Source organism: Mustela erminea, chromosome 4 (genome assembly GCF_009829155.1).
Source record: "Mustela erminea isolate mMusErm1 chromosome 4, mMusErm1.Pri, whole genome shotgun sequence".
NCBI lineage: Eukaryota > Metazoa > Chordata > Mammalia > Carnivora > Mustelidae > Mustela > Mustela erminea.
In genome coordinates, this window is record NC_045617.1 from 124,384,579 (window position 1) to 124,454,541 (window position 69,963).

General features: G+C 41.2%; 1 protein-coding gene across 6 annotated transcripts; it reads left to right on the top strand.

Moving 5' to 3' along the window:
• Positions 1 to 7,570: 7,570 nt before the first annotated feature.
• Positions 7,571 to 26,957, top strand: IRF4 (interferon regulatory factor 4). Of its 6 annotated transcripts, XR_004285151.1 has the most exons (10): positions 7,571 to 7,669; positions 9,019 to 9,290; positions 10,516 to 10,702; positions 11,557 to 11,645; positions 12,363 to 12,507; positions 15,633 to 15,740; positions 18,123 to 18,476; positions 21,662 to 21,774; positions 23,651 to 24,054; positions 26,469 to 26,957. XR_004285151.1 is itself a non-coding variant. In XM_032340927.1 (9 exons), exons 2-9 carry the CDS (start codon positions 9,075 to 9,077, stop codon positions 23,792 to 23,794), a joined length of 1,356 nt encoding a protein of 451 aa, XP_032196818.1. In that variant the 5' UTR covers positions 7,571 to 7,669; positions 9,019 to 9,074; the 3' UTR covers positions 23,795 to 25,264. The 6 variants fall into 6 exon arrangements, 5 of the variants coding, with proteins under 5 accessions (XP_032196818.1, XP_032196821.1, XP_032196822.1 ...); XM_032340927.1 differs by lacking the exon at positions 26,469 to 26,957 and having other exon boundaries at positions 23,651 to 25,264; XM_032340930.1 differs by lacking the exon at positions 26,469 to 26,957 and having other exon boundaries at positions 12,366 to 12,507; positions 23,651 to 25,264.
• Positions 26,958 to 69,963: the final 43,006 nt, after the last annotated feature.

The following is a 69,963-nucleotide window of genomic DNA, read 5'->3' on the forward strand; positions in this document are numbered from 1 at the left end:
TGAGCCCCTTCACAAGTCTTACTACCCTGTTCACACATACCCTTTCAAAACTTTGAAAGTTTGAGGTGAAATGGCTAGGCAGAGTCCAAACATACATCTTACCAAGCACTTGGACCTGACTGCAATGCTCAGAGGGAAACAGAACTGGCATCATGGTTCTGCCTCCAGTTATTACTTTATTCACTCATCTAGCCGTATCAACATGTTGTAAGTGGAAGCAGAAACTCCCTCTGGACAGGAGGATAAGGTGGAAGGGAAGCTCTCTGGGCAGTCCCACCTTCTGCCTCATCTTCTCTGTAGGGAGGGGCGTGGGAGTGAGGGGCAAGTGGGGCAAAATCATGTAGCACTCTGCACTGTGAGGAGTAAGTTAGCAAGAAAAAGCAGAAGCCAAAAGCCAAGCCTGCAGGACTACCAAAATACAAGAAAGGCCAAGTCTGAGTGGCTTTGTTTCCTCAGGACCACCCTGAGGAGAGAAAGCAAGACTGGCAGAATGGCGGGTGCAAATTCAGAGGTCAGGGGGTTGTGGACATTAGCGAGCCATGTGGCCAAGGGCTTTCTTTGCTGCCCAGTTCCTTCTGTTGACAGGGACACCTCTAAAAACCCCTTGATCTCAAATGTTCCTCTCTGAAGTAGAATAGTAATGCCTGCTTTACTTCTCCATTGGATTATAGTGAAAAATTATTGAGACTATATTCAAATATGTCACAAGCCTCTCTGAAGTATCAGAAATGAGGCTCGGCATTGCCAACAGGCTGACACTGGTGGACAAGAGTCTAAAGGGAAAATTCCAAGCTGCACCAGTGAGTTTGAAAGGGCAGAAGTTCTAATCTAATCCCGTTTGGGGAGTGGGATGGACTTCCAAACCAGATGGGGGAGGCCTGGTGCTGCCCTCTGTGCTCCCCTCAAATATCCAGACTTGAATGAGTGTGTGGCCTCGTGGGCATGTGCCTTGCTACATTGTCTTAGGGGAATACCCACTCACCCCCAGGCAGACTCAGAAGGCCCTTGGAGGGCCAGCCCTTTATTCTAGCTCAAGATCCAAAGCAGGGATCCCACATCAAACATCCAAAGATGTCTATTCCACGCTGCTGGTGGCTTTATAGGATAGGTGGAGAATGTATCAAAACCACTGCCCAAATCCAATTTCCACTTGACTTAGCCTGGGTAGCCCTCTCACACTTCTAGAACAGGACAAATCAGCTGCCTTTATTAATGCCTTGGAACATTAAAAAGAAAATATGTTCAGATTTTTTAAGCTAAACATGTGTGGAGGAGTGTTCAAAAGAGGATTTTTTTGAGTTTCCTAATACCCAAGTTAAAATAAACTTAGTCACTCTTGCTAAAAAATCACTTAATGTGTGTAAAGCCCTTAAACTCCTGTGTGACAGAGGCCATTCTAGTATATAAAGTATGGAGCAAAGGAGGAACTAACAATTTCTCACTCTAAAACACCCTCTGTGAATCCTCCCCAAACGGCCAGAATGTCTTTCCTCTCCCACCCACTCCTCTTCCACCTGCTCCAGGTGCCAAACCTCCCTCTAGCTCCTACACCAAAGCTCGGGGTCCCTAGCCTGTTGGTCATTGTCCACAGTTCCCCTACCTGTAATGTACCTCCACCCTATCCTGCCTGGGAAACCCCAGCTCTCCCAGCAAAGTTCGGCTTTAAGATCACTTCTTCCATTAAACCTCTCTGCAGCACTGGCTGAGGCCTTTCTGGCAGACATTGCCTCTTCGCTTCTCTTCCTGCCCCGTCCTTCTTCCTTCTCCTGACTCCATAGGTATTTCGCCTATAGGTTTTTACTCCCTAATTCCTATAAGTCCCACAAGCTAACCTCCATGTACAGGTCTGCTGCTGTTTCACCAGAGACTCCTCAGTCTTTAAGTGAAGATCCCATTGTATTCTTGTCGCCCAGAGCATCCCCTTAAAGGCAAAAGAACATTCATTTTTAGAGCTCATTGCTACAAGGCACTCAGCACATTTAGATACTATGGTTCAAAGGTGAGCAAGGAATAATTCTATGTTTTCAAATGCTAAGGGATCAAAAGGACAGTGACCCCAAAGGAACTACAGCACCTACCTAGATCAGCCTGGATTTTGGGCTGTCATTTCATATGTCCCCTGTCTAGTCTCCCATGAACCTTTTCCTCCTTCAGATTTCTTTATTTAGGTTCTTGGTCATATCATTCCCCCAATCTCTGAGCCTGGAAAATCTCCAGTTATCTCTGACCTTGTTATACCATATCCACAGAACCCCTTATGTATTCTTCTTTCCCTTTAATTACCTCTCCATCTTCCCCTGTCTGAGAACTTGTCATTCACCTGGGTCCTCCTAGGACTCCTAGGCCATTCCTCTCTCCTACCTTATAGATGCTACTTCCGGGCAGTTCTTCCTTTAGTGTAGTTCTTACCTCATAATGGGAACATGAGTCCTGGTGATATAAAGCTTAAAAAATCAGTTTGTGTTTTTACCTGTATTATTTCTCTATGCTATGTGACCAAAGCATATTCTCAGAGTAGTGATAACCAGCCAGCAAATAACTCATGTAAATAAGTAGTAGTCCTGCTTAGTAGTAAGCCCCTGAGATTTCAGGGACTTGCTGTCAGAGCATAATCTAACCTTTCCTGAAGATATACTCTACCTCCCAAAATGCCCTTAAATCTCAGAAGCAGAACTTTATTTAAAAATAATGGTGTGTTGTTTCACAATATTCAGCTGAAAAACAGCTGATGACGAACCAACATTATGAACTGCTACAAATGGGTGGAATTAGATAAACCTGTTTGGTTTCACCTATTGCTTTAATTTTCAGAAAAGACCCAGAGTTATTGCATTTGAATTTTTGTTGTCTTGGTGAAGGGAATTGGCAGTATCAAGTGGTCTCTTGTTAAAAACCATGTCATTATTTATGTAGAGGCATAACAAGTCAGAGAGAAAAGAAATGTCACAAAGAGACTTCTTGGAATACTGGCAAGAAGAGGAGACGAAAAGGAACAGTTGTTTATAAACAAAGGGAAAGGAGACCACATTGTCTTAACCTCTTTGACTTTGTGACTTTTTATTGCATAATTGATAAAAATGACCAGTACAATTTCCTGTAAGCCTGAAAGTGGGTTATACTCTGCCTAAGAAAAGCCACATATATTAGTTCTGTGGCCTAAAAGAGTTCACAAACTAGTCCTGAACAGCTTGTGTTCTGGAAATGCTCATGATGGAACTCTGCAAAGTTCTTTCACTGAAGAAATTCAGAGGACTTTGCAAATTAAATTAGGAAAGTGTACGCTACTCTGTGTAAAAAAAAATCATGTTTACCTACCATATTGGTATTCAGATTTATCACTTTACAAAGAAAGATCAAATCAATTCCTTTAAACTGAGTGTTCAGTCAAAGCATTTAACATATAAGTTCATTTCCAGTGTATTCCATCTCCTGTTTAAGTTGCTTATAAGATTAGTTTTTTTTTTTTTCAAAGGGTTAAAGACTTGAGAGTAGTGGCTGAGAAGCAGTACTTTTTTCCTCCAGTTTCCTCAAAGTGAATATGACTTCACAAAGAGTGAAGACCAGTGGTTAGGTCAGTTACTTAAAAAAACAAAAAACAAAAAACAAAACACAGCTTTTCTTACTTGGAATTTACCAAAACCAAAAAGGCCACTGGAATATCATTAATGGTTTCAAGTTAAAGCAGAAAAAAAAAAAAATGTATTTAGGGTTGGAAGAAGGTTCAGTGATTGCCTGCTGCCAACCTCCTCTTCACAGACAAGGAGAACAAGGTCAGGAAGACTATATCTTACCCAAGTTGTCCTAACCAGTGAGTGCCCAACTGGAATGAACATGCCACCTCCAGACTGACGGGCCTGTATTCATAGGCTGGTTCTGAAATATCAATGCAACAAGAAGCCAAATGCCTATAGACTATGAGAAAGAACTATTGGCCAGAATGTGTCCCTTGGCAAACTATTTGGACCTCAGCAGACCTCGTTCCTTATCTGTACAATGGGGCTGAATATTGCCTGCCCTGCCCTCTAGGCAGATTTGATTGGAAGATCAAATGAGATAAAGTCTATGAAACTTCCTTAAATATTGAAACACAACATGAATAATAGTAGTCCCAATTTGTTGAACACTTGGGACATGTCACACATTGGGCTAAGCATCATTTCATTATCACAGCACACATTATCACAAGCAAGAAAGTCATTACTTTCTTTGCATATATGAAGGTAAGACTTTGGTTAAATAGTTCACCCAAAACCTCATGGATTTAGACCAGATCTAGTGGCCCCTCATACTTGAGTATTTAATTATCAATAGTATCATACAATAATCATGCTATAATATTATATAATGTAATACAATAATACTATATTAGTATAATATATTGAATAGGAGAGCAATATATAGTGCATATTACTATATTACTGTAGCATATTGTATAACTATACTATAGTATATGGTATACTATTATGTAATACCATTAGTACTACATATAATACATATAATATTACTAAGAGATAGGTAGTGACACCCCCTTTAAAAAATGAATCAGGGAGAAAATGGCTTTAGCAAAAACAAAACAAGATTTCAGGGCTCCTTGGTGGCTCAGTTGGTTAAGCATCTGCCTTCCATTCAGGTCATGATCCTTGAGTCCTGGGATCCAGCCCCAAGTTCAGCCAGGAGTCTGTTTTTCCCACTCCCTCTGACCTTCCCTTGCTTGTGCTCTCTCTCACTCTCTCAAATAAATAAATTAAAAAATCTTTAAAAAAAAAAGAAAGAAAGAAAAAAACCCCAAGACTTCCATAATTCATTTTTTGTGTATAGTATGGGTTTTTTTAAAGATTTTATTTATTTATTTGACAGAGAGAGATCACAAGTAGTCAGAGAGGCAGGCAGAAGAGAGAGGAGGAAGCAGGCTTCCCGCTGAGCAGAGAGCCTGATGCGGGACTCGATCCCAGGACCCTGGGATCATGACCCGAGCCGAAGGTAGATGCTTAACCCACTGAGCCACCCAGGCGCCCCTAGTATGGGTTTTTAAAAACACTTTTCCTGGGGCATCTGGGTGGCTCAGTTGGTTAAGATCCCTTTGGTTCTGATCACGAACCCCAGAGTCCTGGGACATGATCTGGGGTCCTGGGATTGAGCCTCACATGGGGCTCCATGCTCAGTAAGGAGCTTGCTTCTCCATTTCCATCTGTCCCTCCCGCTGCTTATGCTGTCTCTCACAGGTTCTCTCTCTCTCAAATAAATAAAATTAAAAAGAAAGTTTTTTCTTGCATGTGAATTTTAAGAGATTAACTTGTTAACATATTGAATTTAAGTAAATGTAACCTGTCTAACAGTCTTTTTATGGTCATGTAAATTGAAAATTACAATGCTCCATTCAGATTAGGCTCCATTTACAACTTCTGGACAACTCACTGAAATAACCTCTTCACAGAATGTAATGATCAGCTTCTGTTTGAGATAGACACTCAATTTACTGATTTCCTATTTGTTTCCACTTTTTAACAAGTTGTGACATTTGACTATAAATGTCTAGTCTTTTACTGTTACTGAAGAACCCTTTGGTTTACTCAAGTGTATGTACTGGGGAGGAGGGGAGGAGAATGCTCAACTTTAAAAACTTTTGTCACTTTTGTTTCAACTATGACTAAATTGTAAGTCTTTGGTGAGTAACTGGCAACTCCTACCTGGGTAGGAGTAGGGGTAATGAGGACATCAAGAGTTTTAGTGTTTAAAATGTATTATTCTTTGTATTCCCCTCATCATTAAAACAAAACAAAAATCGCTTCTAGCAGATCAACATGACAAATGAGTAAACCAGAAGATGGCGTTGAAGATTAGCAGTCACATTTTAAAGCAAGGTAGATGTGAAGTCTCAGAAAGTTTCGTACAGTGACTGTTGTTTTGCACTTCGATAAGTAGATGAGTGAAAAAAATGTTGAAACTAAACCTGGTGCAGAAGACACGTGGAGGAGAGTGCAAAAAGCTCATTTGCCATTCTTGTTCTTAGCAATTTCTTTCTGTCTGTTGAGAACACTTTTGGAAAAAGTAACACACTGATTAAAATGTAATCAACATGAAGTCAGTGGTCTTTGTTGTGTTCAATTAAGTATTCCAAGTACCTACAACAGTTTATGACATGTGGCATGTGCTCAAAAAAATATTTGTTGAATGAATGAATCTGTGAAAGGAAAAGAAAGGAGGAAAAACAGGTTGTGACCAGAATTTTCTTTGAACAAAACTCTGTTGTTTATTACATAGACTCTGAGAATGGAAAACTTGCTTGAGTGAATAAAAATATGGCATCCTGTTAATTTCTGAGAAAGTCCGTTAGTTTTAGGAAAAGCATACCTAATCGGTGCCTCACTACCTCTTTTGCTCTAGCTTAAATTTAGTTTTTTCTTTGGATGGGAGTCATTAAGCCAAGATGTAAGCTTAAAAGAGAAAAAATGAGAAGTAAGTGAAATCAAAAGCTTTTCAAAAGTTGCAAGTTGACCTAGGGTGATGGTGGTCTAAAATCATATAGAAACCAGTGATCTGACGGTTTACCTGAAATTGCTAAGTACATAAACATGCTGGCAGCATCCAAGATGCTCTAGTGAAAACTTAGTGGGCAGGCACACAGGGAGTTAATTTTAGTATTAAGGCCATTTTGGAAAATTAAGTAAAATCGCAGGTCCTTTTAAATATTATTTCTATTCTGAACATTTATATCCCAGTTAAAATTTGCTTCCTACCAGACTAATGTTAAAACTATGTCATTTTAAAGTGAACTGAAGTCCAGAAGCAATTAAGCCTTTTGATACTTCGTGACCCCTCCCTTCAACTCTTTAGTGTTGCCCAAATTGAAATTTTAGGGGCGATGCACTGTCTTTCTGAGTAAACTCAATTCACCAGTTCAATAGATCCAAAAGTCTGTATGTATTTTAAACATACGGACAGAGAGTATTTGAGCCACAGTTTATAGCTAGCTTAAAGTATCTGAGCCATGCTTTTTCTTCTTCTTATTTTTAATGGTAGGATGTTCTCTAACCACCTAGGAGAGCAGGCTTTCAGCGACAGCTGCGATTCCAAGAGTGCCGCCATCCACCCACAATTCTACGATGTGGACAATTCCTCCGTTTTTGGTTACACGCTCTTCAAGTGAAGTCCCCTGCACTCCAGATTCCCGCTCCTGCACGCCCCCACTTCCCGTCCTAACCACATCGCAGTTGTTTAACTGTTATTATCAACCGGGCTCCCGTAGGACCTAGCGCTCAGGCGAGGTCCCCATTTCGCGCCTTCCCCTTGGCAGGAAACCTCCACACATTAGGGTCCCCGTAGCTGCGCACGCCCCACTCGAGGTGCGCTCGCCCTGCGCAACGCGAGGTGGATCGCAGGGGGCTCTAAGGCCCCAAGCCTGGCGGCAGCTCACACCCCTCAACACATGCTTCTTCTAGTCTTGGCCCCGGGATTCTCCCGCGGCGCCCCAGTCTCTGCTCACAGCGGCCCTCCACCCCCCTACCCGGCTCCAACCCGGCAGGCGCTTTCGTACCCGCCCAGCCCCGCCCCAGGCTCCGCCCCAGCGGGCTTTTACGCTTTATAAGTTCCTCTTTCCCACCTCCGATACTTAGTTTCACCAGTTGAACTTGGGACCCACTACTGCCCTCAGCTCCGAGTTGGGGGCGAGGTAAGGCTTGGGGTCGGGAAGGAGAACGGATGTGAGGCTGGCACTACAGAGAACCGGGAGCGCGAGACTCGAGGTCCCGGAGTCCATCTCGAGGGCAGCTCAGGGGCCCCCAGTTTAGGACCCGAGAGGGAGCATGCCTCTCGAAGGAGCCCCGATTCTCACTTCGTCTGCTTTGGGCCCCGGGACTTTTGTTTGGGCTCTGTTGAAGGCCACCTGGGACAATGCCCAAGCATTGCTCTCACCACTTTGTGGTTCGGCCCTGCCCAGACCCGGGGGAGACCAAGCGCTGGACGGAATGGGATAAAGAGGCTGTCAGGGCCCCAGGAGAGGCCAAGGCGGGGCCATTCAAAGGACCTACACAGCACTGCAGGCTTTCTTGAGGAAGGACAGCCTCTTACTCCAGAGGCTTCAATCCGGGGCTCCTTATTCTGCGGCCCTTAAGGGCTCAAACTTACCTTGGCCTCTGGCGCATTGCTCCCCGACTGGTGGTGGTGGAGGAGGAGCTCGGAATTTGGGCCACTTGGGGCCCTGCGCTCTGCTGCCTCAACCCGTGCCCTCTGAGAACCTCCTGGCTCCCTCTCTGCCTCCGCTCTCTCGCGCGGGCCTCCTGGGTCTGGCTGACACTCTGCGCGCCAGAATCTCCCGCTATTTGGCTGCGCTCCTTGCCTTGGACCGGGTCTCAGCCGCGAGTTGCTCCCAGTGCCCACTTAGTCCTTGCTAGCTGCTGAATGCTTGAGGATTCTCTTGGAGCAGAGAGTGCAGGTATGGAAGGAGAAAGCCCTGGCAGGAGGTGCTGGTGCTGAGCACCTGGAATGTCCATACAGCAGGCTTTCTTTCCCACGTGCGAGATTCTTGGCGCGCGGGGCCCACCAAAGGAGTGTGAATGGTGGAGTGGGCAAGAGTGGTAACTGAAAATGAAGGGAGAAATGGACTGGCAACGGTTTGGAAATAGGCAAAGAAGAGCGGGAATTGAGTGAGCACGGAAACGGTGCCAGAGGGGTGGCGGCTGGATTTCGCAGTGTGCGCAAAGACAAGACTTGTGTTGCCTGGGCAGGGTTTGGTCTGTGGGGTGTGTAACAAGAATGAAGAATCCAGAAGGTGGGGTAGCAGGATGAACTCCGCGGGAAGCACGCTTAGGAGACTGAGGACCGGGAATGCCAAGGGGATGAGACCGGGCCAACTGATAAGGTACTTTCTCTCAGGGGCCTTTGGTGACACCGACTTTTGCAGTGTGCTCCTAGCTATCTCGGAGACTCCAGGGCCTCCTGGTCGTTGTCAGAAGGTTTGAGAAGGTGCTCCGAGCGCTGTGCCTGGGTGGCTAACGGCTGGCCCTCCTCTCTGCCGCGCAGAGTGAGTGCAGGAGGCGGATCCTGGGCGCGTGAGGGCGACAGTCGGAGTGCGGGGCATGAACCTGGAGGGCGGCGGCCGAGGAGGAGAGTTCGGCATGAGCTCGGTGAGCTGCGGCAATGGGAAACTCCGCCAGTGGCTGATCGACCAGATCGACAGCGGCAAGTACCCAGGGCTAGTGTGGGAGAACGAGGAGAAGAGCATCTTCCGCATCCCCTGGAAGCACGCGGGAAAGCAAGACTACAACCGCGAGGAGGACGCCGCCCTCTTCAAGGTTACTAGCACGAGGGGAGCCCAGCCAAGGTGGGGGTGGTGGTGGTGGAGGGAAGGCCCCAGAGAGCCGAGTGGATCCCCAACCGAGACTCCGTGGCGATCCCAGTGGGCGCCTGGAGGTTCTTAGAGGAGAGGGGACCGCGCGGGAAGGACGGGATGGGATGAGACCCGCAGGGCGGGCGGTCCGGGAGCATCAGGTGGCAATCCGCAGAAGCTAGGAAAGAAGAAGAGAGTTTTCAACCTTTGCAGTGTTTTTAGAAACGGGGGTACCAATCCAGAACGTGTGGCATGAGCAGTACCAAGGGGGTCGGATGGCTCTAGCAGCAGGGAAATAAATGTCTGGCGGCTCAGCCCCCGGGAGAGCAGCGCTGACTTGAGGGTTCCTGTTTGCATTTATGTGGGTTCCTTTGCCTCCATCGGAGCCTCTTTCTGTACTGTCAACGTGTGTCTCTTTTTGTCTCCCTGTTTCTTTTCTGTGAGCACCGTTATGTGTGCTTGAGTCTGTCTCTGTTTTCCTGTCCATCTACTAGTCTGTCTTTCTCTGTTTCACAGTTTTTCTCTGCAGGTCTCTCTCTCTCTGGATTTTTTTTTTTTTTCTTTAGTTCCCTCTTTGTCAGTCTCTCTAACTTTCTAGCTCTCTTTGGTTCTTCCATATGTGTTTCTGTCTGATTCCCTCTTTCCAAGTCTTTAAACATTTTTCTCTAGGCGTGTGTGTGTGTGTGTGTGTGTGTGTGTGTGTGTGATGATAGTTTTCCCCTACAGCAGTTTACCCAATGAACTGTGCCTTAGGACCCAGCCCCACCACCTGCAGGCAGAACAGGCGCAGGGGACTTCCTCTGGAATTTGCTCTCAGAGTATCTGACCATTCAGATGTACTCAATGTATACCAGCTCATCCCTAGTTCCAGGGGAACTCACTTCAGACACTGTGAGGGGAGAGGGTGATTAGGGCCCCTTTCCAGGGACCCTCCACATCTCACCTACCTCTTTTAAATACATAGAGAATGCTCAAACCGTTTGTCTTCAATTCAGCAAAGAGTCCAAGGGGGAAAGTAGTTTACCTGGAGGAGACCTGTTGTATTTCTGTCCCATGTTTTGAGCAACAGTAGAAATCTGAGGCAACTAAGCATTGTTCTTTCCTTTAGAAATATTATGCTCGGGTTCTTTTTTTTTTTTTTTTTTTAAGACCTATATTTTAACTTTCTTCCCCCTCTTCTTTCCCACAAGGCTTGGGCACTATTTAAAGGAAAGTTTCGAGAAGGCATAGATAAGCCAGACCCTCCTACCTGGAAGACACGTTTGCGGTGTGCTTTGAACAAGAGCAATGACTTTGAGGAACTTGTGGAGAGGAGTCAGCTGGACATCTCAGACCCCTACAAAGTATACAGGATTGTTCCTGAGGGTGCAAAAAAAGGTAGGGCTTCCTGGATTGGGGTCACAGAATATAGGCAGCCTGACAATTTTCAGTTTTCAGGCCTTATTTCATTCTGAGGGTCTGTTTTTCTTTTTTTTTCTTTTATACCCTTCCTTCCTCCTGCCTCATGTTCAAGCCCAAGAGGCTCTTTGCCCAAGTTCTCAGGGTCATAAATTGAAATTCTTGTGGTATTGGTATAGGTTGATTTCTCAGATTCCAACTCTCTACCTGTGGGTGTATGCACATGCATGTGTGTGCATGTGTTTTTCAGTTAGTTCTATTGGTGTAAGATATGGTCCAAATTTTTCAAACAAAATATGGAAAACTTGTTCAGAGTTTTATCTTTACTTATCAGTGTTTCATGATTAACCATTCTGTAGAAAGGAAGGGTACATATATCCATATATTGTTATTATTTATAGTAATGAAAATGTCGTTATTGAGTGTACTCTGATAGGCTGGGAGCCTTATTGAAATTCAGATCCTCTCTTTCCAAGTTTCTGACCAGTGTGTCAGAGTAGAGCCCAAGAATCTGCATTTTAAGCAGTCCATACAGATGACTTCACTTGTGAAGCATCTTGCTGGTGGGGCCCTTTATATGACATTGTGTGCATTCACACACAACATTTCATCGCCTTCTCTACCTGTCTTATATAGGTCAGACCTTGTAGAAATCAGTTTAATAACCTGAACAAGTAATTGCCCATGGGAATTACTAAAAAAGTACCTTATTTGTCAACACCATTATGCATTCTAGGAATTAAACTCTCAGGTGTTTTCTAAGATTTCACTTTTAGTTATGACAGTTCCTTTTTTTTCACACTTTGCCATTTGTCTTTTGCCCAAACACATAGGAGCAAAGCAGCTCACCCTGGAGGACCCACAGATGACCATGAGCCACCCCTACACCATGACGACTCCTTATACCTCACTCCCAGCTCAGGTATGGTGGAGGACATAGGGCTTCTAGAAGGGAAGGCTGGGTATGGGTGAGGCCACATGAGCCAGCTAGAGCCACATGCCAGGAAAAATACACAAACAAAACTGCAGCACTTTGTTTTTGTTATTAGTCAGTCAGCCAACCCAAATCCCCAATCATTGGATGAATGTCTCACTTTCTGCCTGGTGTTACTATAGGTGTTTGTTTTAAGGAGTGGAGAAATGGATGTGTCTGCCTGTTAGCATGGACCTATGCTACTGATTCTGAAATCTGGGAAACAGATCTTTTGTGGAAGATGAAAATTTTGGAAGTAGTGCTTTATCATGTGAAACCACAGGGCAGCTGATGTCTTCAGACTTTTCTCATGTGAATTACAGCTCTGTTTTATTCACTTTGGTGGGTAGAAGAAAGCAAATTTTCCTGCAGTACTTTTGGTGCCAGGTTTAACCATATGATGAAGCTTTACACAAATCATTACTTTATAACACTGTCTTCATTGTGCTTTTTGATTCTTTATGGCTACTTTCCACCTAGTGTGATGAGCTATTCATTCCAAAGTCTTTTGAGATGGTAAAATTATTTGGGTCTCAGCCAAACTAGAGATTCTGTGAGGAGTCTGACTTTGAGAGAATCTGCCCCCTCCCCTTTCCCAGTGCCAAGCAACTGAACTTTGCCTTGCTGGTTGTCTTTCATCTCAGCTGTTCCCTCATATTCCTTTAGCAGGTTCATAACTACATGATGCCACCCCATGACCGAAGCTGGAGAGAATATGTCCCTGATCAGCCCCACCCAGAAATCCCATATCAATGTCCTGTGACGTTTGGATCCCGCAGCCACCACTGGCAAGGCCCGGCTTGTGAAAATGGTAAGGAGTGGTGGGGCACCTGGGTGGCTCAGGGGGTTAAAGCCTCTGCCTTCGGCTCAGGTCTTGATCCCAGGGTCCTGGGATCGAGCCCCGCATCGGGCTCTCTGCTCAGCGGGGAGCCTGCTTCCATTCCTCTCTCTCTGCCTGCCTGTCTGCCTACATGTAATCTCTGTCTGTCGAATAAATAAATAAAAATCTTTAAAAAAAAAAAAAAAGAAAGAAAATGGTAAGGAGTGGAAGAGATTATGCTGAGTAAAATAATCAAGCAGAGAGAGTCAATTATCATATGGTTTCACTTACCTGTGGAGCATAAGGAATAACATGGAGGACATGGGGAGAAGGAGAGGACAAGTGAGTTGGGGGAAGTTGGACGGGGAGACTGTGGACTCTGAGAAACAAACTGAGGGTTTTGGAGGGGATGGGGTGAGGGGTTAGGTGAGCCTGGTAATAGGTATTAAGGAGGGCGCGTATTGCATGGAGCACTGGGTGTGGTGCATAAACAATGAATCTTGGAACACTAAAAAAATTAAATTAAATTAAATTTTAAAAAGAAAGGAAAAAAAAAAAAGAAAATGGTAAGGAGTTTGCTGGGGCTGGTTTTTAGGCCTGTGGCTCACCCAACAGAACAAACCTGGCCAAAGGGCCCTGATCTCTCGTGATCTGTCCTCCTCAGAGCTGCTAGGAAAGACCTTATGTACAGTGAAGGAGAGAGTTAAAGTCCTCAGGGGAAGGACTCCAATGTTTACTGACACCTGGCCTACTTGTGCCAGGACCTATGCTGGGAACTGCCTTACATGAGATCTTATTTAAACATCACAGAAAAAGGCACCTGGGTGGCTCAGACCGTTAAGTGTCTGCCTTTGGCTCAGGTTATGCTTCCCAGGAACCACCAGGGATCCCCCAGGGTCCTGGGATTGAGAATCAGGCTCCCTGCTCAGTGGCGAGTCTGCTTCTCCCCATCCCTCTGCAACCCATCCCCCCACTCATGTGCTCTCTCTGTCTCAAGTAAATGAATTAAAATCTTTAAAAAAAATAAAAAATAAACATCACAGAAAAAAAATAAAGGGGTCACTAATCTCAAAATAGGTAAATAAATAAAAATAATAAACATCACAGAGATCCATCCCAGGCAGCTAAAAACTGCCCCCCCCCCCACTTTTAAGGGAAATTCACAGAATGTAAGTAATGCTGAAAGTTATCCAGTGTAAGTGAGGGGCTGGAGTTCAACCTCAGATCTATTTCATTTAAGACAGAGGGTCTCAGATGTCAAACTAGTTGGCCATATTTTTTTTAATTATCGGTTTGATAGGTTAATATTTTTCATTTCCCTGAATAATCTTTGACAAAAAGTTACAGATTTTGTCAGTCTTCCCTCCTGGATTGTCTCTTAATGTCGACAGGGCCAGTAATCTCACTGGTCTGTTTCTTTCTATACATCTGCAAAATGGGCATACATAGCTGTGCCCAAGCCTTTCCTCTATTGGGACGTCAGCAAATTATTGAGCTAATGTATTCTCTTAAACAGTAGTGTGCCCAGCGGGCACCTGGTTGTCTTAGTTGGTAGAGGATGCCACTCTTGATCTTGGGGTCGTGAGTCTGAGCCCCACATGGGGGTAGAGTTTACTTTAAAAAAATAGTGTGCCTATCATAGTTATTTTTGGGATTAGAAGTGATAGTAAGAATGGAATGAATAAATACTAAGAAAAGAAAACAGTCACCATAAGGTGACTAGTGCTGGTGTTGGGGTCCAAAGAACTTTGTTCACTCTGGATTAGATGTGGTCCCATGCTCATAGAGTTTCCCAGACATCAAAATGAGATCACTCAGTGGAAGCATTAATTAGCTAAGTGCAGAGAAGACTTCACACAGTGTATCGAATACAGGAAAACACAAACTTCTAGGACTTTTGAGTTAGATATTTATATAGATACCCTGAGATGGGTCAAGACTCAGATCCTTCAGTATTTGTAGGAATATTTGGCTCTTCACTATTTGGTCAGTTCCTGTTTTTTTAATCATGTTCAGGTCACTTTTGGCTTTAGGGGATTGATGAAGTATACTATCATTTAAAATTTGTTTTTAGTGGCATGTTTACAAAAAAGCTCAGAATTTGATTTTATTAGCTTTTCAAGAGTGATTTGCAGCAAAGGTTGCTTTCCATTCCATCGTGGAGGAGTTAGCTAACATTAAACTGGTGTTTCTGAAATTCAGACTTGAGTCTAATGCATTAGGCTATATGGAACTAAAACTTATTAACAAGGCCTTGCCTCAAACTGTACAAAAATATGGAATATGTAGATATATTTTGAAGCATAGTTGGCATTAAATGAAGAATCACCAAAATTTTGTTCTATCACATATTCTTTCTCTATTACTGTTGTAATAACTGTGATACACAGCTATTATGCTGCCAAGACCTATGGTTCAATTTTCTTCCTGAAGCCAGAAATAGAAAGCTAAATAAATGTGTAGTAAACAATTTGTAAGTTTTTAATTGGACTCTTTGGCATCAGAACTCAGTAGACCTGAGCTCTACTGTGAACTTGCAGTGTGAACAAGGATGACTCTCTCTGAGCCTAAGTTATCCTGTTTATCAGATAACATAGAGGGATGTTGCTCAAAGGGTACAAACTTCCAATTAAAGATGAATAAGTTCTGGAGATCTAAACACAACATGGTGACTATAGTTAGCAATTCTCTATTGTGTTTAAAACTGCTAAGAGAGTAGATCTAAATATTCCCACTATATAGCGCTAGCGTGCACGTGCGCGCGCGTGCGCACACACACACACACACACACACACACACACACAATGGTAATTATGTGAAGTGATTAAGCTGTTAATCAGCTTAACAGCTGATTTTAAAAAAAGAAACTTAAAAAAGAAGAAAATTATTGAGGGACTATTCCAAGTTTCCATCCAAAGCTCCTTCTTCTTTCAATCTTGTTATTTATGATTGGACTTCAACTTGTCTTTGTCACTTGAGAATGTCACTGGTCAGTTCTAGAGGGCACTTGGCTCCTCCCTCCCAGGGTTGGTGCACCCCCAGGGAGAGGAGACCTTCCTATGCGTCGTGGGACTGACTCTGTTTAGACATCATCTGATTCTTATTTACAAATGCAGGTTGCCAGGTGACAGGAACCTTTTATGCTTGTGCCCCGCCTGAGTCCCAGGCCCCTGGAATCCCCATAGAGCCAAGCATAAGGTCTGCTGAAGCCTTGGCGCTCTCAGGTGAGTGCAGTGTTCCCTTCCAGAGGCCCCCTGCAGGAGGCTGGCTTCTGCTATGGATCAGCCCTCACCTTTGGGTATATTTGACTGGGGAGGGGAGTATTCCTGAGCATAGACCGTGCACATTGGTTTTCTTCCATCTGGGGACTAGAGAGGGTATGAACATAATCTGACTCTCAACTTCCATCAATGAGGAACATCATTAGAAAATTTAGCACTAGGAAGCTAGCTTTTGATTCTGATGCCAATTCTAAATGCTGATTTGAACTGAGTCATTTTAAGGTTTCCACTGACATTTATCTGAATTTCCAAGACTGTGAACACCTCAGATTTATATACCAGGGATCCACCCCCCTTCAGCCAACATCCTCACAATGTAGCATAATTTCTTAGAAGAATATACAAAGGTTTCTCATTTTAAAAAGTTGATAATCCTTCCAGGTTTAGCTACAAATAGTTCTTCCTCTCTGGCATCCTGGGAACATGAGTTCTGACTCCTTTCTCTTTATTACATTCATATGCCTAAAAGTTGTGAGCCTTGCAGTCATTCTTCCTCTAAAATTCGATAGGTTTTGCAAAAAATTAGATTAGAGCTGATTTTTAAAGATTCATTTCTAAAAGAATCTCTGCAAGCTCAAAGATCTTACCTGTTTTAAGGAAGGCACCTCAAGGTTTACTAAGCATATGTGGTGTGTATATAGTTATTTTTTAGATAGTATTTTGAGTTGTTTTAAAATGAGATTTGTAATTACATTAAAAATGAAGACCTTAAGTTAGCCTCAGAATTCTCACCTTTCCCCTTGGGCTTTTTAAAAATCAATGATAGAAAAGTATGAAGTAAATTCTGAAGGTTTCAGAAAGTTGTGGGCACCTTTCTTGCTTCCAGGTTCTTTTCAGTTCTGAAGTTCTGAATGAGGCTGCTGCTTTCTTCTTAGATGCTCCTAAATGATGGAGGGGAGATATTTTTAAATGGAAATCTCGTGCTTAATTTTAGAAACTTTCTAACCCTTCTCTTAAGCACTGAAGACCTATGTGGGTGCCTGGAAAGTAGGAAATAAATAGCTATTTATGTTACTGTGACCTCATGATTTCTGATGACATTAAATGAAATGAAACCTGCCCTATAAGTCACCTCAAATGGCCAACACTCACTGTCATCAAAGTATACTGTCTGTGCTCGCTCTCCACTAGTGTGTTTACAGCAGCAGAAACTGAAGTGGAGAATTGAGATAGTGATGTGGATTAAGTCTCAAAACCATTGAGGAGTTTTGTGGGTTTCTTTTTTTGGTGTGCATAATGCAAATTAATTATGGACCTTGAGCATATTTGTTGGAGAACTGTAATTCCCATTTATTTTTAAATCCCATACAGTTATGGATGGGTAGCTATTGCCTATACATGAAGCCCTTTTGCATTTCAGTTAAGGGACTGACAGTTAAGGGACATTTTGCAGACCTAGCTTTGTTGTCCTTTCAGTTTGTGGGTCCTATTCTGAAGAAAAATTTCATAAGTGAACTCATCAAGTTAAATGTTTTAAAAAGCACAGTTATTTTCAAGGCAGATTTTGAAAGCCTAGTGGGACTTTAGCCTTAGAACATTTTTTTCATTGATTCTTTTCTTTCCACATGAATTAATTTTATTACACAAGTAGTACATACATACACAGCATAGAAACTAATGTGACAATCAGAAAAGAAAAGGTGGAGAATAAAACATCATATTCCTACCACACAGAAATCACCACTGTGCACTTATATGTATAATTTTTTTTATGTAAGTGACATCATATTGATATTTTAGGGTAGTTTCTTAGGTGAGCATTTTTGTTAATTTTTTGAAACATCATTATATTCTTTTAACTAATAGAAATTAGACTTAGGGTTTACTTCCTCCAAAATCAAAACTGATTGCCATACTTAAAGATGAATTTTGTTCAGTGGTACATGACTTATTATTTTAGACATAATTTTGTCATCACCACTATCATCATCACCAAAACAATGATGCAGAAAGTTCTTAACCAGTGGTGCTCTCTAATATGCGTCAAATATATTGTGCAGAAAATTAATGTAAGGTGTGATCCCCCTCCACAAAAAAAATGTATGGTCACACAAATGTGGAAAATGCTGAGTTAGACAACATTAAATAAATTTCTTTCAGGATTTCCTTAATATCTTTTACTGTTTGTGACTCCCAGAGGGAGATGGGGGTGTGCAGCATTTCCTACACTTCCTTGACCCTGGAACTTTCTGCTTTTAATGGAGTATCTTGGGACACCAGTGTCCCATCAAATACACATGCTCTGGTTGAATAGCTTGGCATCCTGATGTATATCTAATGCTCCTTGGTCCCTTAGCACTGACCTTGAAATCTCTGTGTTTACAGACTGTCGACTCCACATTTGTTTGTACTACCGGGAGATCCTGGTGAAAGAGCTGACCACATCTAGCCCAGAAGGCTGTCGGATCTCCCATGGGCATACCTACGATGCCAGTAACCTGGACCAGGTCCTTTTCCCCTACCCAGAAGACAATGGCCAGAGGAAAAACATCGAGAAACTTCTGAGCCACCTGGAAAGGGGTGTGGTCCTCTGGATGGCCCCCGACGGTCTGTATGCCAAAAGACTGTGCCAGAGCAGGATCTACTGGGATGGGCCTCTGGCACTCTGCAGTGACCGACCCAATAAACTGGAGAGGGACCAGACTTGCAAGCTCTTTGACACACAGCAGTTTTTAGCAGGTAATGCACCAAATGTTCTATTAGAAAGGAGCATCCCACACCTGTGAGCCTAAGAGACAGAATGGAGGGGGTGACACTGTGCCTGCCACATGGTCCAAACAGAAGGTCACTCCCATTCCAGACAGAGGTCTTCCTTCTATTAACCCCTGAGCTGACCTGGCATGATCTGAGAATAGGTTTCTTGTTTGTTCATCTCTCACCTCTGCCTCTGCCACCTGGTCCTCTCCATCAACAAAGGGGTGTGAAGAGGAGAGAGATTGGTCAAGGGGATTGTGGTTCAGGCTGATATCTTGAAATTTGGTATTCAACAAATAGTCACAGACTGAAAAGGTTCACACTTTATTGGCAGTATGATCTCAGCAAACATGGCTGCTGATAGTTCAGCTTTTTTAGGGTTCCTAGGAAAATCATAAAGGTTAGAAGTGTATTGTTAACTTTCTTGGTTATGTGATGTGTTACCCCTATGCATATGCCCTCCAGCAAGTGGGACTAAGTATAGAGTGTGTGGAACCGATTTTGCAAAGGGGAAATTTTTGAGAAAACTCTGAGTTATCTCTATGATATGTTTCAAATAATATTTTCTAAAACCAGTAAGTTTTGTTTATTTAGTTTTGATTTCATGACAGTTAAATTAGCCCCAGACTGGCTTTTATGAAACCATGGCCACAGTATTGTTGCAGCTTCATCCAGAATATTAATTTAACTATCTATATTGATGATGCCTCTTTGGAGGGAGAAAGATATTCTGTCGGCTAACTGCCGACTCTTTCTGTCCCTTACTCTGTACCTTATCCTGAAGCTATTCTTTATAAGTGCCCCTTCAATAACACCCTGTGTTTTTGGGTTTTCATGTGCCTCTCCTTTCCCTGAATATGCTTCCTGATTCAGTTTATTTAAAATAAAAATATGAAGCATCTATGTGCTTTGACATTGTTGACATTTGCTTAGCCTTTTGGGTTTAAGTTGCCCAAATTCATGTAGGCACACCCAAATTCTCTTTTGATGCCCCCAAACAAATATGTCCCTACATGACTAACCCTTGACTAAGATGTATAACAAGAGGAAGAGGGAGAACTGAGCCTCTGGTTCCCCAAGGCAGCACCAGGGTGAGAAAGGCAATTGGGCCTGAACACCCCTTTCTCCCTCTGAGCTGCAAAACTGCCTCCAAATCTGTGCCACGACTGTTTTGTCCATCCTGGGGTCCAGTATGGAGTCATGGTAGGAACCCAAGGAAGAGTCTCAGGAGCTACTGAGGGACATCTTGTCTGCACCTCTTAAGTATGCAAAAGGGTCTGAAAGAGTCAATGCGGTGGGGGGCGGTGGGGCTTGGTTGGATCAGCTCACAGGCTGTGAATCTTGGTCTCTTTGGATTCAGAGCCACAGGGCTAGGGCTTTAGTTAAGATATCCAAGAGGAATGACACTTGCTTCTGTGAGTTTATCTCACCGTGTATGTTTTAGGAAGTTCAAATCCTACCATTCTAAGTAGGCTATAAGTACACTTTTGAGTCACAGTCACTGAGAGCTGGGTACAAGCAAGAAGCAGAAAGGCCTGATGCACAAGCTGTGAACATCTGTATGTTGTGAATTCACTTGCCTAGAATTTAATATTTATCTTTGAGCAAGAGTGTTTTTTTTCTTCCTCTGTAACCATGCGCTGTGCTTTTTGCTCATTGCCACCTCTTACCTTGAAGTATTCAAGAACTTAAAAATTGCTGCTGTGTAGACCAGCTTCTGCATAATCAAGGATTCCCACAGAATGTTCTTATGTTATCAAGCATTTAAGACATGACTTTTTTGGAGAATTGTGCCAACTCGCCACTCTGATTAGCTTGTGTAGGTGTAGTCTCAGACCTCAGTAGTGTGAATGCCTTTTACACATTCTGACTAAGTCAGTTAGGTTTGATTTGAATTCTGGAAGGAAAAAAAAAGAAGCAGGAAGTCAAACAGTCCAGTGAGTTAGTTAGAAACTTTTCTTCGGTTGAAGAGAACAGTGAAGATCTTTGATATCTCCCCATTCAGGATTTGCAAACTACTAGGGACAGCCCCTAAAGGCAAAGCCCAAGGGTGCATATCTGATCAAGATGCATGTGCACACTGTTCTGCAGAAGTTGTAGCAACAACCATGTGTGTTTCTCTTGGGGACACGGCATTTAACTCTGGTGGAAAGGAAAGAAATAGGAGCAGCTAAGGGGCTTAAGAGTCATCTTGAATATGGGCAAAGCAACATGGATCAATGTCAGGGGATCAATGCATATCTGTCTTTCCAACAGTTTGTTCTGCATCCTTAGAGTAGGAGTGGTGTCTTCAGGATATACATATACACAAAAGTGGGGCCCTTAGTGTCTCATCACCACATTTTTCTTTTCAAATCTGTCCCAGAAGATGGGCAAGAAGTCAGCTCAAAGTCCCAGAGTTTAAGCCTAGTGCTAAGGAGGAGACAGCTGCCCATCACTGGTGCTCGGTCCCCAGGATAACAGTAAAGCATTTTTAGAGATGCCTGAATCATGGAGAGGTCCTGAGTAGTATAGATATTGGATTATGAGGGCTCAGCAGTTTTGGGATGACATTTTTGAATAATCAAAAAATTTTATTTTTTAAATAAATACAATTTCTCCTTTGTATAAATTATTTTGCCTCAACATGGCTACATTTCTTTTCCTTTTTCTTCATCCTTCACTCCTTTCTGCTACCCTTTGCACTCTCATGGGTCCAGTGCTGCAAATGAAGGTTTCTTAATCTGCAGGCCATATTTCCCTTAAAGATTCAAGTGAGGGGCTCCTGGGTGGCTCAGTTGTTTAAGCATCTGCCTTCAATTTGGGTCTCAGGATTGAGCCCTGTGTCAGCCTCCTTGCTTAGCGGGGAGCCTGCTTCTCCTTCTCTTTCTCCCTGCTTGAGCTTTCTCTCTCATTCTCACTCTCTCTCAAATAAATACATAAAATTTAAGGAAAAAAAAAAGAATCAAGTGAAACCTGGAGCTCTCTCAGGAAAAGCATACCTATGAACACGTACATGCAATTCCATATCTGGGGTCTATAAATTATGAACCCAACTGAGAGAAATAAAAAATACTCACTCCTATTTTAGTTTTGCTTCCTCTTTAACCTGGCATGTTCAGTGATGGTTTCTGATCAGTTTTTTTGTTTGTTTGTGGTTTGTTTTTTTTTTTTTTCTGGGGCTTCTCCAGAGTTGCAAGCTTTCGCTCACCATGGCCGTCCCCTGCCAAGATTCCAGGTAACTCTGTGCTTCGGAGAAGAGTTTCCAGATCCTCAGAGGCAAAGGAAGCTCATCACTGCTCACGTGGGTATTTAGTCACATTCAAATGATTAGCTTTCCCTGTTTTTCAACAACGGCAGTGTCCCAGTTAGAAAAGTCTCAAATGAAAACTATATGTCAAGTGACAGGAAAATTGTGAGGGAAAAAGCATGGCCCAGGGAATGGTGCAGGAAGCACAGCCCAGGGAACCACATGTTTTTCCCAGTCCTAGAGGTTTACTCATCACAAACCTGCAATCATGGGTTTCCTTCTTCCGATCTTGTGTATCAATCAAGATATTGTCCTATTCCCATTTTATGAGGATTTAAAAGGATGGGCGATAAAAAGTTTCCCTTTAAAATTCTCCATGTTTAATATTGTTTTTAAAATGCTGTCTAGCTGATCTTTACTTGATGGAGAAACTTTTCCCAAATGGAAAGCTGTCCATTGACTTACATATTTTGCAGTCCCCTCCAATTTTTTCCAAATCCTCTTTTATTTCTGGATTTTTAGAAATTATTTAACTAATGGAAACCAGGAATCCTATGTTATTTGGAGGAGGCTAACTCTGTCAATGAATTTAAGTAGATCAGTGTTCTCTAGCAGAGTTTATAATAGGGTCATTTGGAATAAATTTGTCATTAAAAACAGAGTTTTGGATACACAAGATTTTGAATTTGAAAACTTTACCTTGCTACATACCTTCAAGAATTATTAATGAGCCCAGACAATAAGCAGTAACAGATAAAATATATATATATACACCCAATAATAGAAACATTCAGGCCATATTTTAGTTCCCATAATGTTTTTTTATTGACAACTGAAATAAAACACTATCTAATTTTAAACACACAGTACCCCCTCTTGATTGTAAAATCAAAACCAACCAACCAATAAAAATATAGTCCTGTAGACTTTAGAGCTTTTTCATGAATTATCTCTAGTAATTAATATAATAATTGATATCTTATTAACAGCTAGGGTTATTAAATGACTAAGTAAACTTGGTATTGATAATGTTTCAAAACCTGGTGAAAACCTCCTGCATCAGTCTGATTTTAAGGGTTTGCTGGGTGCTCTAGCCCTCCACTGGGTTAGGCAGCTATGTGTTCCTGCAGCAAGTGTCCCTGGAATTAGTTGTCTGGGATGGAAAAGAAAAGTGGGTATGTGTACACCCAAGAGTTCCTATTTCTTTTTATTATGGATTTAATTCATTTCAAGTATTTCATATGAATTATGCTTGAAGTTTTTATATATCAAATAACAGCGGCTCAATTTAATAGCAGAATTGATTAACAAAGTATTCAATTTTCTTAGATGCTGTAAATTAAGGAAAATTCTGAAAGCTGAATTGTTTTAGTGAATATGAACACATAAATCACCAAACTGGAAGAATTAACATCTTTCCCCATAATAACAGTGTTTTGTTTGTATAGATTTTGCTCCTTTCTTTTTTCCTTTATCTTATGCAGATTATCTAGGTCATCCAAGAATTGTAACTTGTTCAGGATTTATACCCTCATCCTTATCAAACTGTGGTTATGGAAAAATTTATTGGCCTAAATTATTCTGAGTTACCTCAAACTTCATTAATCACCTCAAACTTCCTTTTAATTTTGTCATTTTACCTGCTTTGCTCATGCTTAGTTAGACATAAGTTTTAAGCAAAGCAAAGTTGAAAGCACCACCTTTGACTAACTGGAGTAAAAACTCAGAATTAAGTAGGTCTATTTCTAGGTTATGGTGTATGTAAGGGTTAACAAAATATTACTTCTTCAGAATGTTTTGATTTGTGTAGCACCTAATTTTGGATTTAACTTTACCTTATCTTTAGATACTGAGTTATTTAATGATGAGCCAATTACAGGATGTTAAAAAGAATATTTCAATAATATTTTTTTAAAATCTCTTATTAAAGGTCGAACCTCTACTAGCCAGACAACTATATTATTTTGCTCAGCAAAACAGTGGACATTTCCTAAGGGGCTATGATTTACCTGAACACATTAACAGTCCAGAGGATTATCACAGATCTATTCGCCACTCGTCCATTCAAGAATGAAAATGTCAAGACAAGTGATTTTGTTTCATTGTAAATATCTGACTTTGACAGGAAAAGCTGATTGAAATCCCTCTTTTTCTTTTGAGAAACTTGGAAATTGGGGCTTCAATTCAACACTTGAGGAGAACTTCAGCAAGAATGGGTGTAAAAAGGCCTGCTCCATCTAATTGACAGATGAGTTTATGCAAAAAGGAAGAACGGTTTTCAGGGTCTTCCGTAGACTGCCATCTTTGATGATTACTGTGAAAATTGACCAAAGGGTGTGTTTACATTTACTTAAATGTTATCTTTAATTTGATGTGGATTATTTTTTGCTTGAAAACTGAGAAAACTTGTGTTTCAGTATTGACCACTAACTAGATGGATAAAAGCACGTAAGTGTTGTCCTATTTCTCAGGGAAATAATATCTAAATTTGAAGTGACTCTGCCCACAAAAGAAATGTATTAATGCACATAGAAGATGTTGCTTTTGTAGAAAATGCTTGCTGTTAGAAAGAGAATCTTTGACTGAGGTGGCCTCAGTCAGTGCCTCCAGCTTTAGGGTGGCTGATCATCCGCCCCTGGCCTGGGTCTCACCGGAGCATGGACTTCCCTGCCCTGTCTCTCACTGCCCCCCATTTGCTGTCTCTCCTTGGGTGACCCTGGAGCCAGTTGTATTTTCTGGAACCAAAAAGCATTAGGGTTACCCTTGATTGGTGTATTTTTGTCAGTTCTACAATCTTGTAATGACTGCTTAAGATATTTTTTGTTTTTCTTTTTGTTTCTCATTCTGTAGAAAATATTGCTAAAGATTTTTTCTTTAGAAAAAAAAAAAGATCAACAATCCAAGTACTAAAGATATATTTCTGAAACTCGGTGACATTTCCCCTCTTACCCTGTTTGTTTTGTTTGGCTATCAGTTAGTTATCCATGACAACACTAAAGAGGAGGAGCCGATGCTTTTCAATTTGGTGAACTCTGTTAGGAAAGATGATGACAGGATTTCACTGATTGCATAACTGCAGACTCAGTGCGCTGTTTTTGCTTATTTTGTATATTATATGCTTCCTCATGCCAATATGGTTTGACAGGACCTTGAAATTACTGGGCTTTTTCCAAATACATCTTTTTATAGAATCACTAAGATCTCCACATGCTTAAGTAAATCCGATCACTTCCTTGTTGATTGTTTTGGAAAAGTACAGATGTTGAGACTGATGCTGGCAACTGATATTTTTATCATACTACAAAAAAAAACTGCTATTAGTTTCAGGCACAGCAAAAGACTTAGTAGTTCTCAAATATATGCCACTCTTCTTCTAATCTATATTTTTAAATTCATTCAACAAATAGTATCCCTTGCATTAGACAGATTATATTTAGCCTTTATCCAGTTTAGTAAGCAATTAAGCATGGAAATGTCATTTTTTTAACTTTTAAAAGGAGGGTTTTTTTTCCCAAAGATTTAATTTATTTACTTGAGAGAGAGAGAGTGCGCGCGCAAATGAGAGAGAGAGAGAGCATGAGCAGGGAGGAGGGGCAGAGGGAAAAGGAGAAGCAGGCTCCCTGCTGAGCAGGGAGTCCAATGTGGGACTGATCCCAGGACCCCAGGATCATGACCTGAGCCCAAGGCAGATGCTTAACCAACTGAGCCACCCAGGCACCCCAAAGATTTTTTCATAACATAATACATATTAACTACAGAAAATGTAAATATAGACAGGCAAAAATGAAGAAACATCCTCTTTCTTTTTCCCAGCCCAAATCCTGCTCCCTTAAAATATCCACAAGAACAGTTTGACTTATTCTTCCAATACACTTCACTTCTCTATAGATATACATCAGCTCAAAAAACCTTATAGGATCACCTTGCAACCCTTTTATGCAGTGCTCTCTTAACCTAACAACACAGATTTACCTCACTCTTTTTAGAGGCATTTTCATTACAGAATTCCACCACCATGCAGTCCATAGCACAGTTTAAGGAATTTCATCAGCAGCTAAAAGGGAATACACATGGACAGCAGATTATATTTTATGAATTGCAGTAATTTATACATCTTATAGATGCAAAGTATTTTAGGATATATTATCCTAAGGGGGAATTGAAAACAAAATTAGGAACAACTGTGACACAGGCCCCAGTGTATGTGGCCCTCTTCCCTGGAGAATATTTAACCCCATACCAGTGCTTCAGAGAAGTTCTCTGGTGTCATTCCCAGGGGTGCTGTGTCTTCTGAATTCTCAAAGTAGATGATTTGATGCTTGATTTCTATTGTTGCGAATTCTTTTCTTCTTTCTTTCTTAATATTAATCTGCTTTAACACTGGAGTTATATTTTCTGGAAAATAGTCTTGACTTGGGCCACTTTCCACTTTCTCTTCTTTAGTCCCATCTACTTTGACTTTTTTTTTTTTTTAATTTGGAGAAATCCAGACTGTGTGCTAATGAATGAATTATTAAATAATCAGGGTAAAGAATCCTGACAGCTGTCTCAGGACTTTGAAAATGAATGATTGCCTCATTCCTTAACTTGATAAAGTAGAATTTAGCTTGTAGTAATGGAAGATACTATAGAGGACTTTAGGCATTTATTATGCTAAAAACCTTCAGATGACAAGGTTAAAAAATGTTTAAGTCTCACAGGTGCATGTTCTAATGTTTTATTTCTTGTTCTGTGTATTTAATAAACAGTGGGCAGTAGTTGATGTCTTCTGGAACACTGTAAAAACCAGGGTGACCAACCCATTTCAAACCCAAACCTTGGAACCCCCTCAGTTCCGGGCAAAACCGGAGTGTTTGGAGCCCTATTGAGAGCCCAGCAAGACTGTTGCCTTTAAGCTAGGAAGACTCTGCTCCACTGGGACATATAGTTTAAAATTCTGCATGGAATGAACAACACGACAACATGGTTATCACCAAAGCACAGATATGCCAGGTTTGTGTTTATAAAAAGGCACACACTGGGCTAGGGTATGAGCAAGGTTTTCTTTGCATGTCACTATGTGTAGGAGTCTTGGTGCAGAGTCTGGCATGGGCTTTTGCCTGAGAGGGAAACAACAGGTGCACATGCATCCCAAGAGAAGCCTTGCTCCTGTGTTGGCTATACCAGTGACCATCAAATTTTTTTTCATATATATATATATATATATATATATATATATATATATATATGTTTTTTTGTTTGTTTGTTTGTTTGTTTGTTTGTTTTTTGCCAAACCACTTTTCATTCCTCTTTGATCACATTTCCCCTTTCTCCACAGGTACATGTTTTTCTAGAAGTGGTGAGCTTCTTTAAAGTCTATATTTTTACTATATACCCCTAGTTTATAGTGGACAGGCATCTATTCAAATGTTGTATTAGGGCTATCCTGCCATATGCATTGTTCTGCAACTTACTTTTCTCATAGCTCCATCTTTGAGATTGATCCATGTCAATGTAGGTGGATCTCATCCATCTCTTGTTAACTGGTGTCAAATAGCTTGTCACATGAACACAGTATTCCTGGTATTTATTTTCACTGCTTTCAGGAGAGAATGTAGGTGAAGTGTAGTTGAAGTGAGGGAAAAGAAAGATAGGATGTGGACAAGAACCAAAAAGTGCAGCAGGCCTCCTCCAATATAAACTCCTGTTTTGCTTTACACTCTGAGATGGAAGGAACTTAATGGGTAGTGGGATTCATTTCCTGCACCCCATCTAGATAAGTGGCTAGGACCAGGCAGCTTCCTTGGCTTCAATCCATAGCTATACTGGCTCCCTCTTGCTGCTAGGTCTCCCAGACAAGGATGTCTAGAGAACCAGGCAGATCATTCTGTGGAAAATGATTGTACATAATGTCATAAATTTTTGCTGTAAATTGCTTTTCAAAACAGATTTATATTCGTGATAATCTGGTGTTTTATGTAGTTGTTAAATAAAGACTTTTTTAAAAAAGTAATTTGTTATGAGCTGTGTGTGTGTTATTAAACACTCATCTTGATAGCTTTTAAAATACTTCCTCCTTCTGTTGTGTTCTTTCAGAGAAGCTGCTTCGGCAGCCTGCTTCCTTCCTGGTTGTCATATGCGTCTGTAAAATCAGATCTCAAAGTGCTCTGCTAGTTTAAAAAAAAAAAAAAAAAAAGCAAAACTTGTCCCAGCATAGGGCAGTTTCTCAGTGCATGGAAACACGTCTAAGGAGAGTATTGAACAATCCTTTCCTTCTTCTCCCTTGTGTGTTTTAAAAGGCCTAGTAGACCCAAGGAAATTGTTAATGTTTCCTTTTATATTCATAGTTTCTTTGATTTTGTCACTGCTGTTAAAGAGGAGGGGATGTAGGTTAACCAGCATCCGGAATGTGAAATATAACATAAAACTGTGTAGTAAAAGAGCCTATCAACTGCTCACAAGTCTAGTGGGAACACTAGAAAGATAGGGTTGCAGGTTGTGATGTTAAAAAACCTTGCAGCCAAGATTTTGTGGAACTGTCAGAAGTGTTTGTAACCTGTGTCTAGGGGCCCCAGAATATTAGCTTAGAATAATTTCGAATTTTTTAGGTGGTAATCAAATAGATCTAGTGGGAATATAAACTATCGTACTGTTTTTTGGGTCTCTATCTGCTCAACAAGTAAGGATGAACTTGAGTCAGTATTTATAAGCAAATTTTTCCAAGTAGTATATCAAGTCCTTATGTTTAAAAAAGAATTTCAAAGAGATTTTGAGCCCTTAAATTTGTTTAAGTAATTTCACACCTCCCTCAGGTACCAGTGTTTACAAGCCTTTCTTTTTACACAGTGGAAGTTTGACTGTATTGGGTTCAGTTTCCTCAAAGCAAGTATTACTTTGGCAAATAAATACTTTTACATAAAGTTCACTGACAGTGTTTATTGATGCCAGAAAAAAACATCATCAAGTTCTACATCATCTCTCTGGAAAGACACTCTCTCTCTTTCTCTCTTTTTTTTTTTTTCTAGGACAGTCCATGCCTAAGTTAACTCAGGCAGATAGATATCTTCTAGATTAGCAGAGAGTTATGAATTATAGGGTGCTGTAGGTATCCTTCAGTGACCTTCAGGTCAACTTCAGTGACCCCTGCTACTGCTAGGTTGACAGTATGTTGTGGCAGATGGCTGTCTTTAAATATTTCCTCTGCCATCTTTGTTTAGACCATCTGTCTGCCATAATTGATTGTAAAGTTCATTTTATCCTCGTCCTGGAGTGACTGTTCAAAAGTTTCGAATCGGTGTAGTTCCAATTATGAACATTTTATTAACTTCGCTGATTCTCTACTTTAGGTAAATTATAATTCTCAGTTCTTCCCCCACCCCACCTTTTTTTTTTTCATGGGCTTAGACATGATGGTGGCTTTAAAGAGAATCCTTCCAGCAAATATAATTTCCTTTGCCTTTGTTTTCCCTCTCCTTCTGAGTCAGGTTTCCATAGCAATCTTTATCTGGAAGAAAATCAACAAACACATCTGAAACCTCTACCTTTATTTCTTGCCATCCCCCATTCTGATTTCACATTCCAGTTCTGTGAACTATTACAGTGCCCAAAGGCACCTCTCTTCTCTCTCCCAGAAGACTTCTCCTGCTGCTGCCTGGGCACCTGGCTAACATCTTTTTTCTCTACTAAGTTTTAACCATGATGTCTTCTCTTTCTGGAAGCATTTCTTCAACTTCCATGACTGGATTAGGAAGCTTTTTTATTTGTACCTTCTATTGGCTCTTTAAAGGAACGTGCTGTTGGAGTATTGAGAAAAATGTTCCCCACTATGTATACTCTCCCCCCTTGATTATTCCCAAGCAGTTTGGCCATCACTGCTGCAGAGCAGAAAGAAAATAACCTGATTGTCTGCTCCTGGCATTTGTCTTCTAAAGATACTGTTTGTATCTTTACAAACAGGGCGGGGGGTGCTCAAGGAAGCTGGGTATTTAAGCAAGATAAGCCCTTTCACCCTTTCTGGTCTCCCACCCAGATTAAAGAAAAATGTTCAGAACATCAGCAAAGAAGAATAGGAAATGAATGTAGGAACTTCAGCAGCTCCCTGATAAAGGAGAACTATCCACTGGCTCCTGGAGAAAGCCGTTAGGGAATAGTAATCCTGAGAAAAGTCTGTTGAAAGAAGAGTGAGGAAACACAGGTTATGGAATGGTGGTGGGTGCAGGGGGCAGACAGAGGATAGCTCCATAGTAACCTGTTTTGGCCATCAGACTGGATGGTGTGCATCCCAGGATGAGTTTGACCAGAAATCACTCTGAGCACCAGAGCCCCTCCTCACTTTCTCCCCGTACCACTTGCCTGGGTGTCAAAGAAGCAGTGCCAAATTTAGTACCAACTCAAGGAAAGAGGAGAGATACAAAATGAATTGACATTGAATTTTTAGTGTCCTAGTGGAATAAAAGCTAAAATGAAAATTACATTGTTAAAGAAAATATGAATTAGAGTTCTTAAAAATTTTCACTATGTACTTAGATTTGTACTTGCTGTATATATAGTACAACACTGGCCATTCTTCTTTGTAATTGCCTGTTTATTAATTTTTCTTCCCTAACATAAACTCCTTGAAGATAGACCCTGGGTTTATCATTGTATATACCCAGTACCTGAAACAGCACCTGGCCCTTAGATGCATGAACTCACATGCATCTGCCTAATATGTCCAGCAGTGCCCAAAGGAGTATTACCTAAATGATGGGGCATCTATGGAATGAAATGTTATACAACCATTTAAAAATTTGTATGGCACACAAGTACTTTATAACAGAAAATGTATGTTACTTTGTTAAGTGAAAAGAAAGGAGGTTTCCAAACAATAGGATAGATTTTTTTTTTTTTAAATGGTGGAGTGATGGCAATTTTAAATTTTTTAAAAAAATTATTTATTTATTTTTTCAATTTCTTTTCAGTGTCCCAGAATTCATTGTTTATGGAACACACCCAGTGCTCCATGCAATGCATGCCCTCCACAATACCCACCACCAGGCTCACCCAACCTCCCACCCTCCTCCCCTCCAAAACCCTCAGATTATTTCTGAGTCCACAGTTTCTCATGGTTCCTCTCTCCCTCCAGTTTCCCCCAACTCCCTTCTCTCCTGCTCCCCATGTCCTCAGTGTTATTCCTTCTGCTCCACAAATAAGCGAAACCATATGATAATTGACTCTCTCTGCTTGACTTATTTCACTCAGCATAATCTCTTCTAGTCCCGTCCATGTTGATCCTTTCTGATGGAGGCATAATACTCCATAGTATATATGGACCACATCTTCCTTTTAAATTTTCTTGTGTCTCTTCTATATTTTCCAAAATTCCTTAAATGGTCATTTATTTTGTTATTGGAAGAAAAAAAAGCAGAAAATTAAATTCTTCTAAGTTTTTTGTTTCTTTAAACTTGTGTATGTGTGCCTGTGTGTGTATTTCCTTTCTTACACTTCTGTGTGGGGTTCCCAGTGGACCCCATAGGCTCATTGTCTTTCCAGGGGACAAAGTATTTGAATGAACCTTCTCTGCCATAGGAAGCTCCTCCCTGGCTTGGGAGGGGATAAGAGGAGAGAACTCTTTCTTCCTTACCACTCTCTGGGGTTCAGTTCTTTTGCCTATTTCCACTTGGATGTCCTTTCCCTCCCACTCAACTTCTCTCCAAGATGAATGGTATGCCCCGTCCTGCTATAGTATTGAAGATGAATCCTTTCTTGGCTTCCTGGCTGTGGCTGTGGCCCTCTCTCACCTCCATCCCCACCCTTTCTGGGGAGACTGCCCTCCATCACCCCATCCTATTTACTCCTCTAGGCCCTACACTTTGCCTTTGGCTCCACTGCTTACCTTCATATGAATGGCAAGGCTTGGGGTTTTTTTGAAAACAAGAAGGAAAAGAAAACTTCATTCATTCATTCATTCCAATATAGTTAACATACAGTGTTTTGTTACTTTCAGGTGTACAATATAACAAGTCAACAATTCTATACATTTCTCAGTGCTCATCAAGATAAGTGTACTTTTAATCTTTATCTATTTCACCCCCCCCCCACCTTCTCCTCCTCCTCTCTGGTAACCACCAGTTTGTTCCTTGTATTTGAGTCTTCTTTTTTTGTTGGTCTGGTTTTTTTCTTGATTTGGTCATTGATTTTGTTTCTTAAATTCTACATGAGTGAAATCATATGGTATTTGTCTTCCTCTGACTTATTTCACTAACCCTAACCTAACTAACCCTCTAGACCCATCCATGTCATTGCTAATGACAAGATTTCATTCTTTTTCATGACTGAATAATATTTATTAATATATAATTTTCAATAATAATCTATATTGGAATATATATATCACAATTTCTTTATCCATTCCTCTATCCATGGATACTTGAATTATTTTTATATCTTGGCTAATATAATGTAATTGATGCTGGAATATACATAGGTATGCATATATCTTTTCAAATTAGCCTTTTTGTTTTCTTTGGGTAGATATCCATTATGGAATTACTGGATTGTATGGTAATTCCATTGTTAATTTTTTGAAGAAACTTCATCCTGTTTTCCACAGTGGTTACATAATTTGCATTCCCACCAATAGTGTACCAGTATTCCTTTTTCTCTACATCCTCATTAACACTTGTTTTTTCTTGTGTTTTTGACTTTAGCCATTCTGATAGGTGTAAAATGATATCCCATTGCAGTTTTAATTTGCATTTTCCTGATGATCAGTGTTTCTGAATATTTTTTGATGTATCTACTAGCCATCTATATGTATTCTTTGGAAAAAAAAGTGTATTCAGGTCTTCTGCCCATTTTTAATTGGATTATTTGGGGGGGGTTGTTGGTGTTGAGTTGTATAATTTTTTATATATTTTGGGTATTAACCTCTTATCAGTTGTATCATTTGCAAATATCATCTCTCATTCAATAGGTTGCCTTTTTGTTTCCTTTGTTGTATGAAAGTTTTTTATTTTGGTGTAGTCCCAATAGTTTAATTTTGCTTTTGTTTCTCTTGCCAGAGCTTGATATACATTTTTAATGGTGGTAAAATTCACAAAAAATAAATGTTCCATTTTCAAGTGTACAATTCAATGGTACTAAGTACATAGACATTATTGTGCAACCACCACCACAGAACCCTTTTCATCTTATAAAACTGAAACTCTGCACTCATTAAATATTCCTTTCCCATCCCCCAAACATCTAGTAACCCCTATTCTACTTTCTGTCTCTGAATTTGACTATTCTAGGTACCTCGTATAAGTGGAATCATACGGTTTTTGTCCTTTTGTGACTGGCTTATTTCACTGAGCATAATGTCCTCAAGGTTCATCCATGTTGTAGCATATGTCAGGCTTTCCTTGCTTTAAGGTTAAATATTGCTTTGCATGTATATACCACATTTTGTTTATAATTCACCCTTCTATGGGTGGACATTTGGGTTATTCCCAACTTTTGGCCAATGTGAATGATGCTGCTATGAACATGAGGGTACAAATATCTGTTCAAGACCCTGCTTTCAATTCTTTGGGATATATGTGGAATTACTAAATCAACTCTTTGTTTAAATTTTGTGAAGACCCTATATACTTTCAACAGTGGCTGCATCACTTCACATTCCTACAAACAGTTCAAAAGGGTTCCAATTTTTCTACATCCTCTCCAACACTTGTTACTTTCTGAAGAACATTTTTTAAAAAAAATTTATTAATTCAACAAATATCTCCTGAAGATCCACCATCCACCAAAACCGCCTTCTTCTGGTTCCCAGGGATACACAACTTCAACAGGACAACATCCTGGCCTTGAGGGTGTCAAGGGGGAGGTGGAGCATACTACATAGGTGCTGTTAGCAGGGCATATTCATCAGCTAGGGGTGTGAGAGGTCAGTGATGACCTCTGAGAAGGATTTATTTTCATCCCCATTTTCAGGTGAAGAAACTGAGGCTCAGAAACCTGAAGTTATTAGCCTAATGTTGAACAACTGCTTAGAAGAAAAGCCAGGATTCTGATCCAGAACTTTCTTATTTCAAAACCTCAACTGTCAATTCTGATGCCAAGCTGTAGTTGAGGGACTGAGTCAGAGAGATGACAGTTTACCCAGTTCACATGGCTGGTGGAGCTTCCCACCAACATCAAACCTTTCTAAGACCTTTGACCTTTCTTCACCAAAAGAAGTCCCACAGATGGAAGCCCATCCCTTTAGATGGGCAAAGAGACCAGAAGCAAAGACAACACCAAGATTTCCAGGAAGAGAAAAATCCAAGGATTTGAGATTGTGCATTATGATCTAACTATTCCCCCTTTAAAATATCTTTAAATTATCATTTATTGGGTACTAAGTGCTTTAACATGTCTCAGCTCATGTGATCTTTGAAGTAATCTTAGAGGACAGACATTGTATTTATCATCCTATCAAAGGAGAAATTGAAGGCCAGGAGGTAAGTACCTTGTTAAAGTTTCGTGGCTAACAGGTGTGAGGGAAAACACACAAACCCAGCACATCCTATGTCAGGTACTCCACCTTCCTGCTATACCACTATCTGTCTTTCAGTTTATTCTGTAAAATAAGCAAAGTGCCAAGAATAATGTCTGTGGCATAGTTAGTGCTATGGAACTATTAACTATTATTATTATCTTAAGCTTGGTATTTATTATAAGCTCCTTTAAGAGTAGAGAAGGAGCTTATTTCAGTGTTTCCTAAGTTATAGTCACATATTACATTCAAAATTTTATGATTTTTTATATATTACCTAATTAAAATTTATGACAAATATTATTTATTCATTCAATATCTATTTAAAATTTGACTTCTCAAAATGTGTTTTTAAATTTGAAAAGTTATTTTCTTAAAATTTTTAAGTAGACTCACTTTTCAAATTTAAATGTCTACGTTAGCATCTCACAATCAATAAAAATCCGCAAAAGACAGAGTTGGTGTGCTTGTTGTAAATCCATTTTCCAATATCCATTTAAATTAAATAATAAAGATTGATGGGATACCTAGGTGGCTCGGTTAGTTGAGCCTCTGCCTTTGGCTCAGGTCATGATCCCAGCCTGGTATAGAGTCTGGCGTCAGACTCCCTGCTCAGCAAGGAGCCTGTTCCTCCCTCTGCCTGACACTCCCCCCAGCTTGGACTCCCTCTCTCTCTCTCTCTAACAAATAAATAAATAATTTTTTAAAAAATAAAGTAAATAATAATGATTGAAATAAAAATCCCCATCACTGCACCGTCTAAAACACTCCTCACACTACCTGTGGGACACACCATTCATTGGGGAGATACCAAATACCTCTGTCTCCCCATCCCCCTCAGCACCTGGTGTGGTGCTTTGTGGCAAATTGTTTACCAAATGAATGGCATATTTAATTAATTAAGAAGAATTAACTTCCTGATTGATTATTGACTTCATGGGAGATTTTCCGTCATTTACCCTGTAACCTCAATCAGTTATATCTTATATTAATGAAAATAGTATAATACATTTAAGGTTTTGTTTTTTTTTTTCCAAAGACAGTTCAAGGGTTGAATTTGCAAAACTGGAGCATTGCAGGCCCTAAAGAAAATCCACTCCCCACCCCCAAATGACTAAGCACCTTCTGAACACCGGAATCTACAGTGAGTGCTAATTCCCTCCATCTTCCATCATCCGATGGTCAGATTATATAGACTAGAAGGGAGCATTTACTCTTTAGAAAACATTTTCTCTGACCAACCATAAATCTCAAGCATATAAGCAAGTTCTTCTTTGAAACCTAGCTGGATCCCTTTGTTCAATTCCAGTCTTGCTGAGAAGTATGGAGATGTGATTTAGCCCAGGGCTCCAATGCTGCCTTTCTTCTGGATAAGAACCCTAACTAAATGCTGATGGTTAGTCTCATGTACTGACTTACATCTTTTTCATGTTGCTAAAACATTACTCTTCTCTGTAAATGATGACATCTTTTAGACTCTTCCTGGCAAAAACACCAAGAAATGCAAACATTAAAGCTGAGAAATTAAATTAAGAAGCATGCAAACATTTCAGTCATTCTTGTCACTATGTTGCTTGGGCAATCTCACCCTGGGTCTTACTCACCATTCTGTGATTTCGTTATCGCATCACTCCTGCCAGTGCTTCAATGATTCCTATAATGCAGCTAAATGGTCTGCTTTCCATTATATTAAAAAACAGTAAGGAAAAATTCAAAGTTTTCCAACATTTAGGATCCCAGTCATCATAGACAACATTAAGCTTAAAAAAAAAAAAAAAAGCTTAGGTTCAGATGAAAGTATTATTTTATCTTCTACTTTTGAAGAAAAAGTGGGGGAGGAAGCAGAGTGAGTGTTCTCTGTGTGAACATTGCCCTCAGCTGTGGCAGGCCTTGATGGAACCTTCCAGTCACTTTTCTCTGTTTCTTCTATAATAGGCCAGCTGTCCTTCCTTCCAGCTAGAACATGGCTCTAGTTCATGAGACCCTTGTCTCCACAATGACCAAAATGGGATACAAGGGGAGAAGATTTCTCAGAAGAGTTCCTTCCTGCCTGAGAAACTTGGAATGGGGAGAAAAGACTCATGTACTGGGAAAAGTGGGTTCATGGTTAGCCTGAGCAGGCCTCTCTGCATGTTGGCTGCTCTCCTCAAACATGGGTCTGACTCCAAGGGGTGGGCAGGGTGTGAGGAGCAGAGGAATGCCCTCCTTACTTCCTAATTCCAGATTTTCTTTCTTTTTTTTTTTTTTTTAAAGATTTTATTTATTTATTTGACAGAGAGAAATTACAAGTACACTGAGAGGCGGGCAGAGAGAGAGAGAGAAGGAAGCAGGCTCCCTGCTGAGCAGAGAGCCCGATGCGGGACTCGATCCCAGGACCCTGAGATCATGACCTGAGCTGAAGGCAGCGGCTTAACCCACTGAGCCACCCAGGCGCCCCGCCTAGATTCTTTCTTCAGTTCTGAGAGACTTCAGGCAGGTTATGTTGCCACCTACTCTTTAGGGTAGGGTCCCATTGGAAATGCAGAAAAGCCAGCTGTTTAGCACAGTTATTTAGAGAGTAGAAAGAGATTTGTTGTATCAGATATTCTGAATGAGATTTGGGTTATCCTGAGCAAAGTGGACAGAAGTTTCAGCCTGAGAGATATTGGGGAGGAATACTGCCTGTGAAGGATGGGCATGGCCAAAATGGAAAAGAGAGTGGAGAACAGTATAGAGGGGCACACCAAGGTCAAGATTTGGGGTAGAAGCATGGGAACTCCAAAAGCAAACTTGGGCCTTCAATCAATTTCATGTACTCAGTTAAAAGGAACTTTCAACATTTTCCATTGGCACAGAGTTGGAGAGATCTGGCAACAGCCAGGTGATAGTTAAGACGCTGGCAGGTTCCACACCCTCACTAGCCCTACTCCACATGTCAGCCCATCAGTGGACAGCAAAGATCAGAAAGGAGTCATGAGAGTGCTTAATGGTATTTGTGAAGGGCATAGCATACAGTTTGTATGAAATTATATGCAATTTGCTTTCTTTTCCTAGGTACAGGACAAAAAGAGAGTCTCTCAGGACCCTATCTTGCTATAGGCCTGAGCAAGTGCAAGAAACCTGGCCAGCCTATTCCTGGTAAGCCCAGCAAATTCCCCACCAGTCCAGAATGATGAATAACTTCTTTGCAATTAAAGCACAACACTAGCAACAGAAGCAAAACCTCTGGTCAGGGGAAAAACAAACCTTTACTCATCTGACAACTGAGATCTTGGGGCTCTCCTGGTGCCACCAGCATGTGCTCCCACATAGCTCTGCATCCCTGGGGCCACCACTTGTCAGGCTGCCATAGGCCCCATTGTGGGGACTGGTGAGTTCTGGGGCAAGAGCTACCCCCTGCCCTTGCCAGTTGACTAGCATGTCCCCCAAATCAAGGGACTATTGATTTTTTCATCCCACTGCTGCCACTTTCCAGCTCTGGGTCTTTGCCAGGTGTCTGGATGTCAACTCTCTCCCTAGGAAGTAGAAAGGTGCTGGAGGTCTGTGGAAGCTTGCAGGATTTCTCAAGCCATATGTCTTCCCATGGTGGTAGCTCTGGTGTCTATTCCCTAGGCAGGAAAACCCTCACAGCTGAAAGGCTGGGAGCTCCCGTGGGGCAGAAAGGCAGAGGGGAGCTGCAGCCTGCATGGGGTGGGCCTGAGAGGACAAATACAGGGCCTGTAGAGAAGGCAAAGGCAGCTACAGAGAAGGACAAAATCCTGAGGTGGGTTAAAAAGGAGCAGAGATCTGAGGGGCAGCAGTTGGGCACCTGCTGGGAGGGCTGCCTTACGATTACTGGGCAAAGGCCTGGATAGAGATGGACTTTCAGAGTCAAGGCCTGTGGAAGCCAGTCTGGGAGCCAACATGTGGAAGCTCTCACAACATGTCAGGCTGAACAGAAACCAAAAACCTCCCAGATCTGCTTCCTCAGGTACATGTTTGCATGTTCCCTAGTGCCATTGTTGCCTCCTTACAGGGAGGAGACAGCGGTAACTGCAAAGTGGGGTTTATTGTGAATCTCTTGTGTTCTCTCTTCCCTGAGAAATAGCCCCTTAGTTCTGCACTTTGTGTAAGAGATGAAGGGCACAGAGGAGGAAGGTGGTCAAACGGGGTGCCTTACATTGACATGCTGAGCATCACTGACACATCTTTTGCCTCCTTCCTTGTCCCCTGGCTGGGCTGTGATGTACTGGAGCTGGCTCAAGCTGGCTTTCAATAGCCAAGTGTCTGCTTTTTAGTGGTTATCAAACAAAGCCATGATTGGAAACTAAACTGTTTAAATGTATAATAAATTATATTAAACACAAAGGTAACAAATCCTCAAAATACTCATTACTTCCAAATTCTTTGACTAAACTTACTATTATCTCTGCCTTGCACATTATTTTATATTTTGTATTTGTATGGTGCTACTGAACACTTTTGCCAACTCCACTTCTCTGGCATCATGTTGTAGCTTGAAACTGACCTGGTGGGAGTGTTTATACAAATCAGGGCTTCCCCTCCACGTTCCCCTCCAGCCTGCTGTAAACTATGTAAACCATTTACTAGCACACCACTGGGAGGAGTTTGGTTTGCTCTTTCACTCTCTGCTTCCCCCATATCTGGTTTGAGTTACTTTAGAGGGTATTAGAGGTGAGAGCAAGGATAGCAGATAGCTGTGAGAGAAGGGTCCACAGGACACTGGACACTCTTCCTCATATTTCTCTTGGAGAATTGGACATTGTGAACACATTCCCACAGGGCCAGAAGCCCCTGGGAAGAGGTGATGCAAGCTGACATCTGACTATGGAATATCTCTGATGGGCCCCATGGCCTTAGGGGAGGTCAGGCAGCAGAAGAGACTTGCTGTGATTCCATGTGCTGAGTTACCCACTAACCTAGGTAATGTGGTCAGCTGAGCCCAGCAGAGCCCTTCTCATCACAACAGCCTTCAAACACTTGGCCCCTACTCTTCTGTACTGGTTGAGCCTTCTTTTCTCCAAATCTAACAAGATAGGGAAGAGGGTATGAATTTAAAAAAAATTTTTTTTCAAGGGAAAGGTAGCCAAAATGGTGGGATCCATCCTACCTCCCTCTTTGGTCATTGCCATTATATCATCCACTAATTCTCTTTCACCTGGTTTGTGTATGTTGTCTATTCCCAAAATAGTCAACGTCAAACATGGTTCTACAGGTGTTAACTGAGCACCACAGAACAAGGAAGGACTATCACTTTGCTGTTTCTAGATACCATATTTATACCAAGGCAGCTAAAATAATATGCAAGTTACTATGTAAATGGAAAGTGCCTATTTCAGAAAGTATGTCTCTGGAATCAAATGGAAAGTGTTGCAATGGGTATGTTTTTCTACTTCTTTATTCTAATGATGTTATTCTGTTAATTTAGACATCTTAAATTCAACTTCATGTCCACACCACTGTTATGTCATTATTAGTAATTCTAATTTCTTGTTTAATTTCCATGCAAGATAGGGCTTGCCTGTAAAATATATTGACAGAGACAGTGTTCTATATTTAGTGAGAGAGATGTTATCTATAAATTACAGGGAAATGATTGCATCAAGGTCCTCTATTGATGAAATAAACCACAAGAAAGAAATAAGTGTATGAGAGGAACAACATCCTAAAAGTCACTAAGAACCAAAGCTGCATGACTTTTTTGCATCTGAAGATTCCTTCGCCCACAAGTATCCTCCAGGTGAATGAGCACAATGTTCTTTGTGCCCTTGGTGGGAACAGGAGGGAGGTTAAAAGAACAGCAACAGTGTTAATAACAATTTCCTTTACATCCTGAGAAAATTATCTTCTCTATCAGATGGTTATGTATCTAAACCACAAAACCACAGGGTAATTGGATGTGTTTCAAGGCAGGATAAGATGCATGGTGCAAATCCCTTTAGCTTCCATAAAACTTAGAGTTGAGAGAGTTTTTCACCACCTATCCTGGCCATTTTTTCACTTTTCTAAATAAGGAAACTGAGGCACAGAATGGGATAGGGGCTTGCCTAGGACCAGATTTCTGACTGAGCTGGGACTATACCAAGTCTTCAGCCTCCCTGTCCCATTCTTCCCATCAAAGAAAATGAACTCTCTTAGTTTCTCTTAGCAATCAGGGCTGTCCAGTAGACACACAATGCAAGGTCCATTGTGCTAGCCAGTAAATTATAATAGAACCTACAAAAGTGAATCACTCACATAATTTTAGATTTCCTGAAAAAGTATAAAAAGTATTTTTAAAAGTATAAAAAGAAACAGAGGGAATAAGTTTTAATAATATATTCTATATAAAATCCTGTCTATCCAACATTATCCTTCTAATGTACTCAATATGAAACAGTTGTTAATGAGACATTTTACATTCTTTACTTTTTTAAAAATTTTATTTATTTTTTAAAAGATTTTAGTTATTTATTTGACAGACAGAAATTACAAGCGAGCAGAGGCAGACAGAGAGAGGATGAAGCAGGCTCCCTGCCGAGCAGAGAGCCCAATGTGGGGCTTGATCCCAGGACCCTGGGATCATGACCTGAGCTGAAGGCAGAGGCCTTAACCCACTGAGCCACCCAGGTGCCCCTACATTCTTTTCTGAATATCTCAGTGCAGGCTAACCACATTTCAAGTGCTTCATGGTCACATGTGGCCAGTGGCTATTGTACTAGGCTGTGAACACATAGACAGAGACTTGGCCCAGGGCTTGTGAACCCTGATTTCCCATTCTGGTGCTGCCACTTCCTACGTGTGCAATTTTAGACAATTTCCAAATCCCCTTGAACTAAGGTCTCCTCAAGTATAAAATGAGGAAATGAGCCAACCAAGTCCAAGATATCCAGGAAGCAGCCTTTTTAGGTCCTGGGACCTAGTAGCATGCCCAAATCTATAAAACTATCACTAAAGCTAGTATTCTCATTAGGTAAAGTTCCTATCATTCAGGTAATTCAAGACCATACTCTGGTAAAGATTACTGGTGTTGAGTATCTTCATTCAATTTTTTAAAATTTTTATTTGTTTTTTTTTTTAATTTCTTTTCAGTGTTCCAGAATTCAACATTTATGCACCACACCAAGTGCTCCATGCAATATATGCCCTCCATAATACCCACCACCAGGCTCACCCAAACTCCCACTCCCTCTCCCCTCCAAAATCCTCAGTTAGTTCCTCAATTTTTAAAATAAAAACTTGTGTTGAAAACCTGTGTTACAGACCTTGGGCTTGGATACGGGAGCTTGATGCTTAAAAAGGCAAAGTTCCCCTATAAGGGATAGGGTGGGGGGAAGGCAACATTTAAGAACTTTCTGTACCATCTGTGTAATTTTTCTGTAAACCAAACCTGCTCTAAAAAATAAAGCCTATGTATTAAAAAGAAAACAAGGACGTTGCCATTTAGTTGATTACAATCAGCACCATTGTCAACCTGATTTGACCTTTGTGCAAATTAGACAGAGGCATACTTTCTTAAAGGATTTTATTGCCAACAAACAGAAAGTTGTGCTAACAAATACATAAATATTATATATGTATTTATAAATACATCTTCATTAACTATGAGATGAATGGTGCTTTTAAGAGTTGTACTGTGTAAAAACCTTCACAACAGTGCACAGAGGTCCTGCTTTACCATTGGTCCACTGGGGAAGGTAGACAAATTAGTTACTAGACTAAAATGATAAAACAAGTCCAATAAGAGGGAAAAGATCAAACAATGGGAAGGCAGAGGATAAAGACGTTACAGGTCTAGGGAGACAACTGGAAGGTCAGGAAAGAAACGGGAGAAGTAGATGATTGAAATAGTCATCTGTGCTAGATTCCAGCTAAATGCTTTGGCCCACTGTGACTCATCCATGATTCTGTTATCACTGTTTTGTGCAAGTTGTGTATCTGTTTATGGGTTCCTGAGCCTCTCTCTGAGGACTGAGGTTGCCTCACTTGTACCACAAAGCCAAGTGAAAATGAGACCCACCTAATAACTCTCCTAGGACAACATTTATAATGGGAAATGATTCTTCTCTCCTCTGGGTGTCACCACCACCTAAAAGAGGCCTTGAAACATGCTGGGCTCCCACAAAGGCTAAAACCTTGACCTACTAGCACTAGGGCTTGAGCAAAATTATTTTCCCAGTGATGAGTGACTTTGGGCTCTTTCATCCATGTCTTTTTGCCCAGATGCCTGGGGAAACATATTTTGCAGCTAGCCGACTTCTGGTTGGTACCTATTGGTGTCAATGCCATGGCATTACCCTTATTCACTAGATAAATCCATTAAATCAGCCTCAGCTCCATGGAGAATTGCCACCACAATCCATTTCCATATGAGTCTTTCCTAATGAGTTACAAAAGTTCAAGCGTGAGGCAAGGACTCATGCCTATGGTAAAGGTGAAGGGGGAGTGTGGAGCCCTGACATCTACATTCTGCTGCAGTGCAGTAGGAGAAGCAGAGTTCCAGAGAACTTTGCCTCTAGCATTCATACAGTTAGGGTCAAATCCAGTAGCTACCTCAAACCACAACCTCGTAGGAACAGTCATGGCCTTGCAAAGAACTGAGAAGAGACAGTTTGGTGAGACCACATCCACCAGAGGTTATGCTCACATCCTAGCCACCATGCAAACAATCAAACTATGAGAGAAAAATCAGAGCTGTTAAACAACAGAACAGACATAGCCTTTCCAATCTCACAGAGGCTGTCAGAAGACATGGGTTTGAAGAGGTCATCTTTAAAATGGGTAGCAATCTCCATTTCCATTGTATTTTTCCAGAAATAACCCATTTTCATTCTACTGCTCCAGCAAATTGTTTGTGGGTATCTACAAAAATAGTAAGTGAACAAAAATATTGATGGGAATTATACATAGCAACTTCAGAGCAGTAGCTAGCTCTCATAGAGGTTAGTGGTGGCTAGGCAGGGGGACATCTGTTCTATTAGTATCTGTATGTTTAAAGTATTTCATTAATAACCTTTCACCAAAGAAGATATATGGATGGCAAATAAGCACTACAAAGATGTTCTAGATAATCAGTCATCAGAGAAATTAAAATTCAAACTACAAAGGATTCCATATACCTATTAGAATGTCTAAAACAAGAAAGAAAAAAACCTAACAAAAATAACGTTGGCAAGGATGTAGAGCAACCAAAACCCCCATATGTTGTTGGTAAGAAGACAAAATGCTACAGCCACTTTGGAAAACAGTTTGCTGGTTTTTTATAGAGTTAAACATGCACTTAATATATGATCAAAATAACCTACTTCCAGGCATTTAACCAAGAAAACTGAAAACTTATTTTCACATACACATGAATTAACCTTAAATGAATTTTTTTTTAAGTAAAAGAAGTGAGACTCAAAAGCTACTTACTGGATGATTTCACTTACATGACATTCTGAAAAAGGCAACAAACTCTCAAGACAGAGAAGAAATCAGTGGATGCTGGGGGTGAGAATAGGGGGGGAAGTTTTGGGGAATGATGGGACTGTCCAGAATCCTAACTGGTGGTGGTTACCCAATTCTACACCAGAAAGAGTGAATTTTATGCATGTAAGGTTTTTTTTTAATTAATCTACATCAAAGGTAGTTAATTCTGGTGGCTTCAGATCTCAGAAAAATAATTTTCCCTTCTGAAGAATGTCATAGAATTCTATTTTTCTAGTAGCTAATATTCCTAGAAGAACCAAATTTAAATTAAAAAAAAAAACAAAGGAAAAGACAGAAGTTGCTGTCACTAACAATTTTTGCAGAGCTTATACATTTCGAGGTCAAGAAATAATCAGAAAACAGAAGTAAACTTCTAAGCAGGCCATGGCAGAGTACCTTGAGCAGTTTACATTGGAAGGCACCTCAAAGATCAAATGTTAGTTTGCTTGTTCTTTATAGATGTGGAAGGGGAGACCACATTTGAACAGCATAAAGTTGGGCCAGGACATGAGCTCTTTTTTTTTTTTCTTTAAAGATTTTATTCATCCATTCGACAGAGAGAGATCACAAGTAGGCAGAGAGGCAGGCAGAGAGAGAGAGAGAGAGAGGAGGAAGCAGGCTCTCCGCTGAGCAGAGAGCCCGATGTGGGACTCGATCCCAGGAGATCATGACCTGAGCCGAAGGCAGAGGCTTAACCCACTGAGCCACCCAGGCGCCCCTGGACATCAGCTCTTTGAGGTCATGACTGCCAACTAATGTGCTGTGGGATGGGGTGGGGCAGAGAAAGGAAGGAGGAAAGTGGATTGCAGGGGACAAGTACCCCTGAGGTGTCCACCTAGTGCTGTTTTGCATCCATCATCAAACCCTCATGTTCCTTTCTCCTTCCTTGGCATTTCTATCTTGCTGAACAAAGTTCAAAATGCCAGAACCCAGTAAATCTTCAGCAGCTCCAGCCAGGTATTCTCAAGAAAAGTCAAAATTCCACATTTTCCTTGGCCCACTTACCTGCTGGCTTCCCCAAGGAGTTTAGAAACAGAGCTTTGGTTTGAAGATGTGGTGAGGACCCTAGCCATTCAACATTTTCTTTCCACTTTTATAGTTGGAGCTGCTGCTGGTACGGCCTTGTCTTCTCCATTCTATATCCCCAGCCACCAACAAATGGTGTGAGATACCACTGATAATCAATAAAGATTGGCAGAGAAACTGGGCTTGCAGTGCTGTACTTGGCTCTGCCCCACAAGTGAAGGCGGGGAGGAGATTCCAGAGATATTAAAAGAGGACATCTTTTGGGGGAGAGGTAACTAATCTTAGATGGACTATTTGTGCAGGACCTCAGGTCACATGCACTCAGAATCTTTTATAGTTAAAATGAGAATTCCCTTAATTGTGGAATGAGCAAAATGATTTCTAAAGAGACTTAATTCAATTCACTTTGGCCATCAAGAATACACAGAGACCCTTTCTTTGCTGTTCTGTATATGCTATTCCTTATGCCAGTGGGGTTGTCTATGAGATCCTCCTAGTTGTGCAAAGCAACAAGGCAACAAGGACCAATGAAGTGGTAGCTATCCCATAGCCAATGCGAGTGGTCAGAGATCAGTGACTCATTCCTCCACCAATGATCATTTTTCATGAAGACTTGATCAACCGTCTACTTTTACAGGGAAAACGCCCAGGTCAAACACAGTTCTTCAGTTATTAGAAATGCTGTGTGGTTTCCCCAAAATCCTTGGCCTTATTCATTGGCATAAGCTGAAATGCAAGAGGCAATTTGCCCATATGCTGGCCTCATTTGTTTTTGATTAACATTTACTTTGGGTTAGAAAGGGAAAGAAACAAATTTTTATGAATACAAGGAATTATGGCCCATGTTCAGGTTTGCAAAGTTGCAGAGGCAGGACTTCTAACTCCAGAGTTTCAGATGGAGTAAAGCCAGTAGGCATTGGATGCCACCTTGAGAATCATAGAACTAAATTTTGCATATAGGATTGGGAAGCCCTCCAGGAAAGAGCCCATGCTCTTTGACCTCTGGGACCCAGTCAGGGCCTGGTCGTGGGCTCAGGAAACACTTGTTCCATGAATGGAACTGCAAACACTTGGTGGTGGTAACACATGTGAGCATCTGCTTCTGGGCTCCACAGTTATATCAGTTTGTTGCCACACATGACTTCTGAACAAAACACTCTCTGCTGATTTGACCCCGAGTAATATTTGGCTGTTTCTTCAAATCAATTTCATTGGCAACTACCATGAATATTCAAAAGAACATGCTAAATTCTGCTCTGGAAAGCATTCCAAAGGAGGATATCAGGCTCTGAGCCAGGTACAGAGTATAGGGATATGAAAGAAACTTGGACTTTAATCTTTTTTTTTAATACACATAGCATAAAATTTACCATTTTCAACTGTACAGTTCAGTGGTATTAAGTACATTCACATTGTTATAAAACCGACACCACAGAAGTCTTCTCATCCTACAGAACTGAAACTCTGTTCCCACTAAGTCTTTATCCTTCGCCCCACCCCCACCCCCTGGCAACAACTATTCTACTTCCTGTGTCTATGACTGTGACTACTTTAGGTACCTCATGTGAGTGGAATCATACAGTTTCTGTCCTTTTGTGTTTGGCTTATTTCATTGAGCACAATATCTTTAAAGTTCACGCATATTGTAGCATATGTCAGAATTTCCTTCTTTGTTAAGATGGAATACTATTCCATTATATGCATGTATCACATTATGTTTATCCATTTATCCTACAGTGGATAGACATTTGGGTTGCTTCATGTTTTACTATTGTGAATAATGCTGCTATGAACATGGGAACACAAATATCCCTTCAAGGTTCTGCTTTCGTATCATTTGGCTATATATCCAGAAGTGGAATTGCTCAATCATATGTTAATTCTATGTGTAATTTTTTGAGGGACCACCATACTGTTTTCCACACTAACTATACTGTTCTAAAGTTCCACTCTGTCTTAGTTCATTTGGGCTGGTATAACAAAATACCACAGACTAGGTAGCTTACGAACAACAAACATGTATTTTCTCACAGTTCTGAAGGCTGGGAAGTCCAAGATAATGATGCTGGCAGATTTGGTGCTGTGTAAGATGAAAAAAAAAAAAAATGGAGTCATTTATGTCAAAGAGTTTTAAAATGGAGCTGGGAAGCCATAAAGGAGATGAGCCTTATACATGTGCTCCCAGGAGGAGCCATGAACTTCTGAACTGGGCCAAACTGCAAGTATTCCAAGGACTCAGCCCAAAATTTACACCTGTAACTTTCTACAGTAGGAAACTTTGCTTAGTGACAGCCTTAGCAACCAATTATATTCAGTCAAGATTAGTTTTTTGCAGTCAACACCAATCCAAATTCTTTGTAAATAACCTCAGCCATAGCAACTTCTTACTAGACACGTCACCAGAGACAAGGGAAACAAAAGCAAAAATGAATTTTGGAACTTCATCAAGATAAAAAGCTTAGCTTCTGCACAATGAAGGAAATAATCAACAAAACTAAAAGGAAGCCTATGGAATGGGAGAAGATATTGGCAAATGACATATCCTATAAAGAGTTAGTATCCAGAATCTACAAAGAACTTATCAACTCAATACCCCAAAAATAAATAATCCAGTTAAGAAATGGACAGAAGACATGAATAGATATTTTTCCAAGAAAGATATCCAGATGGCTTACAGACACATGAAAAAATGTTCAACATCACTCATCATCAGGGAAATACAAATTAAAGTCACACTGAGATATCATCTTATGTCTGTCAGAATGGCTTAAATTAACAATGCAAGGAACAACAGGTATTGGCAAGGAGGTGGAGAAAGGGGCACCCTCTTGCACTGTTGGTGGGAATGCAAACTAGTGCAACCACTTCCTCAAAAAGTTAAAAATAGAATTACCCTACAATCCAGGAATTGCACTATTAGGTATTTATCCAAAGACTACAAAAATACAGACTTGAAGGGGCACATGCATCCTGATGTTTATAGCAGTATTATCAACAATAGCCTAACTATGGAAAGATTCCAAATGTCCATCATGGACATGATGTGGTGTATATATACAATGGAATGTTACTCGGCCATTAGGAAGAATGAAATCTTGTCATTTGCAATGACATGGATGGAGCTAGGATGTATCATGCTAAACAAAATAAGTCAGCTGGAGAAAAACAAATACTCTATGACTTCACTCACATGTGGAATTTAAGAAATAATGCAAATGAACATACGGGAGGGGGATTAAAAGAGAGAGGGAAACAAACCATAACAAACTCTTAAAAGTAGAGAAAAATTGAAGGTTTCTAGAGGGGAGGTGGGTAGGGGGATGGGTTAGATGAATGATGGGTATTAAAGAGGCACTTGCTATTATGAGCACAGGGTGTTGTTTGTAAGGGATGAGTCAGTCACCAATATTGCACTGTATGTTAACTGGAATTTAAGTAAAAACTTGAAGAAAACCAACAAAACAGAGCAAGACAAAAACTCAACAAATTATTTGTAAATAATGTATAATAGTACTCCCCTGTGTCTTTAAAAACCCTTAACTTTGGGGCACCTGGGTGGTTCAGTGGGTTAAAGCCTCTGCCTTCAGCTCGTGTCATGATCCCGGGGTCCTGGGATCGAGCCCCGCATCGGGCTCTCTGCTCAGCAGGGAGCCTGCTTCCTCCCCTCTCTCTGCCTGCCTCTCTGCCTACTTGTGATCTCTGTCTGTCAAATAAATAAATAAAACTTAAAAACAAAAAACAAAAACCCTTAACTTTATTCCCCAAGGGGTCACTCTGTGGGTTACTGTCCAAATCTGGTTCATAATTGCAATTCTGAGATCCCAATCATTGCTTTATTTTTATTTTAGCTCTGCTTCTTTTCTTGGAGACATTGCCTAGTATGAGCTTCCTGCTTCATAGACAGCTGTCTTCTTGCTGTGTCCTTACATGGTAGAAGGGTAGAGGGTGCTCTCTGGGGTCTCTTTTACAGGGACACTAATCATATGAGGGTGGAGACCTCATGACCTAATCAAAGGCCCCACCTCCTCACACCATCAGCTTGGGGATTAGGGTTTCAGCATATGAATTTGGGGGGGAACCAGGCATTTTTCCTGTAACACACCAGAATTTTATTTTCTTTAAGTTAGAGACAGACAGATGTAAGATGCGATTTTAACCAAATAGAGTTCTTGGAAAGGAGGGGTATGTGTGGTGACAGCAGGAGCCGAGTCAGTGCACCAGTCTGCAGACATTTTCAGGGCAGGCTTCATCAAAGACAATGTGTCCTTAGTCACATTTTGTAGGAGGGCACATTGGCAGGAGACAGTGGTGAAAACAAACACACTGCATGGACCTCCCCAGAGTTGTGTCCAGAGAGGGACCCCAGCATTTTTGTCTCAGAGAGCCCCAGCAGCCAGTGGTTGCCATTCTTAGGTGATGTCAGGAGAATCCCATTGTATGAAATCTCCAGCAGCTTGAACCCGGCAAGAGTTAGAGAGTTCAATATTCCTTTTGGACAAATTGGCTTTGGGTGGGGGGAGGTCAAGGAAAGTAGATCTAGGAAAGTTAACTAAAAGGATACTGATTGCACTCTGCTGTTGTCAGCACTCTGCTGATGTGAATTCAGGCTGCTTTGAGGATAATAAACATAACAACATATAAAAAGCAAGTATTTACAGGTATTAGCTTATCAGTTCATGAAAACAACTCTGTGGAGTTACTGTCATCATCCCATTTTACAGATGGGATGATCAACCTATTTTACCGATGGCCAGAGAGAGGTCAGATAAATTACCTAAGTTCAAACAGTTTTTAAAGAGGAACTCAGATTCAACTCCAGGCAGTCTGGCCCCAAAGCCTATGGTCCTCTTGCACTTTTTTGTCCTCTCTGCAGAAAAAAAGAGTATTAAACAACCAGACAATTGCCATCAAGGTACTTGCAATGTAGTTGGGGATATAGATAATAAAGAAACAAATAAATAAGTAGCTATGATATATATATCATAATATATATTATAATATACATATCATGATATTGTATATTGCACATAGGGTGGCAAATGTTTTCTATAACATTTCACATAGTAAATATTTTAGGTTTTGTGGGCCAAGATGGAAAACTGAGGGTATTATGTAGGTCTCTGTCGCAGGTACTCAAGGGCACTTTTGGAGTGTGAAAGCAACCACAAATATACATGAAATTGAGAGAGCATGGCTCCAACTGAACTTTATTAGTGGATGTTAAATTTTCTATGTTTTATGAGGCTGGGCACCAGAATGGGGCTGCTATGCTGACTGGAGGTGACTCAAACCTTCATTTTTGTCTTAGATTTGTCTCTATGTGATATTATATAAAAAGTCTGCAAACTTCAGCTCATGGGTCAAATTCAGGCCATAGGATATGATTATTTTTTCAACAATTTAAAAAACATGAAAACTATTTTTAGTCCCTTAGTATTGGACTTCATTAATCACTGTGCATTACCAACAGTGGCACCAGGAATTGCCTTAAAAGAACCTATCTGCTCAAAGTGTCAACACAATGACTTTTAAATCATTTATTATATTTCAAGCATATATTGCCATAGAGAGGATAGCACAGTGAGCCTATGAACTCACTACCAGCTCCAATAATTCTCTAATCATAGCCAGTCTTGTTCCATTTGTGAGCATCCCACTGACTCCCAGCCCCAGGATTGTTTTGAAATAAATCCCTGTCATCTCACTGAGAAATAAGTTAATTTTAGGAGCATGTAATTCCTCAGGGCACCTGGGTGGCTCATTCTGTTAAGCATCTGCTTTCCGCTCAGGGTCCTGGGAATGAGCCCTGTTTCTGTCTCCTTGCTCAGAGATGGTTCTCCTTCTCCCTCTGCCTTCCGGTTGCTCGTGCTCTCTCTCATGCACTCACTCTCTCTCTCAAATAAATAAATAAAATCTTAAACACACACACACACAAACCTCTGAAAAATCTTTTATTTAACATAAATACATCATGAAAACAAATTGAAGATTATATTAAAAATCTATCAGTTTGCATTGTTTAGATTCATCTGGGTTTACCAGAAAAAACATAACCTTAATATTCCCTGATATAAATACACCAATACATTCTGCTGATCTAGTTGCATTGAAAATCAGATTCTAGTGCATATTCATTTTCTAAAAATATGGCCAAAAAGAGCATCACGCAATATTAGAAAACATAGGAAATTTAATTTCCCAGGAGAGCTCTATTTATCTGCTGATAGGGGTGTAACAAAACCACTCCCTGCCAAAGTTGGTTGTGGAAACTGAAAGAAACTCAAGGAAAGAGTGTTTGGAGCAGCTCTTCTGAAAAGACAGTTAAAACAAGATGGACTCAATATAGCCACCAGGCAGTGTAGTTGAGATCAAAATCTTCTGTAATAATTAGCACTTTTTAACCTGTAAACCATGACTTGGGTAATAATGACGTATCTAAAATTTGTCCCAAACATTTCACCCAGCAAAGCACTTTTACTTTTACTGCAAATATTTATTTCTATTCCTTGGGGTTCACAAGAGGAATCTTATATCAAAACATAGGTGCAGTTCAGATCACAGCACATTCTTTCAAACTACCAGTCTGGGCACATACCCAGACATGGGGAGCAGGCTTCCATTTTGCAGGTGCCTTGAGAAGCTGGGTTGCTGGTAAGGCTATGGACATCCTGCCATTTATGGTTTGGAAACATTGCCCTCACATTGCTTAAGACAAAATTAACTTCCTCTCATGGAAATCATTCAGGCTGTTGACAAATGCTCTGGTTCTTCACCTTGCAAGCACCAGGTAAGACTGTACTCCCTTGCTATCTTTACAGATTAGCACAACCATATTCCTTACTTTGATGGATGAGGTGTGAGAACAAGTGATACATGTTACCTCCAGGTAGGCCAAGAACTAATATGCAGTAGCCACAGTCTCCTTTCCCTAAACAAGGGGATCCTGGAAATTTGTGTGTAGACAAAGGCTTCTCCCACCTGTCGCACCAGTGGCCATCATAGCCAAGTTCTGCTGCCAGCTGCCTTGGGATTCCTTCCTCTGATCCTATTGCCCTTCCAGCCAAGCAACCCATGTCCTGCTCCTGTCCTTAAGCTGTAGAGAGCTGCCCGGTTGAGCTCCAAACATGTGGGTTTTTTTGTTTTGTTTTTTTGTTTTTTGCTTTTTGTTTTACCTCTTATATACTTAGGGAGGAGATTAAATGAGTCCATCAGACAGGGTGGTTTGAGGAGGGCAGACAGGGCTGAGTGATAGTTAGCCCCAGACCTGCCTGCCCTTCGTGCACCAGGTAGGGGATGCATTTGCTGTCCTTCCCTCTGATGCTTGAAATGAATCTGTTGGTTTGGTTTCCATTCTTTGTTAGTACTTCCCCCACACCAAGACATGCCACCACAAGGATCTCTCATAGATGTAGGGTGGCCAACACCCCATACTGCCCAGGACTGACTGAGAAGGTTCTGGGACTCAGGAATTTCTATTTTGTTTGTTTTGTTTTGTTTTAAGATTTACTTATTTATTTTAGAGAGAGAGTGAGAGAGAAAGAGAGATGAGTGGAAGGGGTAGAGGGAGAGGGGTTCTCAAGCAGACTCTGCACTGAGCACAGAGTCTAACTCGGGGCTTGATCTCAAGATCCTGAGATCATGACCTGAACCAAAACCAAGAGTCAAACGCTTCACTGACTGCCATCCAGGTAATCCAGGAATTTCTGTTGTAAAAATGGGAAGGTCCCAGGCCAATGAGAACTAGTCAGTCACTCTTTTCTTGTGTTTATGGCCCCATCACTGCATTTGTCATAGGCATAATTAACTATTTCAACCTTCATATTCCTTTTCTTCCCCCTTTATTTTTTTTTATTTTTTTTTAAAGATTTTATTTGTTTATTTGACAGACAGAGATCACAAGTAGGCAGAGAGGCAGGCAGAGAGAGAGAGGGAAGCAGGCTCCCTGCTGAGCAGAGAGCCCAATGCGGGACTCGATCCCAGGACCCTGAGATCATGACCTGAGCCGAAGGCAGCGGCTTAGCCCACTGAGCCACCCAGGCGCCCTCTTCCCCCTTTAATATGCCATTTTCTTTGCTTCTTTACTTGCTCCCAGGTTGTGGTTATGCAATAGGAAAAATGGGAAGAATAAATGCTAATTGACCTTCTCAGGTAGCTTATATTCAAGGAGTCAGAGATTGAGGGCAAGATCAGCCATGTTCTAGAACTTTCTAACAGGTGAAAGTTTGGTGGAAGTGCTACTTGGGAGGGAAGACTTCTCAAATTCCCTGAATTACAGTAAAGGGCCCTGGGAAGGCTTTCATTCTCTGACAGTACCATGTCCATACTAGAATATACCACAACTAGGATTTCCTCAGCTGTGCAGGATGACCTATCCCACTTTGCCCAAGACTGAAGGACTTCCTGAGACATACTCTGTCCTGCCATAAATCCTTTCCTCCAATCTCTTTCAATCCTCTACTCTCAAGAATGACCTCTTCATTGTCCAGCATCCACTATTCTGGTGGCAGAACCAGCCTCTCCAAATGGTGTGGCCCACTATCACATCCTGTTTGCAAATGTTTGGAGTGCAGGTGGGAGGCAGGTTCAGAGTAGACTAAGGAGGTATAGGCCATGTGTGCCTGGCTGCCTTCTGGGAGAGGCCCAGGTCTGAGGACAGGCAATGAGTTTAGCAGGCAGGAGCAGGTGTTTCTGATTTTCCCCTTAATGACTCCCTTGGGGCAGGTTATTGCAGCTCTTTCCAGATGTGTCCATCAGCAAACAGTGCATGATGAAGTCAATGCATGGAATAAGATGGAATTTACTTCAGGGAAACTCTAACCCGTACCACTACCACCAGCTGAAAAATACCAGTGAGAAGTACTCCAGCCTGTGGACCTAGGGTGTTGCCCCAAACAGGCAGCTTCCCAGCTTAGGACTCCACTAGGCAAAGGTCTGGCCTAATTCCCAAAGATGTAGGACCACCCTTTGTTCTGTCCCCATTCAAGCTCAGGGACTCTCCTCTTAGCTGTGGGGTCCTGTCCATCTCTTCCATATGCTCCCCATCAGCTTCTGACCTAAGATCCACCTGTATGCAGGAAGACAAAAAGGGAACCCCCAGGCCACAGCATGTGGGAATGGAGAACAGATGCCCTAACTTCCTTGCCTTCATTGATAGGGTGGATTCTGATACTGCCAACTACTTCAGTGTCCAACACCTACCTCCACAACTGACCTCCTCCCTTCCTCCCTTGCCTTGCTCTCCACTCCCCATCCTACATCACCTCCCAGACACTTGCTCATGATTCTTGTCTCAGTGTCATTATCTGGGGACAACAGGCTCTCCCTCAGTCATCATGGATGAGTCTACCATTGGGTCAGTGTATCTAAAGTTTTGAGAACCTATTTTGTTTTTTATTTTTAAAAATTTTATTTGTCAATTTGACAGAGAGGGAAAGAGAATGCATACAAGGAAAGGGAGCAGCAGGCAGAGTGAGAAGTAGACTTACTCCACTGAACAGAGAACCCAACATGGGGCTTGATTACAGGACCCTGGGATCATGACCTGAGCCAAAGGTAGACTCTTAACTGACTGAGCCACACAGGTAACCCTGAAAATGTACTTGTATATTCATATTTCAGAACTCTTGGGAAAATAAGGTTCATAATTTCACTGCATTATTTGTGAAATACTCTATTCTGTCTCTTCCAGCCTTCATCCCCACCGTCACCTCCTAATTGCAAGGACAGCCATTCTTGCCTTCATGTTCCCTCATCAGAAGCTTAGTTCATTTGAGCTACTATAACACAATTACCACAGACTGGAGGGTTTAAAAATTAAATATTTATTTATCACATTTCTAGATGCTGGTAGTTTAAGATCAAGGTGCTAACTGACCTGGTATCTGGCCCCACTCCCTCTTTTGTAGACAGCTCTTTTCCCACTGTCCTCAAATGTATCCTCAAAAACTTCTTTGAAGGGCACTAATCCCACTCATGAAGGCCCCAATGACCTGATCACCTCTCAGAGACCCCATCTCCTAATGCAATCACATTGGGGGTTAAGGCTTCACCATAGAAATTGGGGGGGGCAAATTCACTCCATAGCAAAGACTATTTATTCCTCTTTTGGGAGGGTGGGGGAACCAGGTGGTGGGTATTAGAGAGGGCACGGATTGCATGGAGCACTGGGTGCGGTGCAAAAACAATGAATACTGTTACGATAAAAAGAAATAAAAAAAATTTTTTTTAAGTTTTTGTGAAGAAAATCCCATGGCATCCTCATCCTTTCTCTTGCAGTTCTTAGCACAATTACAGTGGCGTTAAAACTGTGTTACTAGGGGTGCCTGGATGTCTCAGTCATTGGGCGTCTGCCTTCTGTTCAGGTCATGGTCCCAGTGTCCTGGGATCGAGCCCCACATTGGGCTCCCTGCTTGGTGGGAGAATGCTTCTCCCTCTCCCAGTCCCTCTGCTGTGTTCCCTTTCTCACTGTGTCTCTATCAAATAATAATAATTTTAAAAACTGCATTACTAAACCCTGAGACCCAGGAGTGCAGGGCTATTTCTGTTGGCCCACATAGTGCTTGGTACAGCATGGGGACTTAAATGCTTTTTGAATAGAGAAATGAATGAAAATTTAGAACACAATCTCCCATTATATACTTTCTAACACAATAAACATTTTAACTTTCTTTATACCTTTCCCTTCATTGTCCATATTCATGCATTTTTCCATAGCTGGAATTGTAATATAAATCATAACTATAATTTTATTGTCTGCTTCTAATATAATAAACATTTTCCATTTTGCTACAGTATTCATAAAATGTTATAGTGATATTAAATACACAATCTCCCATATTTCATTACTTAGTTCTCTATTTAACATTTATATTAGCTCTGTTAGATATATTCTTGTATATCAATATTTATTTCCAAAAGAATACATTTTCACAAGTGTAATGATGGGTGAAAGGCATGCCCGTTGGAGTGATTATATATACATATTGAGGCTTTGCTTTCCCCAGGGGTAGGATGTCTTCTCTCAGGCCATCACCTGACCTGAGGAAGACCTGAGGATTTCTTTTCTTAAACCTGTCCTATGCTCACTCACTTTCTCCTATTGTTGCCCCTCTATTTCTAGTTCTCTTACTGGTTATCTAACTTTAAAAAATACACTTGTATTTCTCTTTCACTGAGCTTGGGAAGGAAGACTTCACCCTCTCCTTTACAGCAGGCAGAGATCCCCTCCAGCTCCTCTGTAAGCTGCATTGTTATTTTATGTGGGTAAATCAAATGCTATACCACCAAATCTGTTCAGTCACCATAATTAACTCCTGGCGCCTCAGTTGACAGAGCCATGGTGAGGACCACTCTTGCAAGCCATGTCAGGTGCTTTCTTGTTCAGCTTTTTGTTTTCTTAGAATTTCTAGCTGACTAACTGGGAGCCCAAACTGAAGCAGACAAAGTAGGGGAAATGAGAGGGGGGAAGGGGAAAAGACTTTTAAAACACCAGTCTTGTATTTCATCTCCCTGGGGATCCTTAGAGATGAGCAATAATGGAGCATGTTATTGAGAACAGAGCAAGTTAAGGTCCAGTTGCATGCTGTGTGAGGAGGGCAGGCCTGGCTTGCTGGGGTCTCAAGCCCTGAGAAGTGGACAAAGCCACATCTCAGACCCATACTTCTGCACCCAGAGAATGCAAGAAATCTACAGGTAGGAAGCAGTTTTCCCCTAATGCTGAGGGATCAAGGGGAGAAGTATGTATTATTATGAGAAGCATTTACAAGTGAAATGACACGGCTTTTTGAACTTCAGTTAATAATAGTAATGATGGGAATAGGGACATTCTACAAAAATGTCAAAGTCATGAAGACAAAAGACATACAGAACTGTCCAAGTTTAGAAAAGGCTTAAGACAGGTGATAATGCCTATGAGATCCTCGATTGTACTCTGGGCCAGAAAAAATGATTTTCTTTCTTTCTGTAAAGAACATTAGTGAGATCATTGCTGAAATTGGAATATTGTCTAGAGTTAAGATTATAAGATATTAGTTCCTGATGTGGATAATTATACTGTGGTTATGTAGAGAATGTCTTTGTATGTATTACATGGAGCACTGGGTGTGATGCATAAACAATGAATTTTGGAACACTGAAAAAAAGTAAATTTAATTTTAAAAATAAAAGAAATTTTAAAAATTTAAAAATTAAAAAAAGACAGTAAAATTTTCTTAAAAATTAAAAAAATAAAAATATATTTTAAAGGGGAGTAAGGATGAGACAGGAATGACAACACTTTGATCATTATTAAGGCAAGGTGATGGGTACACAGAAGTTCATTGTATTATTTCTAGGTGTTTTCAAGTATGTTTCAAATTTTTCCATAATACAAAGATTCAGAATTTTAAAGATTTGGATGTGTTTGACTTTATCAAGAGTAGCACTATGTGCTGTTAAGGAAAAGAAAGAATGCTTTTCTGGTGATGCTTTTGGAAAGAGTGAGGTTGAGGTCACCGGATGTTTTGGAGCCCAACTCTAAAATGGGTATGTCAACCACTGCCCTACACAGAGGTCCAGGAAAGCAGCAAGCTACAAGCATCCAAGAAAGTGGTTTCAGTTCAAGGGTGGGGAAGACTGTCTAACACAAACTATCAGTGCAGAACCTGCCATCCATCACATATGGAAGTAGTGAGGGAGGTGCCAAATCCACCCCAAAAGAAAAGCCAGGAAGTGAAATGGGTCTTGCTGGAAATGTTTTGGCCAGAATTATGAAGAGTGGAAACTAATGTCAAGTGTAGATATATGAAAGTCAGTGCTAGAGAGACCAGGAGGGAGAAAAAAATCGTGCCTATTTTTTTTTTTCAAATGACCAACTTGATCAAGAATGCGATGGAAGAGAACAAAAAGCAGAAAATAGAGGAAAGAATGGTAGGGAAAAGGAGTGTGGAGATGAAGGTTCTCAGGGCCCCAGCACTGCCAAGGCCCTTGTGACCACAACCTTCTAACAAAGCTGAATCCGTACCTGGAGATAATAGCCATGTTGGGAGCTGTGAGGCAAAGCAGAGCCTGAGACATCACATGACAACCTCAGTGTACCAGAGCAGGAACGCTGGCTATCACACTACCATCATTAATCCCCAAAAGCAGAAGTGAGACAGAAGGGTGGGGGTCAGGAGGTAGCTTGCACTGCCCAGGACTTGCCCAGCAGCAGCACCAGCTTGGTGAACGAGGGGACAGTCTCAGGAGAACCCTATGGGGGCAATAATGGTGTAGGGCTGGAGGGGCTGGGGAAATAGGTAGGAGCTGTGAAGTCCAGTGACCCTTAAAATACCAGAGACATCATAGAAGGTAGAAGGGATGGTTATATGGATGGTTATATGGATGAAATTTGTCTGACCTAGACCCTCAGTGTAGCATCCCTGTCCAGGGACCATTCACCCTCATTCACCGTCATTCACTTTTTCTTCAGAAAGGGCAAATATTCCACCTGGGACAACCCTCTTTTCATTCAAGGATTCAGATTGTCAGAGTGTTTCCTTTTCTTGAACTATCTCTTTCCTATACTTTCAATCCACTGGACTAGAGTCATTTACTCCCTCTACCATGAAATACTCCCCAATTACGCAGCCCATAATATTACCTTAGAAACCAAAACCAAATGCTCTTCTTGGCTCTTGGAACCCCCACCAGGATTGGTAGCTTTTATTTAGCTTCTGTGGCATTTGACTTTTCTTGGGTGGTTCTCATGTCCCCCACTTTGAGGTAAGGTTTATATTTGTATTGTCTATTGTATTGTATTCTGCCATTGATTAGCAGAGTGCCTGTAATAAGCAAGTTAGCCTTGCTGTGCCTCAGTTTCCATCATCCAGTAAGTAGAGGTGATAGATAGCTCATGACTCACAGAGCAGTTGTGATTTATCCCAGGCTATAGCAAGTGCTTATAAATGGCAAGTTCCATGAGCAGCAGCACAACATGCTTTCATCCACTGAACAAACAGGGCCCAAGACATGACCATAGCCAGTTTCTGCTCTCTCAGCCCCCATCTTGGAGGAAGACTGGAATCTTCAAGGCAGTGTGTGAGCCACAGAGGGACCCAGGAGCTCAGATGGACATGGCACAGCAGATTTTCAGTAGGTGTTTAGTGAATTGATGTGATAACATGCTCATCAGAATTTTGCTGAATGAATGTTGAATGAATTTGAAATCAAAGACCAAACCACAACACCCATGAAGAGGAAATGAGAGGATGGTTCTAGAGAGAGTGAGGGTTATATCGTAGAGAAACAATGTCGTAGAGAAACAATGGAAAAGCAGCCAGTGCTCCAGGCGGGGCTCAGAAACCCCAGACTGAGTGAAGTGTGCTTAGAGTTGTTTTTGTTTTTCTCCTTTCAGATGACAGTAGTGACTTTTTTTTTCCTTTTTCTGATTTTTCAGAGTTTCAAGCAATAAATTAGGGGATTCATAAGAATCACTGTAAATAAACAAAATGGAGCACATCTTCATGCCTGCTAGCTGGTAAAGTTGTTTCTGTGGTTTTTAACTTTGGTGTTATGAAATAGAGTCTCTGGAACAAAACAGGTATGAGGGTTAAAGAGTCTCACCCAGGACCTCAGGTTCAGGCCTTTCCAGAAGCCACCAAAGGAACTGTTCTAGGAAATGATTTAAAAGAAAAATGGCAAAAAATGAATGGACAATGACAAGCATATCTTATCCTTAACACAGTCTAGCATTGTATTAAACTTGGAGATTCAGATAGAAAAACTGCAGGGACAATCAGTCCTTCAGGGAGCAGTGAACATGGTCTGGATCCTGCTTTGTCTCTGGCAGTCAGGAAAGTCCCCTCCAGATCTGTGGCCCTCTGGCTTGGAGTCATCAAGCATTTAGGGAAGCCTGGAACTTTGAGACTCAAGACTAACAGCTGGATATGGTACTGGCACATCCACCCCTCCAGGAGGGGACAGTAGGAATTTCTAGTTGGAGCAATGACAGCAAAGGGATTTGGGGCACAGGGGAATGGGGGAGACGTTCACTGTACATGTCAGTAGTGTGAAAGTACTGGGGTCACCATGGGCTTTCAGAAGCTAAAGTGTGGACAGGTTGGAAGAAGAGTGGTCTGGGTGCAAGGAATGAGGCATGATTGCTCACTGCGCAGCTGGGAGAGGGAATGAAGGCAGTAGCCCAGGCAGGGCCACTCAGAGCTGCTTCCCTTGCAAGGGAGCTTCCTATTTAGGCTAGATGGGCCAACGTTTCTACCTGTGGGCTCCCACTGCCTCCATTCAGGAAGCCCATCTTCCAGGGGACCTAGCTCAATGCCAGGTGGCATTTTTTATGGAAATATTTGGAAACTGTTTCTTAGACTCCTACCTACATTTTTAATGGAAATATTTGGAACCTGTTTCTTAGACTCCTACTCCTACAAAAAATTCCTGTTTTCCCAGACTCCTGGGCTTCTGAAACCTTACTGATCTCATTTCTAGGACTTGGCCATATGTTTGCCTGGCCAGTGCTACAGCCTTCTAGGTGGGACCTCTGCCTGTCTGAATGAGCTCCTCATCCTTTCCCCAGCCCAGCCTGCCCTGGCTCACTGCCACACAAGTCCCTGCAAGGCAGATGCTGTTTGGAAGGATGGAGAGTGTAGATACCTTCTGCTGGGGATAGGGGAGGGGGCATAAAGATAGAGGATGCTCCTGGTATATATCATCTATGTACAGGCAGTGTGAGAACACTGAAAGGCTCTGAGAGGGGAGCCAACATGGGAGAAATTCTTGTGGCTACAGAACCTAGAATGTTACAGAACAGATAGAATTTAGTAATAAGGAGGACATGCAGATACAAATTATAATAATGAGAAGTCTCAACCTGGCCATGGACTCCACTTTCATCATCACTTTAGGATGCATTATTCTGTCCCCAAGCTCCAGCCACTCCCTTTCTCTGTGTCCTTGACCATTCTTGGCTCATGTTAAACTTGCTAACTTAGGTTGAGACATCCACATGCAGGCATCAGCTGGGCAGTGAGCCTCAGTGGGGAAACATTTACTATGTTAGGCATGTGGTCAGTGGGTAAGAACACCCATTACCTCTTTTCACTTATCTAGTGACTTAAACAATCTTTAAAGAAAAAACACATGTACACACACACACACACACACACACACACACACATCCCAATGCCCAGCCTTTTGAATGGTCGAGTTCCACTGGGAGAGTAAAAAGTTTTAGTGGAAATAATGATATAGCATTCATGTTTCACAGGCATTAAGCAGCTGCTGCAAGCCAGGTGCCCGGAGAGAAGGGGACTGCGTCTGAGCCTGACTCAGTGGCAGGAAGTGGTGTGTTTCCATTGCAGAGCTCAAAAACAAGGTGGTTTGAGGAAAGGCTTGCGTGTCACTGGCATTTCCCTGTTGTGTTTATGAAATAATGTGGGAATAAAGCTTTGGGGTTACTCTAATCTTGTCTTTTACAAGAAACCAAGAAGCCCCCAGTGGAACACCGGTAGGGGGCTGTGGCAGCCCCGGGAGGTACTGGGGAAACCCAAAGGCACCTGGCTAGGGGGGGAGTGGGGCACCACAGTATGCAGTAATCTGAAGCCCTATTTTAGGGATGAAGACAGGGGAACCTCTTTGTCTGGTTGTTTCCTTCTCTAGATGGGCAGTGTGGATGCAAACAGCAGGCACTCTGTGGATGACACTGAGTGTCCAGGCCAGGGAGAGGCATTGGGGCCTCAGGGAGGCATCTTAGAAGATGTATATGCATACATCAAGTGTGGGAGATGCCAGTGTTCCTTGAAACATACTGACTACCTGGAGTACGCCATTCTGTGTGCACTGGTGTCATGACAAGACTCTTACTGAAGTTGGCAATTTTGCCAGAAACCAGCTCTTTATTCCAGAGGTCAGTTCATAATTTCTACTACATGGGGAGACAACTGCATTGAAAAGAGCTTTCAGGCATCCAACAATGAGAAGGACTGACCCAGTGATGGTCCGGATGGTTTCCATACCAGTGAGAGTTCCATACCAGTAAGTTTCCATACCAGGGCTGTGAGGCAGTCCTCCTCTCCCTGGATGGCAACCTTCACCAGAATCTCCTAGTCCAAGCAGCCCCAGAAACTAAACTGCCTTTGAAGTGCCATGTCAGGGGTTCATTTCTATATTTAAACCAGAGAGAAAGACAATGAGCCAGATGAAAGGGTGCCTGAAAACAACAAACACAGAGGAAGCGACAGTGCCTACTAGTCATGCGTCTGTGGCCAAGCCCTGATGTTCCACTCACCTGTTTGGGTTGTGATCAGGCAGCAAAACAATGGGAGAAAAAAATCCCCACATTTTCACAAGGAGGTTTACTGGAAAATCTTCTAACAAACAGAGTCAGAAGTATAAGCACAGCAATCTTGAAACCACCTTCTCATCATTCAAATGTTTTCAAAATCGTCTCTCTCCTTGGCTACTGTCTTGGAGGACTTACCATTGAGACTTGGGCACTAAGTCCCCTCCAGAAGCCACACAATGTGCCTCAAGTGCTTTGGATTGAATTGTGTACCCCCTGCCAAATTCACACATCAACCCCGTAATCCCCAGGACTTCAGAATGTGACTGTGTTTGAAGGTAGACTTTTTATACAGGTGATTAGATTAAAATGAGGTCATACGGGTAGGCCCTAGCCCAATAGGACTGATGTCTTCATAAGAGGAAATTTGGGACACAGACACACACAAGGGAAGACCATGTGAAGACACATGGAGAAGATAGCCAGCTATAAGCCAAGGAGAGTGGCTCTTAAGAGAAACCAAACCTGCCAGCACTTTGATCTTGTACTTCTAGCCAAGGAACTGTGAGAAAATAAACTTCTGTTGTATGAGGTACTCAGTCTGTAGTCCTTTATTATGGCAAACCTAGCAAATTAATACATTGCCTTTCTAGACAGTCTTTTAAAAAATAAAAGAATCGTGGAAATCAGTGAGACCCCTCACTTTATTAATGAGGGAACCAAGGTTATATCACACAGGGCAGGTTGAGTTTTCCCTAGGCCCAGAAGATGAGCACTGTTCAGTTTAAACCAGTTGCAGAGATCTGTCTTCTTACTTAGACATGGCCTAACTGTAGTCTTGTCTTCTTCTGAGAATGCCTCACTCAAATAAAGACATATGAGATATAACGTTCAATGATTCATTAGTTGAGCATAACACCCAGTGCTCATCATGTCACACTATATCAAAAACTAATGATGTACCAGATGTTGGCTAATTGAATTTAAATTAACATATGAGACACAAATGTTCTCTTCTTTTTCTTGCCCCTACATTCTCCCTTTGTTTATAACAGGTGTTCTGGGACCTTGAGGGACCATTTTAAGAGGAAAAGCTACATGTTGAGAATGACAGTAACCTGGGTCCTTAATATTGTCACTGGGTCACTTATAATCAACCCTAGAGTTGCCACCGACAGGCTTCTCATTAAGTGAAATAATAAATGCCATTGCTTTTTTCTATGCATCATATAGCATCTGGGGTTTTTTAAATTTGCTTTTGGTAAACAAGCATAGCAGTCTTAAACTCAGCTGAGACAAATCTGTACTAGTTCCATAGCCAGCTATTGGTAGTTCTGGAGTAATCAACCCACAGGAGTGTGAATGAGACCAAAACCTGACACACACTCCAGTGACTTGAGCTGAAGGCATAAGGCAGCCCTGAATTATGTGATCAGAGTGTGTCATTGGTACAGGGGTTTGTATGACATCTTCTGGGTCCCTTCAGTAGGACTTTGGGAAAATCACTTAAATTCTCTGTGCCTTGGTTTTCTCCAATATGAAATAGAGGTTCCAATATTACCTGCCTTATAGAGTTCTTGGGAGGATTAAATGAATTCATATGTGTTAAGCAGTTTAAGTAGTGCCTGCTCTATACCAAGTGCTATTATGTTGGCTATTAATTGGCTCTTTGCTGTTGGCCATTTTTTTCTATTGTAAGAAATAATTAAAGATAAACAGAGCGGAAATTTACTGGACAACAATTATGTTCCAGACACCATACAATGTGCTCTATAAATTGTAATCTCATTAACCCAACCTGGTCGTTATTCTCTGAGGCCTGCTTTTAACCCTGAACCACCCAAGAGTCTTTGTCTTTGGGTCAGTTTCCCCAAAGACTCCAACTATGTCTCTGAAAGAAAAATGGAAGTGTCACCTAACTCAGCTTTGACAAATGTGCAAATGCTTCAGACAATATCTCAGAGACTCCTGCCTGTGGCCATTTGGACACCTCATGGGGATAATCCAAACCTTCTCCCATGCCCTTACACCTCACCCTGAAGTGGAAGGAGTAGGGCAAAGGACTCTAAATCCAAAAGAGGGCCAGAGTGGGGCAGAAATATCATCCATCAGATTGGAGGGGCAGTACCTGCTTTGGGTGCACTCTTTGAGTCCACCTCATCCTTCCATGTGGCCAGAGAAAATGACCCAAAGGGGGTTTCCCTTGCTTGTCTAAAGGGGCGACCCCTCCCTTGAAGAGTCAAACAAGCTGTGCAAGGAAACACAACAGGGTGTCAGCCTGCAAATATTAAAGGCCATGCATGGTCCTGGCCAAATCCAAGGAAACCTGGAAATGTTCTTTACTACAAGGTACATTTTCTGGTATAGCATTCCTTGGCAAATTCCAGGACCTCATCATGCCAGGCTCTTCACAGAGTTACATCTGACACCTGTACAATTCAGATTTCCAATAACAACTCCAAACACTTCTGTGGTCATGTCACTGCTCTGCTTAGAAACCTCGAAGTGCTCCCTGTGGCTCAGTGAATTAAGTCCAGCCTCCCACAGGATTTTGAAATGGCTGAGGCAGAATTTCTGGCAAGGGGTCAGACATGCTGTGCACTGTCCTCTGTACACGGAGCCCACATGAAGAGACCTCATCCTATAACGCCTGCTATCTATGGCCTCAGAGCAAGACAGCTCCCCTCAGGGCCAACCGAGAAAGCTGCTGCTGTTTCTGTCAGGAGGTCAGGCCCACTGGCTCAATGAATGGAGAACACTGATAAGTGCTGACCCTTCTTGCTTCCAAGGTCCTCATGTAGTAATCCCATCACCAGTTCTCAAACCAGGGCAAGGCACTGGGGGAAGAATGCACTCTGAGCACTTCATAGATGCCTTCACTAATCATTACTCCAACAGCATGAGGGTGGAATTACTCTATGCAGTGTATAGGTCAGGTTACTCAATAATGTTATTTGTCAAGGGCCATGTGAGGAGCAGAAATGGAATTTGAGCTGAGGTTTGACTCCAAAGCTAGTATACTTCTGCATCTTCTGAAATGATCATACAGTTTTCCTTTTTTGCCTTTTGATAAGATGAACGACACTGATTACTTTTCAGATATTGAACCAAGCTCTCATTTCTGGTTTAAACGCCTCTTGGTCATATTTTATCCTTTTTATATTCAGCTGACCTTGAACAACATAGATTTGCATTATGTGGATTCTCTTACATGTGGATTTTTCAATAAATACAGTATGCTGTAAATGTATTTTCCTTATGATTTTCTTAATAAGATTTTCTTTTCTCAAGCTTACTTTATTGTAAGAATACAGTATATAATACATAGAACATACAAAATATGTGCCATTGACTATGTATGTTATTAGAAGGGCTTCTGATCAAGAGTTGGCTATTAGTGATTGGGTTTGGGGGAAGCCAACATCATATGCAGATTTTCAACTTGCATGGTGCCCCCAATGCCCATATTATTCAAGGGTCAAATGTATTGCTGGATTCAATTTGCCAAACTTGTATTAAGGATCTTAGGGTCAATGTTCATGAAGAATATTGGTTAGAAGTTTTCTTCTCTTGTAATGTCTTTATCTGGTTTTGGTTTCAGGGTAACATGGGTATTATAAAATGAATTGGGAAATGTTCTCTTCTATATTTTGAATGGGTTTTACATTCCAAAAGAATTTAATTATTTAAATGTTTTATAGAATTCACCAGTGAATTAAACTCTCAACTTGGAGGTGTCTTTGGGTGGGAGGATTTTAAACTGTGAATTCAAATTCTTTGATAGATGTAGATCTACTTAGGTTATCTAATTCTTCATGAGTGAACTTTGATAGTTTGTTTTGCAACAAATTTACTCATTTCATTCATGATATCAAATGCATTGGCATAAAACTGTTCATAATATTCCTTATTACCCTCTTAATGACTGTAGAATCAGGGGAATATCTCCACTTTCATCCCTGACATTGGTAATTTGTGTCTTCTCTCTCTTTTCTTTACCATTCTGGCTATAGATTTATTAATTTTATTGATTTTTTTCAAACAACTACATTTTGATTTTATTAATTTTTCTATTACTTTTGTTGTTTTCAATTTTATTCATTTTGGCTTTCATATTGATGGTTTCCTTCCGCATGTTTGCTTCAGATTTCATATGCTCTTCTTTTCTGTTTTCTTAAGGTGAAAGCTTAGAATATGGATTTGAGACCTTTCCTGTTTTCTTATATAAGCAATTAATGCTATTCGTTTCCATTTAAGCTCTACTTTAAATGTGCCCCACAAATTCTGATACAACATATTTTCTTAATTAAAAATATTTTTTTCAGTTACCTTGTTTTTTCTCTTTGACTATATGGGATATTTAGAAGTGTGTTGTTTAGTGTTTTATATTTTATCTTGGTGAATGTTCCATGTGCACTTGAAAATAATGTATATTATGCTGTTGTTTGGCAAAGTGTTCTAAAAATGTCAATTATATGAAGTTCGTTGGTAGTATTATTCTGTTTCTCTATATCTTTATTGATTTTCTGTCTATTCTGTCACTTATTGAGAGACAAATGTTGGAATATCCAATTACAACTATAGATTTATTTCTCCTCTCAGTTTTAACCTTTCTGTTTTATATTAATCAAAATTTTTATTAGGTACATACACATATAAGATTACTTTGTCTTCTTGATGAATTGATCCTTTGGTCATTAAATAATGTTCCCACTCATAATTGGTAATAGTTTTTGTTCCAAAGATTACTTTGCCTGATATTAATATAATCATTCTAGATATCTTTTGATTAGTGTTTGTAAGTATACCTTTATTTTATACTTTTGAGTATCAATGTCTTTATATATTTTTTTTTATTTTAAAGATTTTATTCATTTATTTGACAGAGAGAGATCATAAGTTGGCAAAGAGGCAGGCAGAGAGAGAGAGAGGGAGAAGCAGGCTCCCCACTGAGGAGAGAGCCTGATGTGGGGCTTGATCCCAGGACCATGGGATCATGACCTGAGCCGAAGGCAGAGGTTAACCCACTGAGCCACCCAGGTGCCCCTCAATGTCTTTATATTTTAAAGTGAGTTTTTTATACACAGAATATAATTGGGCCTTTCTTTCTTTCCTTCTCTCTCTCTCTTTCTTCCATCAGCAATCTGTTTTTTTAATCAGGGCTTTTGCATTTATTATAATTATTGATTATGGTTGGATTTAAATCTATTATCTTACCAATTGTTACTATTTGTTTCATTTGCTCTCTGTTCATTTTTTTCCCTGCCTTCTTTTGGATTGAGCATTTATTATTCTACTAAAATAATCTCCACTGTTGGTTTATTAATATCTTTTAAAAGTTCTTTGTTAGTGGTTACTTTAGTGTTTATTATATTAACATATTCAATTTTGCATGGTCTATCTTCAAATAATTTATCACTTACATATAATGTAGGATTTACATTATATATTTTATACATATACATAAGATATTTATAATAAGATATTGTTCCTTTTTTGGGGTTTAGACATCTTTTAAAGCAATTAAAAATAAGAAAAGTGGGATTTGGGGGGAGATGGCAGAGTAGGAGGATCCTAAGCTCAGATAAAGATAGAAAACACCCATAGCAGTGTAAATAATCCAGACAATGACCCAAAAACTGGCAAAACAAACTCTCCACAGCTAAATGTAGAGAAGAGGCCCCATCAAAGAGGACAGGAAGGGCAGAGATAGGGTCAAGGGCTAGACAGACACATGGGGCTGTGCATGGGAGGGAGGAATGCTACAGGTTCAGGGAGGAGAAAGAAATAGATCCTCACACTGAGCACCCCAGGCATGGAGAAGATGAATCCACAAAACATTTGGCTTTGAAAACAAGAAGGCCACAATAATCGGTGGGGCTTAACACCTGAAACTTTGAAAATCAGTGGGTTCAGCTCCAGAAGAACTGGGAGAGTAGACTCTCTAACCTTAAAGAGACAGCATAACAAAGAGCCCACAGAGATACAGCATAGAAGCAGCATTAGAAAAACATCTGGGCATACAAGAGGGAGAGTGATTTACTCACCTTAGAGCATGTGCTGGGGGGGTGGCAGGGATCATTGGGAGACTTTCTCAAGAACAAAGGAACTCATGAGTGCCATTTCTTTTTCTTGCTTCCTAGATACACAGACACCTGTGGGAACCAGGACACCAATACTCTCCATCTAGTGTGCTAGCAGTGTGCCTTACCCTGATGTACATCTGAAGATCCACCCCTCCAACATGATACACTTCAGGAGGAGTTTTGGGCTGCTACACATTCCCTCCCACAGTGGCCTGGTATGGAACTTGCTGGCACAGCACAACCCATGTTCTCCTGCAGACTTGCCCACTTGAGTACACCCTTCACTAGAACCCATCAAAGCAGTGCCACAAACCTAGCAGTGCACAACAAACCCTGATAGGGCCCAGAACCATATCAAAATAACACCTCCCCTGGAGATAATGGAAGATAACCATACACACCAGTCCAGCTACAGCCTCAGGAGGAGGCTGGGAGAAGATATCTGGTCTGACTGCAGGCTCTGACCACCAATGAAAGCTTCTAGGGGACAACACTGGGAAAGCATCCTGCAGTTTGGTGCTACTGCATCTCTGGAAAATGCCTGGTCTGACTCAACTCAGTCCCAAGGCAGCTCCGGACTGGCCCACTAACAACAGAGGGACCAAACCCCACAACATGCAAAGACAACCATTGCAGAGAACTGGATTAAGGCAAACATGACTCAACCACAATAGTACAGTGCACTCAACACACATAGGAGATACCCCTGAAGTGCCAGGTTCTAATGAAAAGGGGGCTTTACACTGCAGGGCATTACAGGACCTCTTCTTCATAAGGCTGCCACTTTCAAGGTAAGAAGACTTTTTTTTTTTTAAGATTTTATTTATTTATTTGACAGACAGAGATCACAAATAGATAGAGGGGGGGGGGGAAGCAAGCTCCCTGCTGAGCAGAGAGCCTGATGTGGGGCTCAATCCTAGGACCTGAGATCATGACCTGAGCTGAAGGCAGAGGCTTGAACCCACTGAGCCACCCAGGCGCCCCTAAGAAGACCTTCTTAACACATAGAAATAGACATAGAGAGTTAGACAAAATGAGAAGAGAGAAGAATATGTCCCAAATGAAAGCACAGGACAAAATGACAGCAAGGGACCTAAATGAAAAGGAGATTAATATGTCTCATAAAGAATTTAAGAAGATGTGGTATATATACACAATGGAATACTATGCAGCCATCAAAAGAAATGAAATCTTGCCATTTGCGACAACATGGATGGAACTAGAGCGTATCATGCTTAGCGAAATAAGTCAAGCAGAGAAAGACAACTATCATATGATCTCCCTGATATGAGGAAGTGGTGATGCAACATGGGGGCTCAAGTGGTTAGGAGAAGAATAAATGAAACAAGATGGGATTGGGAGGGAGACAAACCATAAGTGACTCTTAATCTCACAAAACAAACTGAGGGTTGCTGGGGGGAGGGGGTTTGGGAGAAGGGGGTGGGATTATGGACATTGGGGAGGGTATGTGCTTTGGTGAGTGCTGTGAAGTGTGTAAACCTGGTAATTCACAGACCTGTACCCCTGGGGATAAAAATATATGTTTATAAAAAATAAAAAATTAAAAAAAAATACACTGGAGGGAATAAATAGTAGACTAGAGGAAGCAGAAGAACAGAGCAGATACCTGAAAGACAGAGTAATGGAAAGCAATCAAGCTGCACAGGAGACAGAAAAAAGTTTTGATAACAAATGAAAATAGAATTCAGCAACATTATTAAGCATAGTAACATTAAGTTTATAAGGGTCCCAGAAAGAGAAAAAAAAAGGGGGGCAAAAAATTTATTTGAAGAAATAATAGGCAAATGCTTCCTGAATCTGGGAAGGAAACAGAAATCCATATCAAGGAAGCACAGAGATTCCCCCCAAAAAAACCAACCAAAAGAGATCCAAACCAAGACACAGATTAATCAAAATGTCATATTAATAAAAATGTCATAAAGTAGTGATAAAGAATTTTAAGAGCACAAAAGAGG

Coding starts and splice junctions, on each gene's coding strand:
- IRF4 (XM_032340927.1), top strand. CDS start 9,075: ATGAACCTGGAGGGCGGCGGCCGAGGAGGAGAGTTCGGCATGAGCTCG. Junction 11,646..12,362: donor ATACCTCACTCCCAGCTCAG/GTATGGTGGAGG, acceptor ATATTCCTTTAG/CAGGTTCATAACTACATGAT. Junction 12,508..15,632: donor AGGCCCGGCTTGTGAAAATG/GTAAGGAGTGGT, acceptor TTACAAATGCAG/GTTGCCAGGTGACAGGAACC.